Genomic DNA, 72,089 nt, shown 5'->3' with positions numbered 1-72,089 from the left:
ACACTTAAAATTTTGGGGATGGTAGGGTCTAGGAACCCTAAAGCCTCTCATTTTCTTTGTGAGATAATATTTAGGGATCACATTACTGAGTATTTCATATTTTACTTTCACATGAAATATGAATTCAATTAGTAATGGCATATTATTATGAAAATATGTTGCATATAGTCACACCAGTTATTGAAGTTAAAATGAACTGAGAGGAATCTAAGAAGCTCACTTAAAATTTTAAACAAGGAACTTTTAAATCTATGTAGATATTTTAGCTTTCCAGTGTCCTACAAATGTTATTTATTTATTTATTTATTTATTTATTTATTATTTTTAAATAGTTTTTTATGGTCCCGTTTTTAATACCACTCCTGGACATCCTTTGACTCTTCCACATCCCATACCACCAGCCACCTCTCAGAGTCTCCAAGAGGATGTCCCCATCTCCTACCCCCAGTCCACCAGACCTCCCCACTCCCTGGGTCCTCAAGTTTTTTGAGGGTTAGTATCTCACTGAGTCAAGACCCAGCAGTCCTCTGCTGTATGTATTGGTGCCTCATAGCAGCTAGTGTACACTTTCTGGTTGGTGAATCAGTGTCTGAGCAATCTCATGGGTCCAGGTTAGGTGAGACTGCTGGTCTTCCTATAGGGTCACCCTTCTCCTCAGCTTCTTCCAGCTTTTCCCTAATTCAACCACAGGTGTCACCATCTACTGGTTGAGTGTAAATATCTTCATCTGACTTTTTCAGCTGACTGTTGGGCCTTTTGAAGGGCATCCATGCTAAGCTTCTGTTTGTAAGCACACCATAGAATCAGTAATAGTGTCAGGCCTTGGGGCTTTCTTTTGAACTAGATTCCAATTTGGGCCTGTCACTGGACCTCCTTTCCCTAAGGCTCTTCTTTATTTTTCACCCTGCAGTTCTTTCAGACAGGAATAATTAATTAGTATATCATTTTATAAGCACATGGATAGGTTAGCCTCTTCTGACAGGAGAAATTAAGGCTCAGACAGGTTAAGTGTTCCATATAACATCATGTAGCTAATTGGAAAGCAGTTGTACTAGATCTTGGTTGTCAGTCCAAGGGCCACTTACTCTCCATGCCTACTATAATACAAGTATTCAACACATTTTATCTTAGAATGAGATTTTTCTAATTTTTCTAATTTCTAATTTTCTCTAATTTTTCTTAGTCTGCAAACTTTGTTGTAGTAAAAGAGTACATATCAGTGACTTAATTTACACTCTATTACTCCAAATGGTTTATTCTTCTATTGTGAAGTTTTCTTCTTTTCATCTTGTCTTAGCCCTCACAGGCAAGCTCCTCGATGGATGGCTGGCAGGAATTATACCGTTGTGACTGAGTTCTTTCTGACTGCATTTACTGAATATCCTGAGTGGAGGCTCCCTCTCTTCCTTTTATTTTTGAGTTTCTACCTCTCCACTCTGCTGGGGAATACAGGAATGATCATTCTAATCCAGAACAACCGCCGACTTCAAACACCAATGTACTTCTTCCTCAGCCACCTTTCTTTTGTGGACATCTGCTACTCCTCTGTCATCATCCCTCAGATGCTGGCTGTGCTGTGGGAACATGGCTCAACCATTTCTCAAGTTCGCTGTGCAGTTCAGTTCTTCCTCTTTACCTTCTTTGCTTCCATTGACTGCTACCTCTTGGCAATCATGGCCTATGACCGCTATGTGGCTGTGTGCCGACCATTGCTTTATGTCACCATCATGACTGAGAAGGCCCGTGCAGGTTTGGTAGCTGGGGCATATGTGGCTGGTTTTTCCAGTGGTTTTATTCGGACCGTCACAGCCTTCACTCTCTCCTTCTGTGGAAACAATGAGATTAATTTCATATTCTGTGACCTCCCCCCACTCTTAAAACTCGTATGTGGGGACAGCTACATCCAGGAGGTGGTGATAATTGTCTTTGCCATTTTTGTCATGCCTGCTTGCATTGTGGTGATCTCTGTGTCCTATCTGTTTATCATTGTGGCCATCATGCAGATCCGCTCAGCTGGAGGCCGAGCCAAAACTTTCTCTACCTGCACCTCCCACCTTACTGCTGTAGCTCTCTTTTTTGGTACCCTTATATTTATGTACTTGAGAGATAATACAGACCAGTTCTCAGAGAGTGACAGAGTTGTGTCTGTGTTCTATACAGTAGTGACCCCATTACTAAATCCACTGATCTATAGCCTGAGGAATAAAGAGGTAAAAGAGGCCATTATGAAATCTCTGAGAAGATCAAAGATTTCCAGGGCATCCTAGTTACTCTTTTATCAAGCAACATCTTTCCTCTGTTTCTACTTTTGTTTTATTTTTTTCTTATATGTTTTTTGGAAGGCTTTATATATATTTTGGAAGGCTTTCCTGGACTCAAAGTTGGACTGAAACATCCCATCTTTACTTTCTGACCCATTATTTTATGTACTTCTTGTCATTATTTAAATTATAAGAATGTTTTATATATGTGATGTTGACCTATATTCATAATTGGACAATAGATGATGTGAGAACATAATATTTTATTATTTCATGTGCACAACACATAAATCATCAAGAATAAAAATTATTCAGTGCAAATTTATTATGTGAATGGATTATTCTCAGGTTTCAAAGTTGACCATTGTTTTCCAACTTCATCAGCACTTAAGTTTTCTAATAATTGAGTAGATTAATTCATTTGACAGAATTATAATTTTGAGGTTTCAATATATGAGTGGGCTCCAGCCCCATATGTAGCAGAGGATGGCCTTTATCAGGTATCAATAGGAAAAGAGGACTTTGGTCCTGTGAAGGCTCGATGCCCCATTGTAAGGGAATGCCAAGGTGAGGAGTCAGGAGTGGGTGGGAGGGTGGGGGAACATCCTCATGGAGGTATGGGGAGGAGGGACGAGTTAGTAGGTTTCTGTGGGGTTTGGAAACTGGGAAAGGAGATGACATTTGCAATGTAATAAAATGTACAATAAAATGTATTTTTGATACAAGGACAAATTTATAATGTGCCTATAGTAAGACCAAGATATGAAATTTTTAGAAACAGCTTCAGATGAAACAGTTTATGAATTTAATTAAATATTTATTGAATAAATGAACCAAGGCTGTTTTAACCTGAATATACAATAACCACTTCCGATCTTCAGAGGCTTCCAAAAAAAAAAAAAACAAACCAAAAACAGTTGCATTCTGCATTTGACATTTCTGCACAGGATTGGGATGCATAGTAAAGCACTGCATGGCCATCCCTCAGTTCATGAGCTTTCTTGGACTCACACTATACTCCATGCCCCTTCTTCTGAAAGGAGACATCAGAACTTAAAAGGGTTTCATAGAAACATGTAAGATGCTTTCTCACTGCATGGTGTCCTTTTTATACAGTGGATACTGTACATATGGAAAAATGTAGCATTGACAAGCTTTCCACCAGGAAATATTCTATCACCCCTCAGCATTTCCTGCTTTTACATCACTGATTACTTGTTTTGGGGTGGGAAGAAAGAGCAAATTCTATGGAGAGGAAGTGACATTGTGGAGTTGGCAGTTTTTCTTAAATCCCAAGCACATCACTTCAGCTATAGGCCAGTGGTGCACAGGAGTGTGGTGCTAGTCAGAGCACCCTCTTTGCTACTTGTGCTAGGAGTTCAGTCATTGATCAAAACTAGCTGATAATGCTAATGAATACACCCAAAGTGATCAGTACAAATGAAAACTGCTCCAAGGATACTCAATGCTGCCCTCACCACCACTGTCAGACCCAGTACTTATTTTTATAGCCCCTAAAGGTTCATATTTCAGTGTGTGTATTTGTGTATATAAAAAGTTAAGAAATTTATATGTGTGAAATAAAGAAACAGCAGCTTCTAATTGATATAGACTTATATAGTAAGGATATATATCAAGTAGATTAGGAGAGTGTTTGGTGGGTATGCATCTTCAGAAAGAATGAGGGGGAAATTGTACTGATGATAGATATCAGAGTACATGCATCTGCTTTTGCTCCTAACTTTGCACAGATGACACCATGGATAGGGGTACAGTGATCTTACATGGTGTATCCTATGCAAATATCTCCTATCTATATCATCTTCTTTTTTCCTTTCTTTTTCTTTTTGTATACAATATTTTATTAATTTACATTTCAGATGCCACCCCCATCCCCATTCCTTTATTAATCACCTATCCCATCCATCCTTCTCCTTTTTTGCTTTTATACTGTTTAAATTACATGCCAATATTAAGGTCAGTTCTAGGTTAAGGAACTAGCAATACAATAGATGCAAATAGTCAAGGAACAAGCAAGACAATAAACCCAGATAGTCAAAGAGCACATGACAATAAAGAGTCCTGTGATCACTCCTGTGATCACTATTTCTAAGGGCTTATCAGGATGACCAAAATATCTGAGCTTACTTCCCTGTCCTAGCCCAAGTCATTTTCATGCCTGAAGCCTACTTCTTTGTTCTAGCTTAAGATTTAGATTTCTGCCTGAACTTTTTTTCGTTGTTCTAGACTAAGATTTAGATTTCTGCTTAAAATTACTTTTTGGATCCAGCCTAATGTCAGATTTCTGCCTGCAGTCCATTTCCTTGTCCTTGGCCTATGTCAGATTTCTTCTAAGCAGCCCATTTCCTTGTCCTTTGCCAATGTCAGATTCCTGCCAGGCAGCCCCCAAAGTTCTCCATATCTCCCACTTTTTATTGCATAAACCAGATTGAGGCTGTCTTAGGTCGTTCTGACAAGAAAGCCTTCCTTACCCATCATAGAATATGTATTACTATAAGCAATGCATTTCTGTCTTAGGTTGGTAAGGCTCTGTGCAGAGCCTTACCCATCCTTGGCAGCCAGCCTGTTAAATTAATAACTCTATCTGGGAGACCATTTTCAGTTTCAAGTCATGTACTTTGGCTGCCAGCCTGTTGATGTAGTTAGAGACAAGCTTTAACATGATGGGCAGGAATAAAAGTATTCCCAGGACAAGAAGGGGAGCGTGATCAAGCTATATATGCTATTTCTGAGGTTTGACCCAAATGGAAATACTGACCTCAGGCCTTGGATAATTTTATCAGCATTATTTGCAGCATCAAGGCTGTACAGAGCAGCATTTTTTAATCTCACTATGCAAAGTTAAAATACCCAGAGAGATGTTAGGATTATGTCAAATACCCTACAGGTGTCTTTAAACTTTAAAAAAAATTATAATGACAATCATTGTAAATTTTAGAAGGAACACTAATCCAATGATATTTATCATGACACTTTAGATGGTTCTTAACTCTTGAATCCTGAACCTCCTTCCAGTAATTTGAATAGGTTATGGAGCATCAATCCGTTGTTGCAGACACCTATATAAATCCTTTTGTATACTCAATACTTTAGTAACATTTTTTCTAGTACGTTAACAAAAATAACTCCTTGTGTCATTGCTATTGCAGAAGCAATAGTGCTAGCAATTAATGAAATTAAAGCTGTTATACCAGCAATAATCAAGCTCACTACCCTCTTGCTTCTGCTCACAGCCTAACTCACTTTTTCCAGCACTTTCAAGCTTTTTTCAGAAAATCAAGGTTTTCTCATACTAAGGGCAGTAAGAAAGAGCTGGTTGATAGACCCCAGTAACAGAAATGCCAAGTTTCAACACACTAACACTATTAGAAATTATACAGTCAATGCTACTTACAATAAATACTGTAGAAGAGAAAAAAACAATTTTAGCTTGACAATTAAAAGAGCCTTAAAACATGCACTAACTCTTGTTTGAAATCCAGATCCAGTCCCAACTTTATCTTTTGCTATCATAACATCATAGAGAACTCCAGCTAACTTTCAAATATGTCTCTGAAAATTTCCAGATCCAGCCTTCCAAATGTAGACTGTTATTTCCAATATTGGACTGATTTCTAGACCAGTACATGATTGAGTCTTAATAGCTGGTCACCTTTAAGAAAAATACAGGAGACATTATAATTTCTCTGTTTGATTCTCTGTCCCACAAAGTCTAAAAACTTGAGGCAAGGAAGTTTGTCTCATCTGGGATATAGGCAAGTTAAGGGGGGTCAGGAACATATGTCCAATACAGCTTCCCACTCACCCTTGTCAGGGCACTCAGCAAGTTCACAGGTCAGCAATAGCATATGCTTTGTCTCAGCAATAGCATATCTCACCAATCATTCTGGCAGTCACCATGTTCCTATAGCATCCTGCAGAAAAAAACCCACAAAAATGTCCTCTTCCCCATCTTAGATACTTGGTTGGAATTGTGTCATATGCTTTGCTTCTAAGTAGATTCCTCCTTTTCATCTAGGCATAAGTATGCCTAGTTGAAGGGTGCCATAGACACTCAGCAGAAAGTTTCTTGGCATCCAAATATTTTAAATTTAAAATAAAAATGTATGATTTAAATAAATTTGTGGTGTTCAGGTATATACCTCCCCCTTTTTTATTTTATGAAGATATTGTTTTAAAGTTCCTTGGGCCCCTTACAAAATACCTAGTTTTTGAGAATTATAAGGAATCCCCATAATTAATTATTGACAGAAAGTCTCAACTGCTCCACTACAATTGCCAGATCCATTATCTGTTTTTTCATTGGATATTTTATTTATTTACCTTTCAAATATTATCACCTTTCCCATTACCTTCCAAAACTCATTATTCTATCCCCCTTCTCCTAATTCTATGAGGGTGTGCCCCCACCCATCCACCTATTCCTGCCTCCCTGCTCTCAAATTCCCCAATAATAGGGCATCCAAACTTTTAGGGACCAAGGCCCTCCTCTTCCACTGATGCCTGACAAGGCCATCCTCAACTACCTATACAGGGGGAGCCCTGAGTCCCTCCCTTTGTGTTCCCAGCTGGAGGTTTATACCTGGAAGTTCTGGCTGAGTATTTTGTTGCTTCTTATAAGAAGGACCAAAATGCCCACACTTTGGTCTTTCTTCTTCTTCTTAAGCTTCATATGGTCTATGCATTGTATCTTAGGTATTATGAACTTTTGGGCTAATATCCACTTATCAGTGAGTGTAAACCATGTGTGTTCTTTTGTGATTGGGTTACCTCACTCTGGATGATATTTTTCAGTTTCATCCATTTGCCTAAGAGTTTCATGAACTCATTGTTTTTAATAGCTGAGTAGTACTTCATTGTGTAAATGTACCACATTTTCTGTATTCAATTTTCTGTTGAAGGACATCTGGGTACTTTCCAGCTTCTGCCTACTATAAATAAGGCTGCTATGAAAATAGATGAGCATATCTCCATATTGTATGTTGGAGCATCTTTTGAGTATATGCCCAGGAGTGGTATAGATGGGTCCTCAGATTCAATTTTCTGAGAAACTGCCAGACTGATTTCTGTAGTGGTTGTGCCAGCTTACAATCCCACCAAGAATGGAGGAGTTATCCTCTTTCTCCACATCCTTGCCAGCATCTGCTATCACCTGAGGTTTTGTTCTTTGCCGTTCTGACTGGTGTGAGATGGAATCTCAGGGTTGTTTTGATTTGCATTTTTCTGATGACTAAGGATGTTGAACATTTCTTTAGGTGCTTCCTGACCATTTGAGTTTCCTCAGTTGAGAATTCTTTGTTTAGCTCTGTACCCCATTTTAATCAGGTTATTTGATTATCTAGAGTATAATTTCTTCAGTTCTTTGTATACCTTGTATATTAGCCCTCTATTTGATGTAGGATTGGTAAAGATCTTTTCCAAATCTATTGGTTGCCACTTTGTCCTATAGACAGTGCCCTTTGCTTTACAGAAGCTTTGCAGTTTTATGAAGAACCATTTGTCAATTCTTGATCTTAGAGCATAAGCCATTGGTGTTCTGTGCAGGAACTTTTCCCCTGTGCCCATGTGTTCTAGGCGTTTCCCTATTTTGTCTCCTATTAGTTTCAGTGTATATCTGGTTTTATGTGGAGGTCCTTGATCCAATTGGACTTGAGCTTTGTACAAGGAGATAAATATGGGTTAATTTGCATTCTTCTTCATGCTGACCTCCAGCTGAACTGGCACCATTTGTTGAAAATTGCGTCTTTTTTCCAATGAATGGTTTTAGTTCCTTTGTCAAAGATCAAGTGATGATAGGTATGGGGGTTCATTTCTGGGTCTTCTATTTTATTCCATTGATCTTCTTGCTAATTTCTGTACCAATACCATGAAGTTTTTATTAATACTGCTCTGTAGTACAGCTTGAGATCAGGGATGGTGACTCCCCCAGAAGTTCTTTTATTGTTGAGAATAGTTTTCACTACCCTGGGTTTTTGTTATTCCAAATGAATTTGAGAATTGTTCTTTCTATCTCTGTGAAGAATTGATTGGGAATTGTGAAGGAGATTGCATTAAATCTGTAGATTGCTCTTAGTAAGATAGCCATTTTTACTATATTAATTCTGCCAATCCATGAGCATGGAAGATCTTTCTATCTTCTGAGATCTGCTTCAGTTTCTTTCTTCAGAGACTTGAATTTCTTGTCATACAAATATTTTACTTGCTTGGTTAGATTCATATGAAGATTATTATAATACATGTAACTATTGTGAAGGGTGTCATTTTTCTATTTTTTTCTCAGCCTGTTTGTTTTTTGAGTTGAGGAAGGCTACTAATTTTTTTTTGAGTTAATTTTATATCCAGCTACTTTGCTAAAATTGTTTATCAGGTTAAGGGGATCTCTGCTGAAAGTTTTGGGGTCACTTAAGTATACTATCATATCATCTGTAAATAATAAAATTTGAATTCTTCCTTTCCAATTTGTATCCTTTTGACCTCCTTTTTTGCCTAATTGTTCTTGCTAGGACATCCAGTACTACATTGAAAAGGTAGAAAAAGAGTGGGCAGCCTTATCTAGTCCCTTATTTTAGTCAGATTGCTTCAAGTTTCTCTTTCTTTGGTTTGATGTTGGCTACTAGTTTGGAGTATATTGCTTTTACTATGTTTAGGTATGGGCCTTGGATTCCTGATCTTTCCAAGACTTTTACCGTGGAGTGTTGTATTTTGTCAAATACTTTCTTAGCATCTAGTGATATGATCATGTGTTTTTTCTTTGAGTTTGATTCTATAGTGGATTATGTTGATGAATTTCCATATATTGAACCATCCCTGCATTCCTGGGATAAAGCTTACTTGATCATGATGGATGATTGTTTTGATGTATTCTTGGATTCAGTTTGTGAAATTTTTATTGAGTATTTTTGCATCAATATTCAAAAGGGAGATTGGTCTGAAGTTCTCTTTCTTTCTTGGGTCTTTGTGTTGTATAGGTAAGAGTGTGATTGTGGCTTCATAGAATGAATTGGGTAGTGTTCCTTCTGTTTCTTTTTTGTGTAATAGTTTGAAAAGAATTGGTATTAGGTCTTTCCTGAGGGTCTGATAGAATTCTGCACTAAAACCATCTGGTCTTGGGTTTTTTTTTTTTTTTTTTTTTGATTGAAAGACTTTTAATGACTGCTGCTATTTCTTTCAGAGTTATGGGAATGTTTAGATAGTTTATCTGGGCCTGATTTAACTTTGGTAACTAGGCCTTGAAAATTGTCCATTTCATCTAGATTTTCCAATTTTGTTGAGTATAGTCTTTTATAGTAGGATCTGATGATTTTTTAAAATTTTCTCAGTCTCTGTTGTTATGTCTTCCTTTTCATTTCTTATTTTATTAATTTGGATACTGTCTCTCTGTCCTCTGATTAGTCTGGCTAAGGGTTTATCCATTTTGTTGATTTTCTCAAAGAACCAGCTCCTGGTTTTGTTGATTCTTTGTATAGTTCTTTCTGTTTCTACTTGGTTGAATTCAGCCCTGAGTTTGATTATTTCCTGTTGTCTACTCCTCTTTGGTGTGTTTGCTTCTTTTTTTTCTAGAGTTTTCAGGTGTGTTGTCAAGCGTCTAGTGTATGCTGTCTCCAGTTTCTTTTTGTAGGACTTAGAGCTATTAGTTTTCCACTTAGTACTGCTTTCATTTTGTCCCATCAGTTTTCATATGATGTATCTTTAATTTCATTACATTCTAAAAAGTCTTGAATTTATTTATTTTATCCCTGGCCATGTTATCATTGAATAGAATATTGTTCAGTTTCCATGTGAATGTGGCGGCATTTGTTATTAGTGTTGGCATTACATTGTTTTTGTCGTTATTGAAGACCAGCCTTAGTCCATGGTGATATGATAGGATTCATGGTATTATTTTCATTTTCTTATATCTGTTGAGGCCTATTATGTGACCAATTATATGGACTATTTTGGAGAAGGTACCATGAGGTGCTGAGAAAAAGAGGTGCTGAGAAAAAGTTATATTCCTTTGTTTTAGGATGAAATGTTCTATAGATACCTTTTAAATTCATTTGGTTCATAACTTCTGTTAGTTTAACTGTGTTTTTGTTTAGTTTCTGTTTTCATGATCTGTTTATTGCTGAGAGTGAGGTGTTGAAGTCTCCCACTATTAATGTGTGAAATGTAATGTGTGTTTTGAGCTTTAGTAAGGTTTCTTTTATGAAAGTGGGTGTTCTTGCATTTGGTGCATAGATGTTCAGAATTGAGAGTGTATCTTGGTTGAATTTTCCTTTGATAAGTATGAAATGTCATTCCTTATCCTTTTTGATAGCTTTACATTGAAAGTTGATTTTATTTGATATTAAAATGGCTACTCCAGCTTGTTTGTTAGTACCATTTTCTTCAAAAATTGTTTTCCAGCCTTTTACTCTAAGGTAGTGTCTGTCTTTGTCACTGAGGTGTGCTTCCTGTATGCAGCAAAATGCTGGGTCCTGTTTATGTATCCAGTCTGTTAGTCTATTTCTTTTTATTGGGGAATTGAGTCCATTGATGTTAAGAGATATTAAGTAAAGTAGATTATTACTTCCTGTTATTTTTGTTATTAGTGGTTGCATTACGTTTGTGTGTCTATCTTCTTTTAGATTTGTTGGAAGAAGATGACTTTCTTGCTCTTTCTAGGATATAATTTCCTTCTTTGTATTTGAGTTTTCCCTCTATTATCCTTTGTAGTGCTGGGTTTGTGGACAGATATTTTGTATATTTGGTTTTGTCATGGGATATCTTGGTTTCTCCATTTATGGTAATTGAGAATTTTGCTGGGAATAGTAGTCTGGGATGACATTTGTGTTCTCTTTGGATCTGTATGCCATCTGTCCAGGATCTTCTGGCTTTTATATATCTGGTGAGAAGTCTGGTGTAATTTTGATAGGTCTGCCTTTATATGTTACTTGGCTGTTTTTCCTTACTGCTTTTAATATTCTTTCTTTGTTTTGTGCATTTGGTGTTTTGATAATTATGTGATGGGAAGTATTTCTTTTCTGGTCTAGTCTATTTGGAGTTTTGTAGGCTTCTATAATTTTGTTGAAGGTATTTATTGGCCCTTTAAGTTGGCAATCTTCAGTCTCTTCTGTACAGATTTTCCTTAGGTTTGGTCTTCTCGGTGTGTCCTGGATTTCCTGGATGTTTTGGGTTAGGAACTTTTTGCATTTTGTATTTTCTTTGACAGTTGTGTCAATATTTTCTATGGTATCTTCTACACCTGAGATTCTCTCTTCTATCTCTTGTATTCTGTTGATGATGCTTGCATCTATGACTCCTTATTTCTTCCCTAGGTTTTTTATTTCCAGGGTAGTTTTCCTTTGTGATTTCATTATTGTTTCTACTTACATTTTTATGTCCTGGATGGTTTGGTCCAATTCCTTCACCTCTTTGGTTGTGGCTTTTTTTTTAATTCTTTAAGGGATTTTTGTGTTTCCTCTTTAAAGGTAGGGCTTCTACCTGTTTGCCTGTGTTCTCCTCAATTTCTTTGAGAGTATTATTTATGTCCTTCTTAAAGTCCTCTACCATCATCATTAGAAGTGGCTTTAAATATGAATCTTGCTTTCTTGGTGTGATAGAATATTCAGGACTTTCTATTGTGGGAGAACTAGGTTCTGATGATGTAAAGTACCCTGGGTTGCTGATGCTTATGTTATTGTGCTTGCCTTTCGCCATCTGGTTATCTTTAGTGCTATCTGTGCTGTCTCTGACAAGAGTCTGTCTTTCCTATTATCTTGGTCATATCAGAACTGTTTGAGGTGGGTTTTGCTGCTGGGGCTAGAATTGAAGCCCAAGATCTGCTCAGTGCTTGGGCACAGACTGGAAGGAACCAGTGCTCCTGGACCAGAGTGAATTTCTGGGACCCAGTGGGTCCTAGTTACTCCCTGTTTGTGTCGGGTGTTGCTGTCTTTTTACCTAAGATACTGCTGGGTTTAGAGCTACTGGGAGCCCTAGTTCTTCTGGGTTTTGTATGACTGGGTGCAGAGCTGTAGCCCAAGATCTTCTCAGAGCTTGAGCACAGACCGGAAGGCCTACATCATCTTCTTAGTAGGTGTTTTGAGTACTTACCTGTGTCAGGTATGATTGTATGTATATATGTAAGGAGAAATAAATGTAATTGTGTGTCTCATTTACCAAGAAATAATTTGAAATCCATAAACAGTGGGAAAGTTCTTCGTAAATTTAGCCTCTATTAGTAGGTTATTATAATGAATATCCATGTTCTTAATCATAATCAAGAGTCATGGGTAGAGAGATCCATGTGTCTCTTCATTTTGGAACTATTTAGGACAGATTCTCCCTGGCTCAGAGTCAATTTGGATTAAGACACTTCCAACAGAAGTGGGAAGCTCACCAATAATTACTTAACAACTCTTGAGATGATGTGTCTTTACCATTTATAGTGTATTATTTCAAAAAGTTTACATGAGTCATTCATTTTCAACCCCTGAAAAATCATAATTAAAATCAATTTTATTTGTCCTTAAAGCAAAGAAAAAACTAAGGCACAGATAGTTGGTGTGACAATTTTGTAGTTTTCTTTAGTGGCATCTGGATTTTAATTGTACTCTTGATTTCTTTTCTTGATAGAAGTGTCTATTTCAGTACAAAAAGAGAAAAACCCATCATGTCACTCCCCATGTACACCATTACATTGAGTATGATAACACTTAATCTGGATGGCCACTTAATCTTTGAAATGACCCAGGGAACACATATGCTCCTACTGTGGATCTTGTTATATATTCCATACATCTGTCCCAATTTTAAAGTCCAAGATGTATAATCTTGTTTTAACTCTAATTGTTTTCTTTTTTGCTAATACTTTAAATAACCACTTAAAGCATTCAGAATTTTTCCAGAAATACTAATAATTGTTATGTCTCAGTAGTTAACAAAATTTTAAAGTATTGAGTTATGTATATTTCAGGAATTATTTTTGTACTATCATAATAGTATTCTTATTTTATAATTGCTTTACTGAAGTTTATTTTATTTGCCAAAATATCCATGAATTTAAACCATATAATTCATAAAATTGGCACATAAATATACTCAGGAAACTAGTATGATACTTCAGATGAATATATATATATATATATATATGTAATTTATCTCCTTAAATTGTCTTTATATTCTTTTTACTTTCTCTCATAGGCCCTTTCTTACCACTTCCTCACCAGATTCAAAAGAACCACTGTTAAGCTTTTTGTCATGTTTTATTAGTGCACTTGTTGGAATTTCATATAAATTTGCAAAATAAATCATGAAATGATGCATGACATTTTTAACATTTAATATTTTAAGAATAATTACCTTTGGCATATATTACTAGGTCACTTTTTATGATTGAACATTGCTATATGCCATGGATACAACGTATTGTGTTTGCTCATGCATCTGTTTGTGGATATTGGCATAGTTTCTACTTTTATAAATAAAGCTGTAACAGACATCTGTGGGGAGATATATATTTTAAGTTCTGTTAGATCAATACCTAAAGTGAAATGGCTGGCTTATAAGGTAGATATACATTTTATATTTTAGGAAATTACTATATTACTTTCCAAATTAGTTGTATCATTTAAAAATCTACCCAAAAATGGTAGCAGTTCATGAATATTCTGTTTGATCCCATATTTCATCAACACACGGCATAGCTAGATTTTGCTTTTTAAATAATTATGAGAACACAATGATATATTATTTCTTTTTATTAATATTTAAAATTATGTTGCACTATTGTTAACAATTAGCAGGATGTTGTCCAATGGGTAAGTAGAATTTGCTGAACTTGTGTATTTAAACAATGTACACACTAATTCTTCTTTTTTCTTATGTCTTATCACCTAGCAACTAACATTCTATTTTGTACTTCTATGGGTTTATTTTAGATATTTATATAAGCACATTTGTCCTTCTGTAACTTCCTTATTTCACTTTATATAATACTATCATTTTATTAATATTGTATATGAAATAGCTTCTTTTTTAAATTTAAGGCTGACTAGCATATCAGAAATCAAATTGTCTTTATCTCTTTATCTGCCCATGTGTATTTAGGTAGTTTTATACTCTTAATATCAGCTCCTTCTCCAAGGTTCATGGACTATCATTGGAGAAGATTTAGAAAGAATTTAACAGTTAGAGAATGAGTAGTAATGCTATGAAATGCTGTCTTCTAGATATGATATGGTTGTCACATAAACAAACTCACAGCAAATGTGGATACCTATACAAGATTTGCACAAGGTCAAATTGGTTAAGATTTTCTTCATAGAACAATGAAGGACGATGGAGGTCTCATTCCCAAATAAGAATATATTTGCAATTAAAGGCTGCTAAGGGATAAAGAGTTCCTTTTCTTTGAACAGTGCCCACTGGTATCCTACTCATGCTCCATTAAGTCACCCAACATTCATGTGCATATAAGCATCACTAGTAGTATTCAAAGACTATTAAAAAGTACATATAATTTGGATGAAGATGTGTTAGAGCATGGGAGAATTGGCATGAGATAATTGTGGGTAGTGAATATGATACATTATGTGTGTGTATGCATTAAAATACAGAGACATAAACAACTGAAAGGAAGTTAGAAGAAAAAATGTGAGAGGTTGGTTTACATCTTCTACAAAACTTATTCTGGAGTAGTTTTTACTTGATTTCAATATGGAAATAGAGAACTCCTTGGCAGAGAACTGAAAAACTAGCAGATCAAATGTTTTACTTCATTTTAAAAATATTTTTTATCATTTGAAAGTTGTGTACATTTATATAATGTATTTTGATTATACCCATCTACCATTACCCCTTACCAACTTCGATCTCTCTTCTAGCTTCATGTTTTCTTTTTTATTTACTTGAGATTAATAACCCACTGAATCAAATTAATGCTCTCCATATGCCCATAGGTGTGCTGTCATGCACTAGACAATGAGAAAACAACTGATGGTCACATGACCAAAAGAGAGAGGCTCACTTTCCTTCCATGGCTAAAAAGTGTCAATAACTTCATTTTCAAGAATAGTTCCTTGAAAGCTACTCATTAATCCATGCTAGAATTTTGACTGTCCTGATTTTGTGAAGGATTTGTGTAGAAAATCATAGGTGCAGTCAGTTTATGTGTGTAATAGTCATGCCATGTGTAGAAGTTAGAATTTCACAGGCCTTTTCCTGCTCTTCACACTTTCTCTAAGCCTTGGGTGGTACACAGTTAGATAGATGGACTCAAGGTTAGCTGAGCATGAGTTATTTATTCTAAGCACTTTGATAAATAGTGATGCTCTGTGTTACCACTAACAACTGCCAAAAGAAGCTTCTCTTACCAAGGCTCAGAGCACAGCATAATATATATAATATAAATATTGTAAAGGTAGTTTGACAGCATGACAATTTAACAAGAAAATAACAGTTTATTCCATTCTCTTCAGTGCCTATGATCTTTCCCATAATGGGAATTTTTTCCAGGCTTACTGTGTTAAGTATGAAATTTCTACTGTGGATCAAGCTTCATATTTCAGCAGAAAGCAACTGGTTACTGACATAACATTTATGTCACTATTGCCTCAGTAGGCAGGTCTTGCTTGTGTTTTAGTATGATAGCATGCAGGATACAGTACTGGAAAATTGCATCAGTTTATTTTCTCCTCTAGCAGCCTGTATAGTATTTTCTGTCTCCATGTAAGCTAACAGGTAAGAAATTTTCCTGGTCAGCTAAAGGTTGACTTTAGAAGTTTTTCTTTGGCTTTGAAGCTGTTGTTCCAATTTTTATCTAAGAAAAATAATACATTTACCTTAATCTTTCTGTGTGCAACACTATTTTTCTTAATTTTTTGAGACTATCTCACTGAAAAGCCCAAAGAGGTCTTAAACTAACAGCCTGCTTCGCTCAGCTTCTCAAGACTCTTTTTTTCTGTCTATAAATGTTAGAATCTTTTGACCTTTGTCATGTTCTTTCTCTATAGTCAGCCTTTGGGTAATTTCACTTACTCCCATGACCTGAATAATTAAGATGTTTGAATATAACAAAATCTTGGCTATAGCCAAAGTAAGAGTGAACATGGATCATTTTTCCCCTATCTTTTTTGCTATATCTACTTTCCCCTGTCCTCATCCATTCTGTTCTCTTCCATCTGCATTCTGATTTTTGGGCAACACAAACATATTCTCATGTAACTACCTTCAAATCACTCTTTCCTTGTTTGAATTTTTTTCCCATATTTTCTCCTCATTCACTTCCTTGTTTGATTCATTTTGCTGCTCCAAAAACTCAGATAGGCAAGTTTTTCTCTCTTGAAGCACCTTACCTAAAATGTCACCATATCTATTATATAGTCCCTCTACCTACATTTCTTTTGACTGCAGACTGAACTACCTTATTTTATACTTACAATTTTATTTATTTACATGTTTATGATTTGCTTCATGCATTGTGACATAACAGCCAAGAACAAACATTTTCTTACTTTGTGTTGATTCTCATTAAGGTACTGAATATTTTTTTTAGTGAAAATAAGTATTGCTGGCATTTCACACATTCAGTTTTGGTGATTATTCCTCTCCACAGTGAAATTTTTTCTGTAATATTTTGGCTGGTAAATTATTTTACATTTGTATTAATTATAGTTAGATAACAAAGACTATTAGTGATGGGTTTACAAAATATATATAGTTTTTTCTCATCATGACTAGCACAATAGTCTAGAAGTAGGATCAAGTGTAAGCTCCACAGACTATTTATACTTCTTCATTAATTTCTTTAGTAATCGACCAAATATCGTCTTTACTAACTTAAAAAACATGGAAAATTATATGAACTATTTTAGTTTGGTTTGGAAACACAATTAGACTGTACATTTTTCATTTCTTTAGTCTTTTGGAAGGCATCTAAAAACTAGTAAATAGAAAGCTGTTCATGGATGTTTATTGAAAATGGCAAGTTAAAAAATAATCCAGGAAAACATAAACAATTAGACACAAATTCAGTCCTGTTGACCATGGGAATTTATGAAGGTGATTATGGGAATTTGTACCACTATTTCTTTCCATTGAACGCTTTTAGGGAAACTTGAAACTCACATACAACTATTACTAGTTTTCTTTGAACTCACTGCAAATGATGTATAGTTTTTGATATTGTACAGAATCTACAAGCCTGAATATATAGAATAGTAGGTAATGCCCACATAGATATAAACCAATTTAAGCTATATTTCCTAGACAATCAAGAATATTTTCAAATACACGTACCTCAAGTTTAGAGAGGTTAAATTGTTGAACCAGGTGAGGTTTGGAAGATAACAATAAAATCTTGTTTGAAATTTTTTCTAGCTTAATAAATGTTTAACAGTTTGAATTCTGATCAAAGTCCTACTCCCTACTCTGATTAATTTCAGTTGATGAGAAACCTAGTTGATGAGAAACCTATTTTTTTCTGAGAGTATCTTTACTAAAAAGTAGAGTCTAAAATATGTGACTAGCAAGGACCAAGAAATACTGAAAAATCTTAACCCATAATATCTTTGATTTGATTTGATTAACAACACACACTTTCTCTTTCTTTTAATTTTTTATTTATTTTTAATTTTAATTTTTCATTCAATATAATTTAATCATATTTTTTCTTTTTCCCAACTCTTCCCAGATATTTTACCCTCTCTGTTCAACCATCTTTATTCAATATCTTCTCTTAACCATGGATAAATCAGGTCTGGAACTAGTAAGCTATTAAAAAACATGTAGGTATGAAACTTGCAATGTAATTAACATATGAAAATCACAAACAACTTGAACCAAGGCTTACAGTAGTATAGAGTGTAATCAACTTTATGTTTTTTATTACTTACCATGGAGATAATGCATCTTATTTTGAATATCAGAACAATGTGTAAAGGCACTAATCACTCAGAGGTGGAAGTAGGAGGCAATTGGACATATACAAACTAGTTCACTAAAAGTTAGATCATCAAAACTATTCTACAAATGCTGGACTGAATCATCTAGTTATTCAGATTAAACTCAGACAATCATGACATCAAAGGGAAAAATGACTTTTATTGATGAGCTTCCTAAAGGCACCCTTCATGTCCTTATTTCTCAGGCTATAAATGAAAGGGTTCAACATAGGTGTCACCACTGTGAAGATTACTGCACCAATCTTGTCTGTGTCCTCAGGGTGAGTAGATGAAGGGAAAAAGTAAACCCCTACAATGGTACCATAGAAGAGAAATACAATTGTCAGGTGAGAGCCACAGGTAGAGAAGGCTTTCCACTTTCCTTCTGTGGATGAAATTCTCAGTACATCCCTGATGATGCAGACATAGGAGAACAGAATGAGAGCAAAGGGAAAAGTGATAACTGATAACCCCACAATAAATTTTACAAGTTCATTGATCATTGCATCTGAGCAGGAAAGTTTGAGAAGAGGTGCCAAGTCACAGAAGAAATGTTGGATAGTGTTGTGGTTGCAAAAAATCAATTGATTGGCCAGAAGAGTGTGTGTTAGAGCAACAATATTGCTTAGAGCCCATGGACAGACAGAGAGCAAAAGACAAAACCTGGGGTGCATAATGTTTGTATAATTCAGAGGGTGGCAGATAGCCACATATCGATCATAAGCCATGACCCCCAAAAGAAAATTGTCAATGACAACAAACACAATAGAAAAGTACATCTGTGTAATGCAGCCCTCATAAGAGATGGATTGACTCTTGGTATGAATATTCATCAGCATTTTGGGCACTGAGGTAGAAGAGGAGGAAATATCAGCCAAAGATAGGTTGGCAAGGAAAAGATACATGGGAGTATGAAGATGTATATCCAAGCCAATGGCCAGAATAATGAGGCTGTTTCCAACCACAGTGACCAGGTACATACTCAAGAAAATCACAAAGATGAGATTCTGCTTCTCAACCTGGTTGGAGAGACCCAGGAGAATGAATTCAGAGAGGGTGGTTTGGTTTTCTTGATTCATATTTCTTCTAATCTGAAGGAAAAAAAAACACAAGCTCTTCATACCCTTTTAAACAACAAACACAGACACAGACACAGACACACACACACACACACACACACACACACACACACACACACACAAAACCAACAACCCTGAATCATATTATTTTTCTGAAGCAAGTTTGTAGGTGGCACTTCTTTGATGCTGAAGAGAAATCCCTTCTATGTTTATGGTAGAAGGGCTACTTACTAAAGAATTATCTTAGCAGTGCAGTGGCTAAGAAAACTCCTTTATAATACAGAGATAATAATTTCTTCTCAGTGACCATCTTATTTCCATAATTTTTATTGATGGCTCTAAAATTTGTTTATATCTCTAAACTAAGAACACAGGTATGTGACCCATAGTGTAAAGATACAATACACCATAAAATTATTTACTTAAAGTATACAAGGAAAAGCTAGAGAGGTAGACTAGTTAGTTGTTAAACTGTTTTCTGCGAAAAACTTGCAGATGTGAGTTTTATTTCTAGCACCCATAGAAAAAACAGTCATGGTGGTAGTGTATATTTTCATTTCTTCCTCTTTCTTTCTTATCTCCTTTTTATCTGTCTCTCACTTTCCCTTTTCCTCACTTAACCTCTCTCCACTTTCTCCTCTCTCTCTCTTTCTCTCTCTCTCTCTCTCTCTCTCTCTCTCATGTGTTTCTGTGTGTGTGTGTGAATATGGGAGGATCCTTGTGCCTTACTGATTAAACATGCTTGCAGAATCAGTAAACTCCACATCACAGTACAAAACTCTGGGTAGCTATTGAAGAATGATGCCCAAAGTTGACACTAGGTTTTTACACTCACAGATTCAATACACATGCATCTACACAGAGATGTGTACCCTTTCCATATTCACACAAATACAAAAGGTAGAAAATGGTCCCAGGATTTATTCACTTTCCTTCTTTAAACCTGAGAAGATAAAGATTTGGGGAGTCTTTGCAGTGAAGTGTCTGCAGAGGCATAACTAATTGAAATTTGGGGATCCTTATTAGAGAGTCCTGTTGTATGGGTGCTCCATTCTACAAAAGTTAGAGGAAGAAGAGTTTAAAAAAATGTAACTGAAGATTGACTGAAAAAAGAAGAAATATAGCACTCTTAGGAGATCCAAGAAATTTAAGTACACATATGAACCTGAATGTATGAATTTGCCTCTTACTTCTGAAGGTTGGAAGATAATTAGCCCACTACTGAAGGGTTGGGGAAGGGTGAATAGTAGAAAAAAAAAGCTTGTATTTCCACTCTTTTTGGGACAGACATGATATGAAGTTTGTGTAGGTTAAGGAGAACTTCATGATGTGGCTGTACTCAGGCCACCTCCTTAGGTCTCCAATCAAGAGGCATACTAATGGGATGAAGGATACTAAGGCTATAATATAATGGGTTAGTTGTCTGAAGAAAAGATATTACCCTTGTTAAACATTTTATTTGGCCAGTCTCCGAAGTGGGGTTTTGAAAGAAGCCCTGGAGTCTCAGGACTGTTCAACAAAAAACCCACTGCTAGTGCCTTCTGGCAACTGTGTTCAGTATTTTTTCCTCTTCTATTTTATTACAACTCTTTTAAATTTTTTTTATTGAATATTTTATTTATTTACATTCAGATGTTAATCCCCTTTCCTATCCTCTCCCCCATAAACCCCTATCTTATCCTCCTCCTCCTTTTTGCTTTTATACTATTTTAATTACATGCAAATATTAAGGTCGGTTCTATGTTAAGGAACTAGCAGTACAATAGATGTGAGTAGTCAAGGAATAAGCAACACAAATAGTCAAAAAACAAGCAAGTCAATAAACAAAGTCCGGTGATCACTATTTCTAAGGGCTTATCAGGTTGACCAAAATATCTGAGCCTACTTCCCTTTTCTAGTCCAAAGTCATTTTCATGCCTGAAGCCTACGTTTTTGTTCTAGCCTAAGATTTATATTTCTGCTTGAAACTACTTTTTTGTTCTAACTCTTTAATTCTATAAAACAGTAATGAAGACTGAGTAATAAACAACAATTAAAATAACACTAATACATGTGTTTTCAGGGAGATGAAGTTAAAGAATGAGAGCAAAGTCCCACTGTCCACTGCTCAGCCCCTGATACCTACTGCAGAGTCTCAACTGACTACACAAGATAATGGCTCTGTCTACTCATTTCCTAGGACCTAAACACTCACTGCACACTCTATGACTTCATAGTACATAGCTTCTGACTACTTGTAGCAAAGCCATTAATTACCCATCATACTTACTCTAACCATACCCTGGCACAAACCCTGACTACTCACTGCGTGATCACTGACCATTTTCCCTTAGTACATGTAGGATTTGAATCAAGAAAGAAGACACATATTTTGAATAAAAGTGAAAGTGAAACCTTAAGATGGGACTTTAAAAATCTGAAAATAGGTCTTTAGTACTAAACATTTTTGGACTACAAATGGTCATAAATCTATTTTCAGTTTACAGGTTGTCACCTAGAAACAGGACAAATTAGACTAAGTGATTTTTCTTGAGATGTTTGTCTCTGTTTTTCTTCTCTCCTACTAGAACTTGAGTACTACCCCTGCCCTTTCTCCTTTTGTCTCTTCCCCTCCTTCCCCCCCCTCTTCCTTGTTTTTTTTTTTTTTTTTTTTTTTTCAAATCACTGTCTCTCATACGGTTCTGTCAATGGGGAGGGGACAGTCAGTCATCATCACTGAGATTGATAGGGAAAAAAGAGAATGTGTGAGGATTCCTTAATTTGGAGCTCAGCTTGTAAATCAGAGAGACGAACATGTAAAATGAAGACTCAATGAGAAAACTCAAATGGGTTAAAAGGCTGGCAGGGATCTGAACCTAAAATACAGACAATGTTGAAGGTACTGTCTTTGATCTAGGTATGGCTTTGGTTTGCCAGGAAAGGGAAATTATATGATTTTGAATGTGTCACTTCAATCTCAGATTTCCAACCTACCTCCCTCAACTGTCAGCGATCTTCCTAAGCTGTTCTGAATCCATGAGGTAGCTGACAAGATGATTAAGACACAAGTAAATTCTAAAATTCTCACCTCTCAATGGTAGTTAAAAATCCAAACTCAAAGGTTTGGTGTTGTTGCTGTATCTTTGACTGTAGAGGTGGAGACTGAAAACAGTCCTAGTGGGCTTCTCTGATAATGCTTTCATGAGGCTGAACTCACAAGGGATATTTAGCTCCTCCAAAGTCCCCAGGGAAAACATCTCTTGAAATGTTTTCCTCAAGGTAAACAGTAATTTTGACACAATAGTTTGCATAGGTGGTTGGAGTAATAGACATGCAACTGCTCTTTGCTTTGTTTGTCTTCAAGTCTTTTTTCTATGCAGAGAAGTCCTTCTTGTCACAGTTATTACTATTTAGGGTAAATGAATTGTTGGTGATGGTTTGGATTTGTTTCCATTAATATAGGACTATTTGGAGATTCTCTTATTAATTACCTCATGCTCCCTGCTAAATAAGAACACTTAGTCAATGTCCTGAAAATTGACTTACATTTTTTTGCCAGTGGTTATGATTTTAATGTGATGACATCTTTAGTTAAGGTAATGATCCCTGTATTACTGAAATGTGTCACTTTAATCTCAGATTTCCAACTTACATCTATTCTATTAGAATACAGTTTGAAGAAAAAGTGATTCAGACACCTAAACTCTTGATTATAAAGAAAAGAAATAATGCCTATTGTTATATATTTTTTATTTTTGTTACTTATTTTTGAGATAATATAATTATATCATTTTTCTGTTTCTTTCCCTCCCCCACCCCCCATATTTTTGTCTTTGCTTTCTTTAAAATTCATGACCTCCTCTCATTAATTTGTTTTTGTATGCAAATGTATATTTTCTATATCAGTGTTCTATGTTGATGTGAGGCTTCACTGAGAGCAAATAAGCTTTAATTTTAATTAACCAAGAAAGAAAAGTGAAGCCTCTTCTTATAATACAATGTATAATCATGTGCCATGGTACTGAGTCATGAAGGATAATTTGAGTCAACATGAATTCTTATTTATTTATAAATAATTTATTTTTATTGGTTATTTTATTTATTTACATTTCAAATGTTGTACCACTTCCTGGTTTCTCCTCTGCAAACTCTCATCCCAGTCCCCTTTCCCCTTTGCCTCTATGAGGTACACCACCCACCCAATTCCCTCCTCACCACACTAGCATGTCTTACACTGTGGTATCAAGCTTCCACATGACCAAGGGCCTCTCCTCTGACTGATACCAGATAAGGCCATCCTCTGCTACATATGTAGCTGGAACCATGGCTTCTTCCATCTGTACTCTTTGGTTGGTGGTTTAGTTCCTGGGAGCTCTGGGTGGTAGGTTAATATCTTTGTTCTTTCTATAGGGTTGCAATCCTCTTCAGCACCTTTAGTCTTTCTCCCGACTCTTCCATTGGGGTCCACAGGCTCTGTCCGATGATTGTCTGTGAGTATCTGCATCTGTATTGGTCAGGTGGTGGCAGTCAGGGGACAGCTATACCAGGATTCTCTCAGCAATCACTTTTTGGAATCAGCAATAGTGTTGGGGTTTGGTGTCTGCAGGTGGGATGGATTCCTAGGAAGGACGGTCTATGTATGGTCTTTCCTTCTGTATCTGCTTTATTTTTTTGTCTCTGCATTTCCTTTAGATAGGAACAATTCTGGCTTAAAATTTTTAAGATGGGTTGGCGGCCCCATTCCTCATCTAGGGGCCTTGCCTATCTACAGGGGATGGATTCTACAAATTCTGTCTCCCCTTTGTTGGGTATTTAGACTAATATCATCTTCATTAGGTCCTGGAATCCACTTGCTTCCCTGGCATCTGGGACTTTCTAGTGGCTAAGCCCAGTTTTTCATTCCCCACAACTACATATTTCTGTTCAATATTCTAACACTCTGTACTTCTCTCCTGTCTCTTTCTATCCCTGTTCCTGCCCCCTTTACCCTCCCCCTCCTTTTTCCATCCCAGGTTCCCCCCTCCCCTTATCACCTGTGATTATTTTGTTCCTCTTTCTAAGAACTGAAGCATCCATACTTTGGTCTCTTTTATTCTTAAGCTTCACATGGTCTGTGAATTGTATCACTGGTATTCTGAGCTTTTAGGCTAATAGCCACTTATCAGTAAGTGCATACCATGTGTATTCTTTTGTATCTGGGTTACCTCACTCAGGATGATATTATTTAGTTCCATCCATTTACTTGAAAACTTCATGAAGACATTATTTAATAGCTGAGTAATACTCCATTGTGTAAATGTACCATATTTTCTATATCCATTCTTTCATTGAGGGACATCTGAAAATTGGAAATATAACTTAAAATGAATATTGAAATGATATTGCATATCCCCCAATATATTGAGAAGCCTGTAATAGGAGACTAATGCAAAGTAAACTATGAAGGGGTATTAGGGAGAGACACAGGCAGAAAGAGTAGAAATAGTTGAGAGGAGCTAACAGACAACAGTCCAGCTTACCTTACATGGATAGTTGGTTTTCAAAACGTCAGAAGTGCATAGAATTGATGTTAAAAATATTTCTATATTAATGTTCATTTTGGTTAGAGACCTGTCTGCTCCTGACAGCTTCCTGTCATGGATTCTAAGAAGAAATTCAGCATCCTTGGAGTTACTCCAGTTGTGCAGTGACAGCCACTAGGCAAGAATTGCCTCTTTCCATCTACAGACAAATTACTGTCCAGAAAAAGACACACTTGCAGAATAGTCGACTGATTATATCTGCCTAGACAGAATCATCCCTTAATAATTCTGCATCACTAAGGTCTGTCAGATGATTCTGGGCCAGAAGGCTGAAGATTTGATGCTTCAACGTTCAGTAGTATAGGGGCTTTCCAGGTGTTCAGCGGTCTCTATAAATTGGCTAAGTTTTAGAAGCTATGCATAGTGCTTCCCATAATTTCAGTTAACTCACTCATTCTGGATTTCTGACAGGGTTGAAGACCTATAGTCTCATAGCCAATCCTGGCTATTTACTTTGAGAGAAAAGATCTTAGTGGATGGTTTCCAGCTGACATTCATTCTAAAGCCAAGGAAAAAGCCAGTTTCAAAACTAAATGTTTTAGTTAGGAGAGATGACAGAGGTTCTGGTTAGTCAACAAAATGATGGACTGGGTATTAGGACTATCTTGTACCTCACTGGTACAATTAGGAATAATTATGCTCTAATTACATTTGAGAGAAAGGTTTTATTTTAACAGGAAGGGTGAAGCTAGGTGATGAGACAGAGAAAGAGAGAGAAAGAGAGGAGGGGGCATGGAGGCAGATGTTCACGTGACTCTACCAGTCATAGTTTATATATCTATGCTGGGTGTTGTGTTACACTTCTGATTGAGCATTACCAAACTTATAAAGCCTTTGATTAACATTTAAAAAACATAAAAGCAAAAAGGAAAAGGGGGCATGGGATAGGGGTTTTCTAGGGAGGGGAAATGGGGAAAGGGGATGGCATCTGAAATGTAAATAAAATAAAAAAATAGATCCTTTTTTCTTAATGCTTAAATATTCTTTATAACACATTGAAGGCTTTTATTATTCTATAAAACAATGGACATTTCTCTATCTTTGATGTGAAAATAATGTAGTCTGTGGGATAACTGTAGATATAACATGTACTCAGACACATGAATTTATGACTAAGATTTAAAAAATGAAATGATAGACAATAAAAGTTATCAATAAATCTGTCACCAATCTTTCTGTTTCGGCCACAGAAAAGGGAAAAGTGAGTAGATCCAAATACTCCTTTTGAAAATTTGTTCACTTACCTCTTCTAATTTTATTAAGATGGTCTTTTTGAAAATAGACTTTATCAGAATTGAATTCCTGATATTTTATATGGAATGACAAATGTCAGATAAGTAAGGAGAAAGTAGTTACCTATATACACAATTAACACAAACAAGAAAAAGCCAGTATACTATCTTGTATCACCTCAAGTTACATATCCTCCAGAGGTCACTCATTTATCTGTTTACTTTTCATGCAATTATTGTGGAAAGAGAAATTGTGCCTGTATCAGTCCATCAAGGGCAATAATTAATCTGAGCCATTATAGGGATAATAGATTTTGTGCATGGCCTGGCCTGCAGATGGGAATCAGAAATGGGGGGAGAGAATATGGGAAGAAATACCTGGAATTGTAGGGCATTTTAGTGGCAATGTAGAAATCTAGTGCAGTAGAAACTCTCAGGATGCCAGAAGAGTGACCCTAAGGAGTCCTCATTTTAATGGAACATATGTAATTGGTACTGGCCGTCTTCTGTAACTAGGCAACTACCAATGGTGGAAGTAGAACACCAACCTAGTCATAAAACTGACTTACAATCTCTTCTGTCTGCAATATGTGCTAGGGCAATGTTGGCAAAGAACTGATGGAAGTGGTAAACAAATGACTAGTCTAAATTTAAAGCCCAGTCATGAAATAGAGCCCATGCTCAACATTGGATGACCAGAATACATATCCAACATTTTCTGGATAGCCCTGAGACCTATAATAAAAAGATTCTGTAATATGGTTTCTAATGATATTTTGCTACACTCATTGATATGTGCTTATACAGTCAACATCAGAGAGTTTTCCTCTGGTAGTTGATTTGAAGGGATGCAGAGACCTGCTGTTAAATATTAGGAAGAGAAGGCACTCAATTGGAGATTTTCATTGGGTACCTCCCTTGGAGGTTGGGATTCCATTCAAAAGGAGGAGGAAGAATTGTAATATTCAGAGGGATTAAGGACATGAGGAGAGCACAGCCCCTATAAGCACAAGGCTTATAGGGGCTCATAGAGACTGAAGTAGCATCCACAGATTTACATGTATAGCTTAGTGTTTTTGTGGGACCCCTAACAATAAGAGTGAGAGTACCTCTGATTTTTTTTCCTGTTTCTGAGAACCTTTCCCTCCAATTGGGTTGTGTCACTCAGCTTTGAAATGAAGGTTTGTGCCTAGTCTTATTTTTTCTTGTTACACTGCATTTGGTTGATATCCCTGTGAGGCCCATTCTTTTCTGAAGGGAAACAGGAGGAAGAGTAAATCTGAGGAAGAAGAAAGGTGAAAGTGGTATCAGGACGGAGTGGAAGGAAGAAAAACTGAGGTTGGGTTGTATTGTATTAGAGATAAATAAGTAAATAAAACCATTACCAGGAAAAATAAACAAAATGTAGGAAACAAACAACAAAAATAAATTTTTTAAATGATACTATTTATGTTTATATAATTATTTAGCATGTACATTTAAAACTAATTTCTTCTGATTATTGGAGAGATGGTTTTGTGGTTAATAGCACTTGCTACTCTTGTAGAGAAGACTTTTTCAATTTCCTGAATTCATATGGCTGCTCACAACAATCCATAACTCCACTTCAGGGTGGTATGCCCTATTTGGCTTCTTTGGTCAACAAAACACACATATTCTTCAAAGAAAAACACTCATACCCATAACTTACTTAAAAAGAAATCATTTATTTCTTCTTTACTGAAGAAAAAAACTATTTTGAGAAAGAGAACACAGAAACATCAATTACTATAATTAGTTTTTGCTACCCTACCACAGTTGTGATATGGTAGACACTATGTCAATAGAAAGAAATTCATGTGTTATTCCTAGATGATAGAAAGAACAAAAATGAAAAATGATAGATAGAAAAACTGCATTCATTGAAATGCAAAATAAAAACAATTGATGAATTATCTAAATTATGCTTCTGTGTGCATAATGTCTAAGATGTCTAAAATGATGTATTTCTTTGAGAATAATACATGTTTATGAATTTTCCTTAATAAAGACACCCCCTCAGCAGGCAATATTTACAAGGACATCAATCTATCATCAAGAAAGTATTACTTGTGTTTGATGCAGCAATTGCTATAGGAAAACATAAAAAATTAAATTTAAGTTATATTCACAGTACTTTGGGAAATTAGTGCAGATGAACATGGTGAACATAGAGAAAAAGAATCAAGAGCCAAATGTAAAAGGAAAATAAGTATTTAAATTGTCATTTAGAGTTGGTTGGCTTAACTGTTGGATACTCCACTCCACACTCAAGGTATCAACTAGTGTCTGAAGCTGGTACATGGAAGAAAGAGTTCCTCAGAGCATCTTTGATATCTTTATTCCTAAGGGTGTAAATCAGAGGGTTGAGTAACGGAGTACCAAAGATATAAACCAGGGCAATTTGGCGGTCCTCATCCTCTGAGGTGCTGGAGCGGGGCCTCAGGTACACTAGGCTACAGCAGCCATATTGTAGCAAAACCACAGTGAGGTAGGAGGAACAGGTGGAGAATGCCCTCTGGCGACCCTCTGCAGAATGCATGTGCAGAATGGTAGAAGCAATGAACACATAGGAGATGAAAATTAGCAGGAACGGGACTGTCAAAACTAGGATACTAACTACATAGAGGACTGCTTGATTCACATGGATGTCAGCACAGGCCAGGCGCATGATAGGAGCCACATCACAGAGGAAGTGGTTGATTTCCAGGCGGTGTCTACAGAATGGCAATGTGAAGGTAAAGGCAGTAAGCTCCAAAGAGAGAAGAAGTGCCAAGCTCAAAGATCCCATTACCATCTGGACACATAGTTTCTGGGTCATGATGAGGTTGTAGTGTAGTGGATGGCAGATGGCCACATATCTGTCATAAGCCATGACCGTCAAGAGAAAACAATCAGTGCAGCCAAAGACAGAGAAAAAGAACATTTGTGTGCCACAACTAGCCAGCGATATGGGCTTCTGGGATCCAAAGATGTTGGAAAGCATCAAAGGCACCACATCTGTGATGTAGCAGATTTCCACAAATGACAGACTGCCCAGGAAAAAATACATGGGAGTTTGCAGGGAGCTGTGCTTGCACACCACCCAGATAATGGTGGTGTTGCCACAGAGGATCATCAAATAGAGGAGGAAGAAGATGGTGAAGAGGATTCCCTGAAATTCAGGAACATTGGTTAAAACACGGAACACAAAATCTGGTGGGCAGGATTTGTTGAAGAAAGGTTTTCCATCCACCATGTCTTCTGAAAAAAAAAAAAAGCCTATGATTGATGGCTTATAATAAGGGTAGGGAGGCTGATTCTGAGTTGTGACTAGGGATTGCCTATTTAGTATTCTGTTTTCAAGTACAATGGAGAAAATATTTTCCTAATAGACGGCCTCACATGGTTTCTCTGAATGCCTCCATTAATTGGGCAGTAGCCTATAAATTCTCATTTCAATCTATACCAATCAATTTTTCTTTTGGTGCATCCTATCACTTGGCCTTTTAAATTCCACTGACATGAGCTAATACTTTGCTTGCATTTTATTCTAGTTAATTAAATAGGTATAGTTGTAGATATTTTAAAATGAGATCAATGGAAATTCTGGCCATCTTTTTGGATAAGCTTTGTTATTAAAATATAACATACACATGGAGAACTTCTGAAAAATCCAAGAAGTGCATTTTCAATTTTTGAGATGGATGATGAATATTCAAGTACAAAAATTGTAAACATTAAGAAATGAAACAATTTCAATAACTTAAAAATATCCTTCATATTTCCCTAAGTCTTTATTAGCTCTTGACCTTATCACTGCAGATTAGTTTAACTGTGTTTCAATTTCTGAATGTAATTATATGGCATGTAATTTATTGTTCCTGTCTAAATGGAATTAAAACAAGTCCCGAACAAAGGTTCTGGGTTGCTGAATGACAAATCAGAATGTGCAACTCACAGTAGAGAAGTTGTAATGTAAAACTAATATGATTTGCATCAATTGTAGTGCTTGAAGGTGCTTGTTGAGCTATTAGGGCAAAAAGTAATTAAGTCTTCTCAGCTGTGGACCCTTTGAAGTACAATAATAACCAGTGACTTGGCATGATATGCTCACTGGTGCAATAGTGACCCTAATGTTATAAGAGTAACCAAATACATTATACTTGTATTTAAGATGTACTCAACTGGAGGAAAATTTGGTGTCTGGTAGAAATATCTTATCTAAAATTCCCTGGCTGGATTCTACTAACTTACCCAAAATCTCATTGCTATGTTAAAGACATTCAACTTTCTTTTCTTTTCTTTTCCTTTTCTTGTTATCTAGTAATCCATACAAACTCACAGACTATATACTCTCAATATTCTATAGCTTTCTCCATATCTGTTCTTAAAGAGCACATTAAACTTTAGTATATGCTGATTTCTGAGTGCTCAGTTAACTTCATTGGAAAGGGCATGTGTGAAATACTCAGCTCTGGACTTTACTAGTTTAACTACTATTTACATTAGTGTTACATTTAAAGTCAAGAATGTACATTTTTTCACTTTCATATGCACCTTCAAACAAATTTTATTTAAAAATCAATTGAGTTATGTTGTAAAATTTCAGGACCTTTAAGTTTCCTTGAAAGCCAGACAGTGTTCAATGGCTTCTTCCATAGATTAGACAATAATAACTTAAAACTCACATAGATTGTGACTTTTCTTTGACTAATTGCTATCTATTTATATCTGCTTGTCATATTCGAAATGCAACACTAAAAAACTTTATTAAGATGGATTTAGCTAATCAATAGATAGTAGACAGTGTAACAGTTAAACAATGTCCTCATGAACTGAATTGTTGGGTTAATGACGAGAAAGTCATTGATTTTATAGCTACTTCTTTGCTGCAGATTGATAATTCCAATCCAGAAACACTGTATATAAAGAACAAAAATGTTCTTCAAAGCATGAAAGAATCATGAAACCACAGAATTCTATAAGTATAGGTCTTATGTAAACTCATTTACCAAAATACACATAAAATTGAATCTCTAAGGATATAAAAACATGTAATCCTACCTGTTTATATCCTGTCTTCCACTACTGAGGTGTCTAGAGATTAAGTCCATTGCAAATGTATATGATTGTTATTAGAATGCCTAATGCCAGAATTTACATCCTAGTAGATTAGTTTAGAGCTGAGCCCATAGACATCCCTTAAGTACATTTTCTTTCTCATCTCTCCTGGGGGATTTAAAACATCATTAAGAAAGTGTAAACTTCATGCAAAGAAAACTTCAGTATGATTCTGATTGTGCAGCCAAAACAAACACTAAAGCTCAGAGCACAATTGATAGGACACCAATAAAAAAAAAAAACAGGTTTCTGAGGTAGAAAAAAAACTGACAGAAAATAATAATGCGATGTCTGTCAAATGCAAGAGGAGTCTTTTAAGAGCAAAGGAAGAAACTTTATTATCTTTGTTATGGAATGATATAATTATATATTGTTCACAGGTAGACTCTTAACAACTCCAAAATGGTCATATGAGAAAATTGCCTGCTGTTTGTAAAGAACCAAGTTATAACACCATTTGTCAAGAGAACTGAATGTTTTGGCTTCTCTCCTACTTTTTTTTTCCATGTTTGTGAAATACAAAATTGTTTAAATGGCAAATCAAAATAATAACAGTCATGATGGATAGACAAAATGTAATGTGAAATGTAGAACTAAAGAACAGTAGAATAGAATTGAATGGTTCCAAGTAGAGAGTCCCTACATGTAGGAGACCTGAGCCTCAATGCATGCAAGGAAGGCATGCATTGGTTGGGAAACTGGATTTCTAATATTTACTGAGATTGGCTTTTTATTACTGGAGAAGGGTCTTAGTTACTAAAACAAAAGATGTTTTCTCAACACAGACAGACAGAAAAACACTGATTCATCACAGGTTGTCACCTAGAGATAAGGAAGGGATATGCATTAGGGTTTTTTATATTGAGATTTACTGAAGAAATACCAGTATGAAAGTCAAGTAGTATTTGTATTTTGTCATTTTTCCCTCTCTCTATTTTAGCATTGACAATGTCACTGTCTCTTAAAGGGTTTTTGTTTCTGTGGAGAATTTGAAAAATCATTGACCATATAATTGAAACTAGGTAAAAGAAGGAAGGGTTTTTTTGGAGTAGCAGTTCAGGTGTTTCTCCTGAGATGTTTGGTTTACAAATTTGAGGAGGAAGTATATTCCTGTGAAGTGGAGAAATGTTGACAGCTACTTCTGTATTTTCTCCTTATGTTGATTAGAGGAGACTATTTGGTGAATGATTAGACTTCCTGACAAAACTAAAGTAGATAATGTGTGCAGGAATCTGTAACTAAGGCATAGAGTACCTTCACTGGGTATTTTGGTGTTTAAGTTCTAGATTGTTTTTAGGATTGACCACAACAGAGACATGGGTATTTTCTTTCTTTTGTTTGTTCTTTAAATTTTTTTCATCCTGATCAGTTTTTTTCTGTCGTTTTTCCTCCCAGTCCCTCCTTCCCATCTTTGCTTTTCCCAACCATTCCTTTTCTGTTTCTCGTCAGAAAAATGACAGACCTCCCACAAATCAAATACCACATATCAAGCTTCAGTAAGACTAGGTACCTCCACAGCTTAGATACTCCTCAACAAAAATAATGGATAAGACAATGTGGTATATTTCCACCATGAAATATTACTCAGCTGTTAAAAAAATTACATCATGAAATTTCCAGACTTGTGTATTTTTGATTGAAGATATCAAATCTAGGTTTTTTGTTCTACTTTTCAAAGCTACTAGGGGTGTCGTGCAAACTGTTTTGAGTCTTTAAAGTGATTCTCTAGCTGGTTAAAATCAATGGTCAGGTTTAAAATGGCATAACTCTGATTATAAAATCATAGAACTTACTGGGGTCTAGATCTTTTGCACTTACCGGTGCAGCAGAAATGAAAGCATCTATTCTTGGCTGCTCAGAACTAGATTCTTACTCTGAGTCCCAGAGTTCATGTAGTCACAGTGGCTCACATGAGACATCTGCCTCCTCCCAGCTCCTTAGAGAAAAAAATCCCTGCAGTGCTTTTCTCAAGGGAGACAGTTATTTTTACATTGTTGTCTAGGAGGCAACAGAGAACAGGCAGATAATTGTTTTTTCTTTGCTCTTTCTTCAGCACTGTTTCTATGCTATGACTTTTTCTTTGTGACTTAGTTTGTTATTACTGTTCAAAGTGGACTATTGACCACGTGTGTCTTATATTCCCATGAAGTAGAAGAACATAGTTAAACTTTTGTATTTTCTTCTTGTGCTGATTAGAGGACAATATGTAGTGAATGCTTAGAATATTAAGATGTACTCCCCTGCCACTAAATGAAAAAGATTTTTATGTGTAGAAGAACACAGACTGTTACCACTATACTTTTCATTGGCTGCCAGAGTAGAAAACAGTTTTTAAAAAATCAATGATTCAATACACAGGACTTCTAAATGTAAACCAAAAATATCTACACTTAAAATACTGAAAAATAATTTCTAAATAATATTGATTTTTTTCTTTCATCACTAGTAAACATGGAACAACAGACCCTGAAATGGACAAGGCTAAGGGAAACTATATATACAGATGCACATTAATATGCCCTATCTTCTAACACCTTTTAAACAATTTTGGAATTTTTTCTCACCTAAGTCAAGAAAATTCATTCTATACTTTTAAGAAATGCATCAATCCTATAGTTTAACAACAAATATTATGTATATTAAATCACATGTGATCATGTTTAATATATAAAACAAATTATATGCCGCTGAACAATAATGTATTCTGTTAGTATCATCTATCTATCTCTCTATCTAATCTATCTATCTATCATCTTATCTATCTATTTATATTTTTATTTTTATATTTATATCATATACCTCATCTACCTAAGTATCTAATATCTATTAACCATCAATCATCTATCTGTCTTATATTATTTCTCATGTACTACCTACTTGTCCCCCTCTATCTTTAGCTATGATATATTGGCTATCTATCAATCATCTGTTTTCTAGTATCTATAATCTACCATCTAGCTGCCTTCTTTCTGTCTCCATCTCTCTCTTTGTGTGTGTGTGTGTGTGTGTTCTATATTTCTATCTCTATCCCTTTATTTGTTTTTCTCTCTGGACTGAGCTACAAAAGAAATATATTAGCAACAGAACTCTTTATTTCATGATACATTCATAAAGGAAATTCAGCATTGTTACTTATTTTACTGTTTATCTGTGTGTTTATATTTTTGTCATGTGTTCCACTCTTTCTAATTTCTTGTTTTTTATTTTCTAAGGTATACCTCATGGAAACCATTTTGAATTTTCAGGTTCTAGTGCATTGGAAACCAGGACCCATATTCTACGACATGATTCTTTCTTTGAGTCTCACAGTAGTGCATATTTCGTGTAAGTTGACACATGTTCTCAATGTCAGATACTCATAATTATTCAACACTTTCTTAAGCACAACACCTAGCATTGGTCCTTTCTACTGTCTATTCCACAAAATCATTTTTGCCACTTTGATCTTAGTGATAAATGCAATATTCTAAATTTTAGAATTCTATCACTTAAGAATGCATTTTAATGTATTTAAGAATATATTGTGGTGCACACCTTTAATTTTAGCAGTTGGGAGGCAGAGGCAGGCAGATTTCTGAGTTCCAGGCCAGCCTGGTCTACAGAATAAGTTCCAGGACAGGGTTGCTATACAGAGAAACCCTGTCTTGAAAAAACAAACAAACAAACAAAAAGGAATGTATCATCATTGAAGTTTGAGGAAGACAGATATAAGCACTAAGTAAGAGTGGAGAGTGTAGTCAGTCTTTTTATTATTAATAGCAATTAATTATTTTATTTATTTACATCCAAATATTGCCTCACTCCCAGCCCTCCTTCGAAGGGGTCTTTCCCCCATTACCCATCCTCTTCACTTCCAAGAGTGTGTTCCCCGGTATTCCTCCACCCTGGGGCATCAAGTCTGTACAGGATTAGGTACGTCCTTTCCCACTGAGGTAAGACCAGACAAGGTAGCCCTCTGCTAAATATACACTTGGGGCCTCAGACCAGCCTGTGTATGCACTTTGGTTGTTGGCTTTCTTAGTCAGGGTTTTTATTCCTGCACAAACGTTATGATGAAGAAGCAAGTTGGGGAGGAAAGGGTTTATTCAGCTTACACTTCCACATTGCTGTTTATCACCAAAGGAAGTCAGGACTGGAACTCAAGCAGGTCAGGAAGTAGGAGCTGATGCAGAGGCCATGGAGGGATGTGACTTACTGGCTTGCTTCCCCTAGATTGCTCAGCTTGGTTTCTTATAGAACCCAAGACTACCATCCCAGGGATGGCACCACTCACAATGGGCCCTGAAAACTTGATCATTACTTGAGAAAATGCCTTAGAGCTGGATCTCATGGAGGCATTTCCTCAAGGGAGGCTTCTTTCTCTGTGATAACTCCAGCTCTTAACATCCCAATGGCTCTTATAGCTCAAAGTTCCAAAGTCCTTTCAGAGTTCTCCCAAAAACATGGTAAGGTTGTCACAGGAATACCCCACTATGCTGGTCCCAAACCAGCAACATATAGTGGCTCCGTCTCGAGGAGTTCCCAGGAGACTGCATTAGTTGACACTGTGGGTCTTTTTCTGGGATTACCACCCCCACCCCCTTCAATTCCTTAAATCCTTCTGCTAAGCCTTCCATAGGGGTCTTTGACCTCAGTCCTGTGCTTATCTTAAGTATGTACATCTGTCTCAGTCAGCTTCTGGAAGAGGCTCTTAAAAGACAGCCATGCTAAGCTCCTCTCATACATGTTCTTTCAGGTCTTGGTTATCTCACTCAGGATGATATTTTCTAGTTCCATCCAATTGCCTGAAATATTCATGATTTCTTTGTTTTTAATATCTGAATAGTATTACATTGCACAAATGAGCCACATTATCTATATTCATTCCTCAGTTAAGGTACATTTGGAAGCTCCAATTTCTGGCTATTATAACTAAATCTGCTATGAACATAGTGAAGCACATGTTCTTGTGATATGGTGGAGGGTTTTTTTTTGTATCTGCTCAAAAGCAGTATAGCAAGGTCTTCAGGTAGAACTATTTCCAATTCTCTGAAGAACCACCAGATTGATTTGCAAATTGGTTGTACAAATTTGCAAGCCCACCAGCAGTGGAGGAGAGTTCTCCTTTCTCTACATCCTTGCCCTCATGTATCTTAACAGTGATCTTACAGACACTGAAAGAGCAATTTTCAGCCTCATCTAAAAAAAGCAGTATAGTCAAAACAATTCTCGACAATAAAAGAACTTTTAGGTAAATCACTCCCTGATCTCAAGCTGTAATACAGAGCAATAGTGATAAAAACTGCATACAGAGACACACAGTTTGATCAATGAGAGAGTATCAAAGACCCAGAAATAAACCATACGCATAAGGATACTTCATTTTTAACAACAATGCCAAAACCATAAAATGGAAAAAAATCATCTTCAACAACTGTTTCTGGTCTAACTGGGAGTCTTCATGCAGAAGAATGCAAATTGATCCATATTTATCACCCTGCACAAAGCTCTAGTCCAAATGAATCAAGGACCTCCACATAAAACTAGATATAATGAATCTAATAAATGAGAAAGTGAGAAAGAGCCCTGAACACATCAACACAGGGGAAATTTTTCTGAACAGAATACCAATGGCTCAGGTTCTAATATCAACTACAGACAAATGGGATCTCATAAAATTGAAAATCTTCTATAAGGTAAAGGACACTGTCAACAGGACAAAACAGTAGCCTATAGATTGAGAAAAGATCTCCACTAACCTTACATCCTATAGAGGGCTAATATTAAAAAAAAAACATATAAATGACTCAAGAAACAAACAAATAACTCAATTAAAAATGGGGTAGAGAGATAAACAGAATTTTCAACACAAGAATGTCTAATGACAGAGATGCACTTAAAGAAATGTTTAACATTCTATTTTTATTATTACTCTTTAATCTTTTTTTACAGTCCAGACTTTGTTACCTTCCTGGTCCACATTCTGACTGCTCCATATCCCACACATCCTCTCCTCCCCCATCTTCAAGAGGAAGTACCCATGTCCCCCAACCCACCAGACCTTCCCACTCCCTGGGGCTCCAAGTTTCTCAAAGGTTAAGTGTATCTTCTATTACTGAGTCCAGATCCAGCAGTACTCTGTTGTATATATGTTGGGGCCTCATATCATCTGGTGCATGCTGCCTGGTTGGTGGCTCAGTGTTTGACAGATCAGGGGCCCAGGTTAGTCGATACTGCTGGTCTTCCTGTAGGGTCACTCTCCTCCTCAGCTTCTTCCAGAAGTGCTCAACATTGTAAATCATCAGGAAATTGCAAGTCAAAACAACCATGAGATTCCAACTTACAGAAATAAGAATGGCTAAGGGTTCAGTCTGTCTTAATGATACATGTTTGGTTGTCCTAGTCACAAGAAAAGCTGATAGTTTTTCTAAGTGTTTAATTAAGTGCAGGGTAATAGTGTTACTTTGGCTGCTGTATCTTGAACAAGAAGCCCATTTTATTACTTTCCACAACACAAGGCATGATAATGAGAAGATATTTGGAGATGAAACATATTGTTTAGACTTAACCATCCTGGGAACAAGAAAACACAGAAACATCACAACTTGGTCTCTTGGAATACCATAACATGATGCCCTCGTGGGAAATAGTCATGAAAGTTAGATAAATAGATAAAATAGAGAAAGAAAGAATTTTGGCATTGATTTACAATAGACTTTATGTGTTAGATACTAGTTACTTGTTTTGTTGCTGAGACAAAATTTCTGACAAAAGAACTGAGGATATATATATATATATATATATATATATATATTTCAAAAACATGTGTGTTATGGATATGTATATACATATATGTATGTAATAACAATTAGTTTAAAAAGAATCCATAAATTTGAGTAAGTAGGGGCATTAGGAGGAAGGAGAGGATGAGTCATGTAATTATATTATAATCTCAAAAATAAAAATGTTTTAAAAACAACTTAAAAAGGGTTTATTTCAGATCACAATCAAGGTGATTGTGGTGATAGGAGCTTGAGGAAGCTATTGATCACTCTACAACCAGAGTTAGAAAACAGGTAGAGATGAATATTTGCGTTCAGTTTTCAGGTGAATATAACCATGAAATAGTCTTGCCCACATATATGGCCCATCTTTTCACCTCATTTTACCTAATCTAAACTTTCTGAGAAGCAAGTCCAGAGATTAACTTAAGGGTAGACTTAGTAAAGGATTTCTGTATTCTCCTTTTCAATTAAAAACAAATATAAGATGAAGAAATCTAGAAAAAGGAGTAGAAATAGTGGTTAAAGGTAAAAAAAACCTGTTTACATAAAATTTATTTTTATATTGACTGAGTAGGTTATATTTAGGATCATGCATGTATACACACAATATAATAGTAATTGCTATTTTTAAATTACTTTTTAACATTCTTAATTAATTTTTGTAATTTTTAATTAAGTATTTTAAAAAGAGGCCATGAATTTGAAAGACAACCAGAAGTATATGAGAGAGTTCATAGAACAAAAAGGGACAGTATAAATGGAATAGTTTTATTATGATATTAAAAGTAAAAAGAAAAAATTACTTCATTAGTGAAATGATAAAACATTACCCAGATCATCCAAAATAATGTAGTTACAGATACATAAGGCATTTGGAATTTCAAAGACATGGAAAGAGTAAAACATCTTTATATGACAATATTGTTAAACTGCCAGATTATAGACAAAAGAAAAAATATTGAAAGTTATGGGGGAGAACCACTAAGGTTTACTAAGAGAAATGTCATTAAAGTTATGGTAAGATGATATAAGTATTTTCTATAGGAATAACTCAGTGATGCAGAATTATTAAGGGCTGATTACTCTGTCTAGGCAGATATACTCAGTAGACTATTCTGCAAGTGTGTCCTTTTCTGGACTGTAATTTGTAGATGAAAAGAGGCAATTCTTGCCTAGTGGCTGTCTCACCACAACTGGAGTAACTACAAAGATGCTCAATTTCTTCTTAGAATCCAATACAGGAAGATGTCAGGAGCAGACAGGTCTCTAGTCAAAATGAACATTAATGCAGAAATGTTTGTAACGTCAATTCTGTGGACTTCTGACGTTTTAAAAACCAACTAACCATGTAAGGTAAGCTGGACTGTTGTCTGTTAACTCCACTCAGCTATTTCGAAATAAAATATAGAAAACACCCTAACAATAAACTCCAAGCCATGAATTTTCTATAGTCACTTAACTCGCAGGCTCACCATCTCAAATCAATTAAAAAAGTTAAAGAAGGACTGGGTCTAGGCCTTGTATTCCAAAATGTGTTATATAGTCACAATGCCTATGAGAGTATCAATATTCATCTCACTTTTATGTCAAATAAGAAGTTCGTACCAAAGAAAACCTTAAATTTGAAATCAAAGTAAATTTTGTACCATTTAAGAAATTATAACTTCATCTTGATAATAATGATACAGATTTCTTTTTTATTTATTTTTTATGTTTTATTTACATTTCAGATGCCATCCCCTTTCTCCATTTCACCTTCCTAGAAAACCCCTATCCAATGCCCCCTTTCCTTTTTGCTTTTATACATTTTTTAAAATGTTAATCAAAGGCTTTATAAGTTTGGTAATGCTCAATCAGAAGTGTAACCCAATACCCAACCTAGATATATAAACTATCTTTGACTGGTAGAGACACGTGAACATCTGCCTCCATGCCCCCTCCTCTCTTTCTCTCTCTTTCTCTCTCTCATCACCTAGCTCCACCCTTCCTGTTAAAATAAAACCATTCTCTCAAATGCAATTAGAGCATAATTATTTCTAATTGTACCAGTGAGGTACAAGATAATCCTAATACCCAGTCCATCATTTTATTGACTAATCAGAACCTCTGTCATCTCTCGTAACTAAAACACTTAGTTTTGAACCTGGCTTTTTTCTTGGCTTTAAAATGAATGTCAGCTGAAAACCATCCACTCAGATCTTTTCTCTCAAAGTAAATAGCCAGGATTGGCTATGAGATTGTAGGTCTTTAACCCCATCAGAAATCCAGAATGAGTGAGTTAACTGAAATTATGGGAAGCACTATGCATAGCTTCTAAAACTTAGCCAATTTATAGAGACCGCTGAACACCTGGAAAGCCCCTATACTACCAAACGTTGGAGCATCAAATCTTCAGCCTTCTGGACCAGAATCATCTGACAGACCTTAGTGATGCAGAATTATTAAGGGCTGATTACTCTGTATAGGCAGATATAATCAGTAGACTATTCTATAAGTGTGTTCTTTTCTGGACAGTAATTTGTCTGTAGATGGGAGGAGGCAATTCTTGCCTAGTGGCTGTCTCACCACAACTGGAGTAACTCCAAAGATGCTCGATTTCTTCTTAAAATCCACAATAGAAAGCTGTCAGGAGCAGACAAGTCTCTAATCAAAATGAACATTAATATAGAAATATTTGTAACGTCAATTCTATGGACTTCTGACGTTTTAAAAACCAACTATCCATGTAAGATAAGCTGGACTGTTGTCTGTTAACTCCTCTCAGCTATTTCTAAATAAAATATGGAAAACACCCTAACAATAAAGTCAAAGCCATGAATTTGCTATAGTCCCTTAACTCATGGGCTAACGATCCCAAATCAGTTAAAAGAGTTAAAGAAGGACTGGGTCTAAGCCTTGTATTCCTAAATGTGTTATACAGGCACAATGCCCATGAGAGTATCTGTTGGGGACCGCACTAGCCCCAAGTTGGGGCGGCCAAAATAAATGTTGCAGCCCAGGCAAAATGTTGAGGCTCGGGCCAACCCACATTTGGGCGGCCACTGTATCCCGGCCCAAGCTGCTGCTCCGGTCTGCAGGTCGGGGGTTCAGCAAGAGCAAGGGTGAGGCCAGATTTTACCTAATGTCTGAGATTCGTCTCTGATGATCCCTCTATAGTCTCTGATCTCCGTCTATATATTCTCTGATCTCTGGTTCTGTCTTCTATAGTCTGACTAATGTCTTCTATCGTCTCAATTCTGATCTGTTCTGTCTCTGCCTTTTATATGTCTCACTTCTAAGCCACGCCTCTAAGTTACACCTTTAATCATGCCCTTAGGTCTTGTCTCTAACTCTGATCTCTATACTTCTAAGTATACTATTAAGTCACACACCTTTAATCTCACACACCTTTAATCTCAAGGTATCTAAACCAAGATTATCCGAGTGTTCTCAGCTGTTGTAGGCTATTGTAATCCAAGTCTCATGTTAGGGTATATGGCTCAAGATGGCTGCAAAGCTGATAGCCGCTTTCTGCTAAAAGTCGGCCCCCAACAAGTATCAATATTTATTTCACTTTTATATCAATAAAAAGCTCATACCAGTGAAAACCTTAAATTTGAAATCAAAGTAAATTTTGTACTATTTAAGAAATTATAACTTCATCTTGATATTAATTATACAGATTTCTACCAATAGGTTACAGCTATGCAATGAGTCCTAGCTAATCTTCCCTGTTCCAACAAAACCACTACTTTTCCCTAGAAAAACAGACCAATATTAACCACCTTAGTCCCCAAGCCCAGGGAATAGGGGCGCTGACTCTTCTTTAACTTCTTCAAGCTGATTATGGGCATTGAGATATTAGAAGAGGGGTGGGAGGAAGAGTAAATTGATAAGCCTCTGAGGCTGTGTCTTCACTGCATCCAGATGGAATTCCAGGACATCGGAGGTTTGGGCAGGTCTGCTCAGTATGCTTGATGAGTAGATACTCCAAGGCTGTGTATTCTGCAATATACAATTCTCAGAACAAGTTTTAGTATCAAGAAAAAAAGATTTTTTTTCCTCGAGGGCTGACATTTTTTAAAGATGTTGGTTCTAACAACTTTTCTTTTTTTCCCTTTTTAAAATTGGTTGTAATATTTACATTTCAAATTTTATCCCCTTATCCTATTCCCCACCACCACCCAGGAACCCCTTATCCCATCTTCCTCCTTGCGCTTCTATGAGGATGTGATTTTCCAGTTTCTATGATGGTGTTTCCATTAACATAAACTGCCTCCTAAATGTCAAAATCCTTTCCTTTGTGTTATTAAATCTCCTATTTTTCTTTTTTTTCTTTCTTTTTTCTCCTTCCCCCCCTTCTTTAATTGGGTATTATATTTACCTTTCAGACTTTATACCCTTTCCTCATTCTTCCCACCACCCAGGAACCTCTTATCCCATCCCCCTCCTCCTGCTTCTATGAGGGTGTGCTCCCACTTACCCGCCCCCCCAACTCTCACCTCCCCACCCTCAGATTCCTCGCTACTCAGTGTTCAGCCTTCATGGCACCAAAGATCTCCTCTCCCACCCATGCCCAACAAGGCCATCCTCCCCTACATATACAGCTGGAGTTATAGGTTCCTCCCTATGTGCTCCTAGGCTGGTGGTTTAGACCCTGGGGGGCTCTGGTTGGTTGGTATTGTTGCTCTCCTCATGGGGCCACCAACTCTTTCAGCTCCTTCAGTCTTCTCTCTAACTTCTCCATTGGGAACCCTTGATCAGATTAATGGTGAGCTGTGAGTATCTGCCTCTGGGTATGTCAGACTCTGGGGGACCTCTAAGGAGATAGCCTTATCAGGCTGCTGTCAGCATGCACTTTCTGTCATCCATATCAGCGTCTATTTTTGTGACTGCACATGGGATGAATACCCAGGTGGAATAGTCTCCATACAACCTCTCCTTCAATTTCTGTCCCACACTTTGTCTTCATATTTGCTCCCTTGCGTATTTAGTTACTCCTTCTAAGTAAGGCCTAGGCATCCACACTCGTTCTTCCTTCTTCATGAGCTTCATGTGGTCTGTTAGTTGAATCTTTGTTGTTTCAAACTTTTGGGCTAATAACCGCTTATCAGTGAGTAAATATCATGTGTGTTCTTTTGTGATTGGGTTACCTCACTCAGGATGATATTTTCTAGTTCCATCCATTTACCCAAGAATTTCTTGAATTCATTATTTTTAATAGCTGAGTAATATTCCATTGTGAATATGTACCACATTTTTTGTATCCGTTCCTCTGTTGAAGAACATCTGGGTTCTTTCCAGCTTCTGGCTATTATAAATAAGGCTGCTATGAACATAGTGGAGCATATGTCCTTGTTATATGTTGCAGCATTTTCTGGGTATATGCCCAGGAGTGATATAGCTGGGTCCTCAGGTAGTGCTATGTCCAATTTTCTGAGGAACTGCCAGACTGACTTCCAGAGTGGTTGTACCAGTTTGCAACCCCACCAACAATGGAGGAGTGTTCCTCTTTATTCTCCACATCCTTGCCAGCATCTACTATCACCTGAATTTTTGATCTTAGCCTTTCTGACTGGTTTGAGGTGGTATTTCAAGGTTGTTTTGCTTTGCATTTCCCTGATGACTAAGGATGTTGAGCATTTCTTAAGGTGATTCTTGGCCATTCTAGTTTCCTCAGTTGAGAATTCGTTGTTAACTCTGTACCCCATTTTTAATGGGGTTATTTTGTTGTCTGATATCTAATTTCCTGAATTCTTTGTCTATATTCAATATTAGCCCTCTATTTGATGTAGGATTGGTAATCATCTTTTCCCAATATGTTGGGGCCATTTTGTCTTATTTATAGTGTCCTTTGCCTTACAGAAGCTCTGCAATTTGATGAGGTCCCATTTGTCAATTCTTGATCTTAGAGCATAAGCCATTGCTTTCTGTTCAGGAACTTTCCCCCCATGCCTAGGTATTCGAGGGTCTTTCCCACCATCTCTTTTATTAGTTTCAGTGTATCTAGTTTTAAGTGAAGGTCTTGTATCCACTTGGATTTGAGCTTTGTACAAGGAGCTATGGATGGATTGATTTGCATCCTTCTACATGTTGACCTCCATTTGAACCAGCACCTGAAGTCTCTCTCCTCTCAGGTCTCTGGTACATTTTTAGAGCAACCCCAAACTCCTACCTTCTGAGGTTGCCTGTTTCCATTCTTTCTGCTAGGCCTCAGAGCTTCAGTCCTGTTTCCCTCCCAATACCTGATCAATTTCTTCTATTGTCAGCTTTCCCACCCAGGTCCCTCTGTTTCTCTCCCCACTTCTGTGATTGGTTTCTTATCCTCTTCAGCCCTTCAGCTTCTTATCCTTTTTAATTCTGTGAATTTTATCCTGAGAGTTCTGTACTTTTTTGGCTAATATCCACTTATAAGTGAGTAAATACCATGAATATCCTTTTGGGTCTGAGTTACTTCACGCAGGATGATTTTTCTGGTTACACCCATTTGCCTGCAAAACTCAGGATGTCCTCGTTCTTAATTGCTGAATTCCATTTTGTGAATGAACCACATTTTATGTATCCATTCTTCTTTTGTGGGACATCTAGGTTGTTTCCAGCTTTTGTCTATTACAAATAAGATTGCATTAGTATGAATATAGCAGATTATATACTCCTGTGGCATGGTGAGGCATCTTTTGGATATATGCCCAAGAATGGTATAGCTGGAACTTCAGAACTTCAGATATATATATATATATATATATATATATATATATATATATATTTTTTTTTTTTTTTTCCAGTTTCTGAGGAACCTCCAAAAATATGTCCAGAGTAGTTTTGCCAGTTTGCAATCCCACCAGCAATGGAGGAGTGTTCCTCTTTCTCCACATCCTGGCCAACACAGTCTGTCACTTGAGCTTTTGAACTTAGCCATTCTGATTTGTATAAGGAAGAATCTCAGGGTCATTTTAATTTGCATTTCCCTAATGACTAAGGACTTGAATATTTGTTTAAGTGCTTCTCAGTCATTTGAGATTCCTCTGTTATGAATTTTCTGTTTAGATCTATACCCCATTTTTTGATTGGGTTGTTTGGGTTTTAACAAAAGCAAACTACATATTCAACGCTATTTCCATCAAAATCCCAACACATTTTCCCAAATACATGTAAAGAGCAATTCTCAAATTCATCTATAAATGTAAAAAAAAAAACACAGAAAAAGAAAACAATTCTTAACAATAAAATAACTTCTGGGGAAATCACCGTTCCTGACCTCAAGCTACTATAGATTAATAGTGATAAAAACTGCATGGTATTGATACAGAGACAGACACGTTGATCAGTGGAGTAGAATTGAAGACCCAGAAATAAAACCACATACTTATGGACACTTGATCTTTGACAAAGAAGCCACAAATATACAATGGGAAAAAAAGAAAGTATCTTCAATAAGTGGTTCAGGTCTATCTGGCAATCTGTATGTAGAAAAATGAAAATGCATCCATATTTTTCACCTTTCACAAAGCTCAAGTTCAAGCAGATCAAGGATTTCAACATATAACCAGATACACTGGAATCTAATAGAAGAGAAAGTAGGAATGAACATTGAACTCATTGGAACAGGAGGAAATTTCCTAAACAGAATTCCAATAGTTCAGGCTCTAAGATCAAAAATTGATAAATGGAACCTCATGAAACTGGAAAGCTTCTATAAGGCAAAGGACATAGTCAATAAGACAAATCGTCAACTTACCAATTGGAAAAAAAAATCTTCACTAACCCAACATCAGATAGAGGTCTAATATACAAAATATATAAAGAACTCAAGAAGCTAAACACCATTTTTAACATGTTAATCCTGCCAATCCATGAGCATGAGAGATCTTTCCATCTTCTGACATCTTATTCAACTTCTGTCTTCAAAGACTTGAAGTTCTTGTCATACAGATCTTTCACTTGCTTGGTTAGAGTCACACTACAATATTTTATATTATTTGTGACTACTGTGAACGGTGTCATTTTCTTAGTTTCTTTCTCAGCCTATTTATACTTTGAGTAGAGGAAGGCTACTGATTTTTTAAAATAATTTTATAGCCAGCCATTTTTGCTGAAGTTGTTTATCAGCTGTAGGACATCTCTGGTGGAATTTAGGGGCGGGTTGCTTATGTATACTATCATATCACCTGCAAATAATGATATCTTGACTTCTTCCTTTCCAATTTGTATCCCTTTGACCTCTTTTTGTTGTCTAATTGCTCTTGGTAGAACTTTAAGTACTATATTGAATAAATAGGGCAAGAGTGGACATTCATGTCTTGACCCTAAGTTTAGTGGGATTGTTTCAAGATTCTCTCCATTTAGTTTGATGTTGGCTATTGGTTTGATGTATATTGCTTTTATTATGTTTAGGTATGTGACTTGAATTCCTGATCTTTCAAACTCTTTTAACATGAAGGGGTGTTGTAGTTTGTCAAATGCCTTTTCAACATCTAATCTATCTAACCTCCTTCTCTATTACCTGTCATATCCCTTTTAGCTCTCATTCTCACATATATGTATATATATATATATATATATATATATATATATATATATATATTACCTTTTGCTAGATGAATGAATATGTATGAAGCAAGAATTTTTCTTTGAATGATTTGCTATGAGGGATATTATGAGTAATTATTTTATTATAATTCTAATGAACAGTTTCTTAGAAAGTGGAGCCCTGGATATGAATTTAGGTCTTCATATTTTGTTTAGACAGAAACAGATTAGAAGAGATATGATAAAAATATATGAAACAGTTTTAGTTAAATATATATCATTATAGCATAATGTATTATTACTAGAGTCATTTTTCATATCATCACTTAGCAGTTGATGCAAGTTATTCCTTTCATATATTTATGTAATATGCAATCATTATAGAAGGGGGACTCACACTTGAAATCCATGGAGCTGAGAAAGGAATGTTCATATATTTTCATGTCCCTTTTTATTTTATGTTTTCCATTCATCCAGTTTCCACACAAAAGTATTTTTTAATTAATTTATTCACTTTGTATCCTTGTGGCAGCCACCTCCCTTCTATCTTTCTCCTCCTCCCATTCTTACACTCCTCCTTGTTACCTCCTCCCCTTAAGGAGAAGACCCCCAAAGATATTATCCCACCTAGGGACATCCAGTCACAGCAAGACTAAGACCATCCTATCCCACTGACACAGAAACTATTAATGAACTTTCACGTTGTGTCTGTATCTGATTCCTGTTGGTCACAAAGGAAAGCAAAAACTGTATTTTTTTACTTAGGCTTTTCTTCTGAGTCCATAAGATAAAAAATATTTTGTGTGGGAAGTATTGGCACAATGGTTCATTATCAGCTCAAACAACATGGATGTAGTAGCAAAGACTGTGAAGTAGGTGGTAATTTGATAGAATGAGGTAGTTATCTAGTGAGATGTGTCAATTGATAATGGCATCTGGTATGAGAGTTCAATTCCTAGTCCATTTAAGAAGCTTACTTCTACAAGTTTTCCTCTTCCCCATGGCATATATAGTTTTTATTATGTCATTCTATAATACTGTGAATCACATGAAGTATATGGTTAAAAATTAATTTAATGCCCATTAATATACTATTGTACCTTGGTGGATTAAATTGGAGTTTTGGTCTCAAGCCATTTCATTGAGGCATTTTTAAATACACCATTAAATTATAGGCTCAGAGACCTGAAACTTTTCAGAACCTAATACAGAGATATTCATAAGATATTCAGATAATTTATGCCAATTTCTTACACTAGCTCAAAAGATCATGGGTTTTAGGTCCTACTCTCATTTCATAGCCTAGATTTAAACAAATTCCAATAGACGTTCTGGGAGAAATTAACTCATGGTAAGCATTGTTCTTTGCTATACAGGGGACACTGAGCAGAGATAATCTATTAAACTCTGTGAAGAACAGAGTTTAGTGATTTCTACTTAAATATGTATTTACACAAGTGTTACACAGCTTAGTCTGTACACTGGAGGGCATATGGATAAACAAGAACCAGGCTCTGTCAGAAATGGGAGGAAGAGTAGCTGAGAACATCCAGGACCGGGATTCATCAAGAAAGAAATGAAGTGGAGAGGAAGGTGAAAGAGCAAACTTTGATACCAGAATTTATAGCAGAAAGGCTTTATGCTGGAGCCACAAAGGATTTTAACTTGGTACAATAGCCTAGTCATCCTTAGCTGCTTGGCCAGTGTAAGCTAATTTCTGTTTCCATAGGAGAAGAAAACAATGATGTTATCAGTAGAAACATCTGACTTGAAGAAAACTCATTCATTAAATAAGCAATAGCTGACTATATCTTCACATAAAACGTAGAAAAAAATATTTATTTTGTAAAATATTCACCCCTTTAAAAATGTAAGTAACTCCCTTTTTATAGAATGAGCTTTTCTGCCTTTTCAGGAGACTACATGTGAATAGACAGCAGCCTTTATTCAAATGCAGCATGTATGTGAGGTTCCCAACAAAGCAACTGTCTTGTCTGAAATGAGAATCCTTAAAATTGAGTTAAATAGAACAGTGCTCCCAATTTGGAAGCTATATTCAAATTGTAAAATTATTCTGTGACTTAAAGAAAGTGAGTATGTCTATCCTGGGTAGCATATGTAATGTAGTGTTTCTAACAGTAAGTGATGTAATTGTGTTTGTCCTTTTCAGTTGAATGATTTAATTGACAGTCACCACCCAAGTTCCCTGACATCTTTATCTACCCTCAGACTTCTTTATGGAAGATAGAGTTCTTCAGTGCACCTTTCACATCTTTATTCCGGAGAGTGTAAATCAGAGGGTTGAGTAATGGGGTGACAAAGGTATAGACCAGGGCGATTTGGCGGTCCTCATCCTCTGAGGTGCTGGAGCGAGGCCTCAGGTACACCAGGCTACAGCAGCCATACTGCAGCAAGACCACAGTGAGGTGGGAGGAGCAGGTAGAGAAGGCCCTCTGGCGACCCTCTTCAGAGCGCATGCGAAGAATTGTAGAAGCAATGAACACATAGGAGATACAAATCAGTAGGAATGGGACTGTCAGCACCAGGATGCCCACTACATAGAGGACTGCCTGGTGCACATGGATGTCAGCACAGGCTAGTCGCAGAACTGGGGGCACATCACAGAGGAAGTGGTTGATTTCCTGGTCATGTCCACAGAAGGGCAAGGTGAAAATTAAGGCCGTGAGCTGCAGGGAGAGAAATAGCGCCAAGCTCAAAGAGCCCATCACCATCTGGACACACAGCTTCTGGGTCATGATGAGGCTGTAGTGCAGGGGATGACAGATGGCCACATACCTATCATAGGCCATGACTGCTAAGAGAAAGCAGTCAGTGCTTCCTAGAGTTACAAAGAAGAACATTTGTGTCCCACAACCAGCCAGTGTTATGGGTTTCTGGGCCCCAAAGATGTTAGAAAGCATCAAGGGCACCACATCTGTGGTGTAGCAGATTTCCAAGACAGACAGACTGCCGAGGAAGAAATACATGGGTGTGTGTAGGGCGCTGTGGGTGCACACCACCCAGATGATGGCTGTATTACCAAAGAGGATCATCAAATACAGCAGGAGGAAGAGGAGGAAGAGAAGAACCTGGAATTCAGGTATAGTGGTGAAGACACGAAACACAAATTCAGGAGTCCCAGATTGGTTGAGGACAGGCTTCCCAGTCAACATGTCTTGTGTGGAAAACAAACAAACAAACAAACAAACAAACAAATGAAATGCAGTCTCTTTACTGAGTTGCATGAGGAAAATCAGGGAGGCTGAATTTGACTTTTTCTTCTGTGATTTCCTTCTTACAATTTAGTTTCAATCCCAATATTAGAAAATAAATTCACAAATGAAAATCTGACGTATTTTTCCTTAGAAATCTTAGTAATGGAGATGCCTGTCTACAGACAAATTCCCAGGTAAAACTGGTAGATGCTTCTTACATTTATTTCAGTATTTTAATTTAACTAAACATTTTGTTTGTATGTAAAATGGTATATTTTGTACACATCTTTAAACAGGACAAACATATACTTAACTATGTTAAAGCTAGATAAATGGATGCACTGTTCACATTTTTGATATAGATCCTTATGCAGATAGAATATATGCAGATATTAGTATGTAAAACCCATGTAAAGATCTTAGGATTTTTTTTGCAATAAAATTAAATCATTACCAAGATGAAAAAGTGCATAACATACAGACACTTTCTCTGTCACTTTCACCTTTATGGATCAGAACTCTAACCAGCTTTCATCCCTAACAATTAGTTTAACTATGTTTCAGTTCCTATATGTAATGATAAGTTATATACTTTATTGTGAATAAACATGTACTTCTATATCATGTCTGCAAAAGTTAGTCAGGTTTTCTAGCATTTCTATGTACTAAGTCTCCATTCTTCCCATGGCTCTCTCTGCCTGACATGTGACCATACTCCATTTACTTTACATCCAGTTTGGACTATATATCAATCTGGGCTATTATCTTCTGACTGATCATTTATGACATACATTTTAAAATATATTTCCTGTTTTATGTTTTTTTCCTAAATTTCTTTCAGTGACATAAAATTTTCAATTAAGATAAAAATTACCTGACAATGAATTAAACAGAATTGTGTTAAGATTAGTGTTATCTGAGATACGAATGGATGACAAAGAAATAAAAACATGCAGTAACAAAATTAAATTTTACATGAAAAGTATTGTGTAAAATAAAGCATAATGTCCATTAGGAATTGCATGATAATTATAGATTAAGCATTTTCAATTTGATTGCATTTGTATTTTAAATGTTAAAGAAACAAAAAAATGTTATATAGTTTAAAGAAAAATATTGCAAAAATAATTCTATACCCAGCCAAAGTGAATTGTGTTCTAAAGCAGTAGAAAAACTGACTGGGATTTACAAGGACATAGGAATATATCTTGTTAACTTTAATCAAAACAACTTTTCAATAAAGACTCTACATTCCTACATTATCAATTAGAATATATAATTTCAAACTAGAGACTCATCAAGTAAAATAATGTTTTGAATAATCACATATAAAATATACATTAAAACTGAATCAGTGCAAAAATTATGAAAAGAGAAAATAGATTACTAGGAATAATATAAAACCATGTACATAAAAATGTATACATAATATAATAATTTAATCTACACATGTAAAATACCTGTACATATTTTAACCCAATATTTGAATAATCAGGCATGCCACAAGGAACAAAATTATGCAAATAAATGCAGTCTAAATAAAGATGACTTAAAGTAAATTTTACTAAGATGTTAATAATTAGGAGGACACATTTCAAAATAATATACATAGCTTAAGTATAAGATTATTCATTTTTAAAAGCCATATGAGTAAAAATATAATATACAATACAAATGGCTCAAAATGAAAAATGTGATTAAATTCTAAATTAAAATTACTGCAAATAAATCAAGAAAGGTGAATATAATTTGCAGATAAATATGTTTAAATCAAGTTTATGCTCTCTTAGAGACACTATATATATACATATATATATGTGTGTGTGTGTGTATGTATGTATGTATGTATGAACTATGTATGTATTTAAGCAGACAGTGTTTAGCCAATGGGATGTGTAATGACAGACAGGCTAACATCAGTTTTAGAATTATGCTTTATCCAGTCTTGTTTTTGATTTTTTTTTTATCTAGGTGATGGTAGGCATGGGTTTCTTCTCACTGCCCAGGCCTCAAGTCAAATCAGATATTGGTTGGTCACTCCCACAGTTGCCTTGTTTTATGTGTATTTATTTACTTATTTATTTATTTATTTATTTATTTATTTATTTATTTATTGTTTATTTTACTGTTTAGTTGTTGTCTCTAGAAGGCCTGCTCCTTTCTAAAAGGAAATAAAGTTGGACTAGATCTGACAGAGAGGGGAGGATTAGACAGAGGCCAAACTGTGGTGGGGATGTATTATATGAAAAAATTTATGTTCAACAAAAAATGAAATGTACTCTATCTATTAAACACAAGCAAACTGAAACAACAAGGAGTAATGATTAGCTGAATAAGGAGAACACACACACACACACACATAAACACATGTATGCCCAGTGAGATAGCCACAATTATGAGCACTCCGAAGTGAACTGTAGTGGGGAATTATTAACAATCAATGACTTCACTTGTGTGATATACCAACCAGCATGACTCACTCTGTATAATATGCTACATGATGACTGCTTGACTGTGAAGCCCATAGTATCTCCTACAGAATATGTGAGTATTCCTAACTTCCATAATGGCTTGTTTGAGTATAATTCATTCCACTTTGCCTAAAAACAGCATATATCATCAGTAATAATTTTATATACATTTAATTATATCTAATGAAATGTAACAGTGATTATAAAGTATTTAATGAATGTTAGCAATGACATGATTTAGAAATAGTTAATAATTATGTATATAAATGTTGCAATCAGATAACTATAAACCATCACCACTAGAAATCACAAAAATGAAATAAATGAGAGGAGTATTTTATAATTTTCTACTAAGGTTTGACATAAGTATGGGGGTCTCACTTTACTTTAAATTAATACATGGTGAAATGAAGAAAGGCTTTGATTTTCATTAACTTTTATAATCAAAGTAAAACTCTTGACTTATTGTCCAGAGGTTGATGGTTTGCTACCTCTCAACAAACCAAAATAAAGGAACAACTGAATAAGTGAATAGTAAGTAACATGCCAGTGAATACACTTAAGGAAGAATAAATAACTGTGCACTTACAAATCCTGTTAAACCTAAAAACAAAGAACTATTTTTACCTGTCAACTAAAATAAAGCTAAAAATTACACATAATGTCATTAGGGGAAGCCTAATTTTTCATATTAAAAAAATCCATGAATAGGAAAAAGTCTATGTTTTAATATTAACTTACTCAGGAGTAACAAATCCTATATGATGTTTAACAGATAAGGAAATTGGACATTTGCCCAAGGCTACCACATTATGTACTATAGTGGGAATTTAAACACAGGCTCACTAATGCTTTAATTATTTTATTTTTTGACCACCAGTTCCATTCTCATTAGTTTCATAAATAAATCTGAGAACACAATCCCTTCCTCCTTTTAGTTTCTGAGAGACATATGAGAGTAGAACTGCACTGGCAGAGCAGCCAATAAATTTCTATCAATTATCAGTCATTGCTATTTCAACACAATTACAAAGGCTTGAAATCCTAACATTTGTAGTTATTTTTCAAATAACATAATGAAAATTCATCTTTATGAGGAAATTTTAAAGTTAAAAGTAAAGAAAAGCTAAAATCTAATTCACATGATTATCAAGATCTCACGGTACATAAATGTATTTAACCAAGTAATCAAAGGGCAGAATTTACTTTTGGGGGAAAGAAAAAAATGTAAAATTTCTTTGAATAAAGAACACACTATGCAAAATTAGTAACAATGACATTTTATAATTCAGCAAAAATAATTGAAAATGATTGACAGATATTGAAAGATTTTAAGAATCTTAAAAGTAAACACATAAAATCCAATTTCATTAGTATGCAAATAAGCAGACAAACAGAAACAACTTTCTGAGATTAAATTGACTATAATGTATGAATGATAACCGCTTGTAGCATTTGAATTTGAGAAACAGGTCTATTCTCAAATATCCAAACTGAGTGTAATTGCTATATACTTTTATTGTAGTGCAACTTAATACTGTATAGTGAAAAACTGGAAGAAAAGCCTATCTTTGATCAGAAATATTGTCTTGAGGAATTTCTTTGTTCAGACCACCTGTCTATAAAATGCAATTTTCAGTTGAATGAAGCAAAATTATGAAAAAGTATCAACAAGAGAAAGGTACTTATAGATATGGTGCAAGTCTCTGAAATAGTCTAAAATGATAGTGTGGAAAATCTAGCAAAACCAAAAAACTGTTAATAATGAGATTGTAAAACAGCATACCACACAAAAGTAATTACATGTACTCATAGTATGGAAGTACGTATCTGGAAATAATAAGTATTGGCATTGTGGGATTGATATGGTTGTCTTTCTGATTATGGCTTTGTTTTTCTCTGTATAAATGTATTATAATGATTGTGCACAGTTCTCTAGCTGTATTATGACTGATAAATCTGGGTTTTTGCTTGGCACTTGAGAAAGTTTGCAGAGATAGGATGGTAGAGTGCTAATTGATTAGATTTGTGCTCAGATCCAAGTTTTAAGTCCAGTACTCTTACTTGCTAATTTAATTTCACTCTTATTACATTGCATGCATTGTTTAGCCTCTAATGTGTGACATGGTATATGTGAATAATTTACAAGTGCCAAACATTTTAAATGTGTAACATTTATGGACTTAGCAGAGTCTAGAGAACGCCTCCTTATAACTCTCTGATTAGGATGGAGTTCTTGGATACTTACTTATTCATCTCATCTTTTCTGTAATGGACAGTGAAATTCTCTGAGGACAATACTGTGTCTTCTCAGGCTGTGTTGCTGTTCTAAACCTTTAATAATAAGAAAATGAGTAAAAGACAAATAAATATAAAAGCAAAATACATGAAGAATATCAGTATAAAATTACAAGCACTTATCAGAAAAATCAAATGAGGTAAAAGTTGGTTCCAGGAAGCTTTTAGGAATGCTCATTTTCTTAAAGCAAGAAACCTAAAGTGGTGATGTTATAAACACAAAAAAGTGGTCTGGATCTGATTTATTATATATTCTTTTTATGGATCAAGTAAGACAGAGATGTTTGGAATCAGATGTATGCAAGCACAAATTTCAAGGGTGATGTCAAGGAAAAAGAGCTCATACATTCAAGGTCAGTCTATGGGGATCAAAATTAAAATTATTAAAATCTAAATTTGAATTTCAAAATTTTATATTTACTTGTCTTAAGATTGCTACTAAAAGTTTTGAAACAACTTTGTGTGTGCATGTATGTTTCCATGTGATACTCAAACACTTCTTTTCCCAGTCTCTGCAAACTCACTGGTTTCATTTTTATCATTAATATTCTATGGCTTTTACCAAAACTTTTTTTGGAGACCACTCCAACCTTGTTATCATCTTCATGTAACAAATACACCTGTACAATCGTGCATTGCCCCTTAGGAGCCTGATACTTAAAACAATCAGTTTTGTTAGAGCCAGTTTGATTAATATTTCATTTACTGTTCTATCAAATTCCAAAAGATCACAGTTTAATTGTTTTTTCTATTTTCATTCCCTTTATTTGTTTTTGTTTGACCTCAATTATATAAACTTGCTAATCTCCAATCCTTCAAACCAGGTATCAAAAAATATTCAGTCATTCTTTCTACAACCCAATTATGCTATAATAATTTAGACCATGTAGACTGTGACTTCTCTCTTTCTAATCATCATTCATTTACATTTGTCTGGTGCAAACAATAATATTAATAATAATATTAAGTAACGATAAGCTCAATTGAGATAATTGATTAGCCATTGTTCAATTGAATTTTGAGGTTTTTTATATTAATTGTGTTAGCAGCACTTTGGAGCAGTTATTCCTCACTGCTTGAATGTCCACACAGTAACCTGATGTTGAGATACAATTTAGTAGATAAGAACTGTATATTGTAAATCTTTTTCTGACCACCATGTTTCCTCAATTGTAGTGACAAGCATGTATGATATTTTTGAATATTCTGAGAAACTTCTCCTTCATCCCTTAGGCCTTTGCAACTTATCAGCAAATAAAACAATCTGGGAAACATTAATTGAGTATAAACTATTAACTCTAGCCTTGGGTACAATTTAGAGAAGGAAAAGTCGTGATCGCTAAATTTAACTTATAATAGAGGAATTTAAAGTCTCTGAAGAACTAATTGCTAAACTGAATTTTTTAAACCAATAATTTTTCATCCTTTAGAAATGAAAATTATAATGGTCAATTTGAAAACATTTTTTTACATTCTTAGAGATTTACTATATATATTAGCATGTTAAAATTTTGTGAGAAAGTGACAATGAATTTTATATAAAATTTCAACATGGAATATATAAGTTTTCATTATATATTTATATATATTTTTATATTTCATTGACATATACTTATTCATATACATATACTTTTTATATTTATTTTTCTCATCATGCAGATGAGAACAATGCACAAAAGCTTTGTTTGATTGTTTTTACATTGTTTGAAATTCTGTTTATTATGCAAACTAACTAATGAGATAGGGAAATAAGAGAAGGTTGACTTGCTCTTACCTAGGTTTATAACAGTAGATAACATTTCCCAATATTTTCTAAAAAAATTATTTGTATTTTTTATTATCTGAGATTTCATATATTCTTACTCATTGTTTTGGTGAAATCCAAACTCTGTTTTTTCCCTTCAGCCTCTCTGCTATCCTACCACCACTATTTCTTTCTACCTGTTTTGTTGTTGTTGTTCCTATTTCTCTAACCCCTTAGAGTTCACTTAGGGTTGCTTGTAAGTGTATAGCTTATAGGAGGACAGGTAGTCTCTCTGTAGAAACATTTCTAAAAAAAACTTGCTCTATGTCTCTCAGCAGCCATCCATTACAATAGTTCCTGAGCTGGGGGTAGGTCACTCTGGTCTTATCACTGTTTCACACTGATATATATTTCCTCTGACTTGATTGATGACTCAAATTTTAATCTGACCTTATCACATATGTCATACTAGACAATTCAACCATGTATCTCAGCTCTGCTTTCTGTCTGTAAATAAAAATAATTTTCCATACATTACCATCATACCTGTGGCCCATAAATGTTGTTATTCATAATTACTTACTTTTAATTGTAAAGCATTATAGAAATCTTATTTTTTACTATTTGTGTGAAGAAAATATTAATAAAAATGCAGTCTTTTAGATACTCCTTCAACAATTTCAAATATATATTTTTCCATTAGCTATCTAAGAAAACTCACCAAAGAACAAGTTAACTTTGCTGCTGAGATGTTGCTGCCACAGATAACTGAGGGAGCACCTCCAGAGAAACTTTGTCAGTCTTCTTACAGGTGGAAAAATAATGACAGTTCATGAGGCTTTGGTCAGTGTCATAAAGAGAGAACAAGAAGGCATTATATCATGGCTTCATAAGGTCTACATGATGATAGGGAGTGTTCTTTATACTTTGATGTTCAGGAGAAAAAAGAATCCTTAGAAATTAGTGATTGGGCTAGAATTGGGTGAGAATGGCATTCATAAGAACCATAATATTTTGGAGAAATTCAAATTTCAGTCCTGACTGACAAGACTTATGTCCTTCTCAATAATGTGGAATAGATTCTGATATAAACATTGAGTCCATTCTGGGCTGGTCTAGCTGGGTCTTTGAATGTCCTTCATAGAATTTCTGTAAAATTAATGAGTCCCATAAGAGAATGTAAATCCCTAGTGGATCCCTTAATTCACCTAGAAAAAGACAAAGGTTAAAGAGAAACTCTTCTGTGTGGTCATTAAAAAACTGTTCCTGTGGCTTCCAGGTAGGTATTGGTAAATTCCTATATGACACCCAACAGAAAACTGATGGTGATACATTCTAGATAGTATATCCCAAGAGATTCTGAAGACAGATATTCATTCCAGCTTCAAAACCTGAAGCATGTGTAACATACTTACGTAACTCAGACCCAACCATCTGGAGAGCTAGGGTCTTATTTGTAGGGATTATAATCCCCAGGCCATAAGGGAAGTTCAAAAATGGCATTTTTATCTGTGATGAGAGATGTTGGACTACATTGACACCATAAATCTGTTAGCTTTAAAGTGCAATAAACTCTTTTTTTTTCCAAAATCAGAGTATATGATCTACTTTTTAACTGTCATTTTTGTGGTCTTGGATATAATTTTTCCTTACTCTGCTTATTCTATGTTTGTCTTATTTTGTTCTGTATAACATTAAGTTTCATCCATATCTCTGTAGAATAAGGGTCCATTTTCAATAGTTGAGCAATGTAGAGGTGTATGTCTCACATGCCCTTTCTCCATTCAGTGGTTGATAGACAACTGGTTTGAATATACTTTAGCTGTCCTGAACAGTGCTCTAACAAGGGAGTGTAAGTTTCTCGCTGAAATATCAATTTCATATTTTTGTATATGCTACTATTTTGAGATATTTGGGTCAGATGGTAAAGTTTATTTCTGTTTTGTGAGGAAGCTCCATCCTGCTTTCCAAAATTCACCTAATTACCTAATTAATTCACACATAATCAATGGTGTGAAAACTTTCCTTTTTATATCTTGGTCAGCCTTTGCTACTTATTTACTTTTATTTTATTTTTGTCTTTTTAACACTGCCCATTATAGGAGAGGTAAGATTAAATGCGGATTTTGAGTGTACCCATGGGAAACATGTAATAAACTGTTACTGTTATGTGGTTACTGCACAGCATGAACATGTATCAAAACATACAACATCCCATATATATGTACAGCTCCTATATATGAATTAAACAATTAAAACTTAAAAATTAAAAAAAAAACCTTAAAAATTGTAGTACTAATTACATGTATTTAAATAATTAAATAAAATTATATTAGTATATTTACATTATTTAATTTATTTATTACTTTTGTTGTGTGGACATGTTTTTGAACTCAGTATATGTCTGTGCATGACAAACATGCATGTAGGGAGCCATGGAGGTCAGAAGAGGCCTTCAGATTCCCTGGACCTGGAGTTACAGTAAGCTTTGAGTCATCATATAGGTTCTGGGAATCAAATCTGGCAGTTAGTGCTCTTGGCTGCTATGCAATTGAGCAATTCCTACAGCCCTGCCTTGCTTGGCACACCTGGAATCCTTTTTGTAGCCCTTTATTTTACTTTGAATCTTAAAGTAGTAAGAAAATAATTTTGTGGTAGAGTGTCACCACAACATGAAAAACTGTTAAAGGGTTGTAGAATTAGGTAGGATGAAAACCACTGTTCTAAGGAAATGAGCACCAGTAGAGAATGAGAGGAAGAGAAAACTTACACACACACACAAATCCTAGGCTGTAGTCTCCTTCATTTTTTTCTCATCTTTTTCTTGTTTCCTCATTTGCAGTTCACCAAATCTTCTTATTCTGTCTGTCCTTTTTATCTTCATTACCTCTGCACAAGCTTTCTTTAAGACTTATCCCCATTAATTAATTTATTTATACACTTGACGTAATTTCTTAATCTAGTTTCCCTCTGTTGCTTTTTAAAACTGTTTTTATTTTTCTCTATCCCAATGACTTTACAAAGGCCAGAGAAGGATAAAAGATCTGCAGAAGGAAAATCATACAATAATTTAAGAGCTAGGGAAGTGTGGCACCAGCTCCCGACCCCATGGATCTACAATGGAATATAGATTTTAGTAAGTAGTAATGCAGGGATATCAGAGGGGAGGCATTAGCAATGTGGAAAATTTGGGAATGGCTCAGCCATTGAGCTCTCTCTCTCTCTCTCTCTCTCTCTCTCTCTCTCTCTCTCTCTCTCTCTCTGTGTGTGTCTGTTTCATTTGAGAATCCAGAGCATTTGAGCAGGCAGCAAGAAACTCACACATCTGCCACTGGGGAGATCAGAGTGGATTAAGCGTCTACAGCAACAGATAGCATTCAACCTGTAGATTCAAACTCACTATTAAAAATAAATTGGAAATTCTCAAATGGGAAACATGCAAGGCTATGTGAGATTAGGAGGTGGGGAGAATGGGTTTCTTAGCAGAGCTGTGGGATTTGACCAAGCCACATGCATCCTCCCCAAGCCAAGCTGCTTTGGAACTAAGAAAAAGATGTAATAAGCTGGCATGTATAATTCTCAATTAAGCATGAGACACACCCAGGCCAATCCAGAGTCATGGGTGGCTGGGTAGTGATTCTGCAAGAGCTTAAGCCACAAATACTAACATCTCCTGCTATGAAAAAGGCATGCCACTGAGAGCTAGTCTAAAGAAGATATAGAAATGGAGAAATTGATTTAAAGGAAAACTTAAAAAGTCTATGCTCTATAAGAAACAGATTCTTTGAACATGGGGTCCAAAGGAATTCAGGGATTGCTTAGCCTGACATATTGACATTGGTAGCCTGGGAATAGGCGTATACAGTAAATGCAATACAATTAATTGAAATCAAATATGAAAGGATAGGAAGTTAAATAGAAAATATTGATTCAACACAAGGGAGAATTTAAGTATGTATAGATGAATAAATAAATTGAGGCATTTTATCTTAAAATGTAGGTAAAGAGTATGAAATAGGGAGAATAGCCTTATCTCAGATTGATAGTAGAAACTTAGATCTTTATCTTGTGTAAGAACAAGGCCAGAGATAGTGTTCCAACATGTTCATAGCAGCTTTGTTGTGATAGACAGAAGCTCAAAACAAACTACATGTCTCACAACAGAAGAATGGATACAGAAAATGTGGTTAATTTACACAATGGAATATTACTCAGCTATTGAAACTAGGGCATAATGAGTTTTGCAGGCAATTGGATGGGACTAAAAAATATCATGCTGAGTGAAGTAACTCAGACCCAGAAGGAAATGCATGGTATGTAATCACTAATAAGTGGATATTAGCCAAAAAATGCATAAAATCCCCAGGATATAATTCACAGAACTAAAGAGGGCTAACAAACAGAAAGGCCCAAGTGAGAATGCTTCAGTTCCACTTGGGGGGTGGGTGGGAGAAAGCAATCACAGGAGTGGGAGAGAAAGGGTACAGCAATCACTGGGTGGGAAAGGGTGCAGGGGGGCAAGAGGGGAATGTGATCTGGTATTGGGTGGGGGAAAAGAACTGAATCCCTGAGTGAGCAGATAGAATGGAAGCAGGCAACCTAGGGAAGCAGGAGGTGGGGGTGACCCTCTAGAATGTACCAGAGACCTGGGAGGTGAGAAGCTCTCAGGATTCAAAGGGAAACACCTTAGATGAAATGCCCAACACCAGGGAGAAGGAACTTGTAGTGTCCACCTCCAGCAGAAAGACAGGGCATCAAGTGGAGGAATGGGGTTGCCATCCCACAGTAAAAAAACCTCTGAATCAGAATTGTTCTTGTCTGAAAGAACTGTAGAGACAAAAATGGAGAACAGCCTGAGTAAAAAGAGGTCCAGTGACAGGTCCAAATTGGGATCCAGCTCAGGAGAAGGCCCGAAGTTCTGACACTATTACCAATGCTATGATGTGCTTTCAAACAGAGGCCTATCATTACTGCTCTCTAAAAGACCCAACAAGCAGCTGAAAGAGTCAGATGCAGATATTTAGACCCAATCAATGGACAGAAGCTGCTGACCCCTGTGGCTAAATTAGAGAATAGCTGGAAGAAGCTGAGGAGGAGTGCGACCCCATAGGTAGACTAGCAGTCTCAACCAACCTGGACCCCTAGAATCTCTCAGAAACTGAACCACCAACCCAGTAGCATTCACCAGCTGATATGAGGACACCAACACATATACAGCAGAGAACTGTCAGGTCTGACCTTAGTCAGAGAAGATGCAGAAACTTCAAGAGACTGGAGGCCCAGGGAATTAAGAAGGTTTGGTGGGGTGATATGGGGAACATTCTCTTAGATATAGGGGGAGGAGGTATGGGATGTGGATCAGTCAGAGCGTTGAACAGGAAGGGGATAAAGTCTGGATTGTAAAAAAAAAAGATTAAAAATATATTAAAAAATGGAAAAATGTGTCATTCTAAAAAGGCAAATTAATACCATCTTACAGTTACTCTGCCCCAGATTTTCTGTGGTAAAACACTAAAATCTACATTTTGGTATTAAAACCCCAATATTGTGCTATTATACTAATTATATTATTAAGTATCTGAAAGGGCATTCTTAAATTCTAGCAGTGTACTAATAATTTCTATATTCTTAGCCTTTCTTAAGAATTCCAGAACTTTCAGACACAACATATTGAAAACACCATGTTCATGTCTCCCTGTTTTTAAAAAGTACAGCTTGGTCCCAAGGCCTCCAGATCACACTTCTCAACTTTGCCTACCTCATGCATTCAATTACTTCACACCCCTCCTCATATCAGTAAATAATCTCTTAACTTCACTTATACAGATCAAAATATTTTCATCCAAATGGATCCCATGTCCAGTCCATATGTTTTCCTACTTTTTAGTCTTTCAAACACACCACAACAATATTCTTTGCTGATAGTGCAGCAATAGGAAGTCTGAGTAAATCATTCCTCTCAAATGGATTTTTCTTGTGTAGGAAGAGTAGTTTATTAAAAATGCAAACCTGCTAGTCCTATCACTTTTTTTCACAATTCTGCTGTCATTTACATCTCTATTAGAACTACAACAAAATAAAACAACGTATTTTTCTCTCTATTGCCTCATTTTTATTTCATAAATTAAGGATAATACTTTGGCAAGTACATTTTTTATTCCAACTGAACAGTCTTTGTACAAACCTGTGCTTTACAATCTATTCCCTTGGTAAAAAACAGCATTTAGCTAAGATACTTATATTTTAAAAACAAAAACTATTAAACAACCTTCTAAATTAGTAGTTATAAAACCTGTTTTTTTCTGGTAGTTCATAGATTTTATGGGATTCTCTTGTAATTCTCTTCCCAGTGAAGGGGGAAATAAACCTTCAGATATCAAGTTTGTGCACAATCTCCAGTTTCAGTTGAGTTGGTATTATAAAAGCTTTCTCTGCACTAAATAATTTCAGCTTTATGAAGTTTCCACTGTGGTCTATAACTATCACCATGGTCTTGATGCTGTGGAGTTTCTGGCTTCACAATCTACCATTAGACTCTATCTTAAAGAACTCAGCCCTTTTGCTGTAACACCAAGAACAATAGGGAGTCACAAGCATGATGGGATCCTTGCACATAAGTACAGCATTGCCTATATGTATTTCAGCTTATGCAATTTACTACTTCATTGCTTTGAAAATTTTATATTTTCCATTTATATCAGCTGCCCTATACATATATTGGGGTTAAAAATAGCCTAGAACTTCTAAAAGATTTGTAAAGATAAAAGTGTGTCAAACCATATAAGGTAGGTAATAGTTAAAAACTATTTAAATATTCGTCATTATCACCACATCACTATGTTACTATCACCTCAATATAACCGCAATTATCACTTCCACCATAATAATGATTAGTCACAATGATCCCCCACTGTATGTAACCACTGCCAGCATCAGTATTATGCATTGCGATGTATCAAATAATCATCATCATGTCCTCCTCTTTTTTTCACCTTTCTCTTCCTCTTTCTCCTCATCCTTCTCCTCCTGTTCTTTTTATCTTATCACAATCTGCTCATGACAGATAAGATACAGGGCTGGAGACAGTGGCTCAGTGGCTAAGAGATCCGGGGGTCCAGATTAGTTGGGACTGCTAGTCTATATATGAAGTCCTTCTTCTCCTCAGCTTCTTCCAGCTTTTCTCTAACTCAACCACAGGGGTCAGCAGCTTTTGTTCATTGATTGGGTACAAATATCTGCATCTGACTCTTTCAGCTGCTTGTTGGGTCTTTCAGAAGACAGTTATGATAGGTCCCTTTCTGTGAGCTCTCCATAGCCTTAGTAATAGTGTCAGGCCTTGGGTCCTACCCTTGAGCTGGATGCCACTTTGGACATGTTGCTGGACCTTCTTTTCCTCAGGCCCCTCTCCATTTCTATCCTTGTAGATCTTGCAGACAGGAAAAATTATGAGTCAGAGTTTTTATTGTGGGATGGCAACCCCATCCCTCCACTTTGATGCCCTGTCGTTCCACTGCAGGTGGGCTCTACAAGTTCCTTCTACCCACTGTAGGGCATTTCATCTTAGGTGCCTCTCTTTGAATCCTGAAAGTCTCTCACCTCCCAGGTCTCTGGTATATTCTGGAGGGTACCCCCACCTCCTACCTCTTGAGGTTGCCTGTTTCCATTCTTTCTGCTGGCCCTCAAGGATTCAGTCCTTATGTCCCACCCAATACCAAATCATATTCCTCTATTTCCACCACCTGTCCTCCTTTCCCACCTGGGTCTGTCTCTCTCTCTCCCCACTTGTGATTGCTTTCTTCTCCCTCCTAAGTGGGATTAAGGTGGCCTCACTTGGGCCCTTAAAGTTGTTGACCCTTTTGAGTTCTTTGGACTATATTTTGGGTATTCTGTTCTTTTTGTGGAGGCTATTATGCACTTATTAGTGAGTACATGTCTTTTTGGGTCTGAGTTACCTCATTCCGAATATTTTCTAATTCCATCCATTTGCCTGCAAAACTTGGGATGTCCCTATTCTTAATAGCCTAGTAGTATTCCATTGTGTATATCAACTACATTTTCTGTATCTATTTTTTCTGATGTGGAAGATCTTGGTTGTTTCTAGCTTCTGGCTATTAGGTGTACCATTCAATCAATTCAATATTGTATCATGAAACACATGCCAACGATACAAGTGCAAACCTTGCTCAAAATGCAGAACCTTGTAATTAACACCAGATTTCCATTTCTATTTAAATTATATATACAGTTCTACAAAGAAGATAAAAAATAAAAGTCACTGTGATATATTTGTTTGTACACTATTGGATTTAACTGGACACATTGTCAGTCTCTTAGATCTAGCAGCAAACTACTTTTTATTATGAAGAAAATATACTATCTAGTACTTATTTAGTAATCTTAGTTATCTGAAAATATTGCCCACATTGGATCTTGTTATGGAACAATTCTTATTATACTGTTATAGAAGAAAATAGTTTTTAAAACTAATAAAAAAGATATATGTTAATGACATGTATAACATATGCTCTTTGTGATATTCCTACTTCTTGAACACAGTAAGCACATATTGATAATACTGCTAATAGCATTCTAAAAAATTTAAACATGAATCACATTTCTTCACACAAAATTTATTTAAAATAATTTTATTAGAAAATATAATTTTATTTTTACCTATAATACTATAATACAAACCTTGAGTCATTCTGTTACTCACCCTCTGTGTCCATCTCTACACAGCTTATTTCTCAAGAGACCAACTTCCTTTTAGAATCACACAGATACCAGGTACTCTTGTATCTAATTGTATTTCCTAGTACATGACTGAACAAGAGATGCCAGGGAGGTTATGGTACTTCCATCCCATGATTCTTCTCATGTGGTCTTCTTGCTTAAAAGATTCTTTATTTTGATCAAAAATACCATTCTGTGAATGGATTCTCTTCTGAGCCCCATTCTCCTTGGTTTCTGTAACACTGTACCTCTTCTTATTTGTAGGTGTCTTAGTGATAATAGCCTCTGCAATTAACAATGTTTAAGTGTTTGTATATTTCCTGGTTCTCAAGTGCCACAAAAGTTCTTGTTATTTCATCATTTTTACCTAAAACTTAAGAAATTTGTTCTTTTGTCTAATGCCTAATTTTATAAAGCCATATACTTGCCACTTAACATTTCTTTCTGCACATACATTTGCTAATATCATTTTATAAGTTTAATCACCCAGTCTAAAAGTAGCACATAGTAAAGACTGTCACTATATGTATTTAAACATCTAAGTACTTTATGTTTATTTTTACTGTGAACATAATTTCAATATCAGCTGAGACAATACCTTTTTAGTAGTACAAGGGTATGCATTGGCTAGGACTAAATCTAATTATGTGGGATTTTTCCTATTGTATACTTTTTTGGGAGAAATAATTTCTGGTAAGAACTTTCTCTATGGCCCCTTTCATTTCATTGTTCCTCAGAGTATAGATGAGAGGGTTGAGAAATGGAGTTCCCAGTGTGTACACCAATGAGATGAATTGATCTTGCTTGGAGTGGTAGCTAGAGTTTGGTCGCAGGTACATGAAAGCACAGCAGCCATACTGCAGCAACACCACAGTGAGGTGGGAGGAACAGGTGTTGAAGGCCCTGTGACGGCCAGCTGTTGAGTGCAGTTTGAGCACAGCAGCCACTATCAAGGCATAGGTAGTGGCAATAAAAAAGAAAGGCACAGCAATGGCTAGTGCGGCTGCCACTAGCACAGAGACCTCATGAATATGACTTGTAGAACACACAAGATGTATCACTGGTGGCACATCACAAAAGAAATGCTCTATTCCTCTGTCCTGACAGAATGGCAGACAGAAGATGAAGACCACAAGCTGTAAGGACAGGAACAAGCCAATGACCACAGAAGCCACAATCAAGCGGACACAAAGTGTTACAGTCATGATGAGAGGGTACTGCAAGGGCTGGCAGATAGCAACATATCTGTCATAGGCCATGGAAGCTAGTAGGAAGCAATCAGCACTACCAAGTCCAATGAAGAAGAGCATCTGAGTGGCACAGCTCATCAGAGTAATGGTCTTCTCTGACTGCAGGGTGTTTGCCAGAATGTGTGGTACCACCACTGCAGTGTAGCATAGCTCTATCCCTGATAGGCTTCCCAGGAAATAGTACATGGGTGTGTGTAGACGTGTTTCTGACTGGATAGAGACCACAATGAGGATATTCCCAGAGATGATCAGTGCGTAAGCCAGGCTTATTCCAAGGAAGAAGAGCATACGTAGTTCTAGGTGATTGGGATAGGCAAGGAACACAAACTCCATCAACACTGAGTGGTTCTCCCAGGTCATTGAATTCACAAATGTTCTCCTTATATCAGAAAAAAATTTCCTATTAGATTGGTGATATATTGATCTTGTAACCAGTGATTATATTTCATTAACCAAATATGGTTATGAAAAAAAACAACGACTGAAGCTTTTAGGTTTTTTTTTATTTTTATGAAATTTATTCACATGTAATTTTACATGTTAATTCCTATCTCCATTTTGGTAGTAAAAGACTGTTAATTACAGGCATCAGAGGAGATGGGTGGATACAAAAAGGTGTTTTCAGAAGGAATGCAGTAACAAATTCTTTCAGTAGACTTATTTGTAAACATCAAGGAATTTTTCAGTCAAAGTCCATCCAAAAATGATAGGGAAGAATTCTATCCATTTAGCCATTCATATAGTTATTGTTTCTAAGTGTCATATATACATGCATATGACATTATATATGTAATATGTGTCTTTCATATATATGTATATCACACACATATAATATATAAAGCACATATATAATATTATATAATTATATATAATATATATAACGTATATTATGTATATATATTATACATAAAATACAAATGTGTTTGTATTTTGTATTTGTATTTTGTCTTATGTTTTATCTGTACACATGAAAGCATGAACAAAACTACTTGAAACCCAAGAATACTGTACTGTATGTCTATGACTGTAAAAGACCGAACCAGGGCCTTTTTCCATATCTCCCTTCATTTACCCAGAGAAATGTGAACTCTAAAGTTGGAATGTATTTTCTTCAAAAAGAAAAGCTGAATGAAATGAATTAACATCACCCTGAAGTTTTAGTAAACAAGCTCAACTCATAAAAATATGTTCGTTCTACTTCTTTTTATATACCAGCCTGTATTTAGGAACAAAATAATTTTATATTGTAGTCTTAATTTCAATTACCAAATTTTAATACTGGTCATTAGTCAATATAATCTTTTAAAAAGCAATCTATTTCCAAGTACACCTTCTCACTACAAATAGTATTTACATCAATCCATGTCAATGTTGCATGCATCTTGGATAAAGATAGATCTCTGTTATTTTTAGCACTAATATTTTAGTGCTATTTTTAGTACTGTTTCAGTCACTTTCTCTTTTGAATTTCAAAAATACTTTAAAGAATTTCTCATGATTTAGCACTTTGCCTTTTTCACTACAGTACCTGGAGGAAGGTACTATGTTTGTATTATAATCCTACCAACTGCTCTATGATCATAGGGAATATGAAATTCTCTAAATTTCAATTGTTTTTATGTAAAATGGAGATGATAATTATACTTTGTTCAAATTATTATTATGAATTTAAATGATATGGTAATATAAAATAAATATCAGAATCCATATTAAGAAAAACTCAATAAAACAAGACTTATAATCATCTGTAGGTTCAAGGATAACCATGTACATTATTTATATTTTATCAAATACAATGACTGCATATTAAATAAATAAACATTATTTAAAATGTAGTTTTTATTTTAATTTTTAAGATTTTTTATAATAAAATAACCTTTTTAAGGAAATAAAAATAACTTTCAATTTATATTTGAGCTGCACTTTAGAAAATGTTTATTACTTAAGAACTGAGTGTTTTTGTGTCTAGAATAAACAGAAATCTAAAAGCTAATTTACTACCTGTCTTAGTTTGCAATGCTTTGAAGTCTATGCAAGAATAATGAAATCTGACAATTATATCAAAATCCAACAAACTTTCATAATAATAATAATGTAGGTAAATAAATATTCACATTGGTTTTTATGAAAGGACATGTATTCTTAGATTTTAAAAGGACTTCAGAAAATATCTAGTATAGTTTTCATCAGATATTTCAATTTTAAGGAAAATACTGAATATCAGAACATCTTAAATGTACAATGAATCCATGAAATTTCCAATTCTTGTTTTAATATTAGAAAGTAGAATTCTCTGAAATTTCATTTTGTGATTAACTGAAACTGTTACCTGTGTGATTTCTATCTATTCTTTCTCTTTTAAACAGTGACATACTTTCTCTACATAAGCAATTCAGACATCAATTAACTATCCCTTTAGTCCTATATTTTATTTCTAATTTATTTTTAGTACTTTTAACACCATGGTTTGAATGTGTGTCATAATTTATGCTTGTTCCTTTCCATCTTACATCTTTTTACAAAGCACAGAATCACTAAACAAGAATGTCATGAAAATAGTTATCTCTGCACATTCTCAAGATCCAGATAATCTAAGTTGGAACAGCACTACTACTGTCTAATCAGCGTTACATAAAAAGGGAGATTATCAATTTTATATATTAAAGACATAAGTTAGACGATTACTCTCCTAATAATAGTAGCATAATCCATTAGGAAGTTTGCCTCATATAAATTTCCCCTCCTTGTTTTTAAAGACTTGAAACTAATTCCCCTTTCCATGTGTTTAAAGACTTGAAACTAATCTTAATCTAATAGTTTTATGCTAAGTAAAATATGGTACTGAAAACATTTGGATTGATACATAAAACATCTGAAGGTGAACAATACAAAAATAATGTTCATTTTTTGTACCTGCTTTAGGTATGATATTAACAATCAGTATCCACTTTATAGAAGAATAGTATAGCCCTATATGAGAACAAAGCTTTGGTTGAACTGTAAACTTACCTAACTTAAATATGTCACACATTGGCATTTATTGAAGATTGGTTATTAATATTTTAGTCAAATTAACTAGACTTTTAAGTGAATTGAGAGGAACACTGTCTTCTGAGCTAAAGCACATTTGATATACTAAAGTCTATTTATAAGGCCATCACATTTGGTATTAGTAGTTTGAAAATCAAGGAATAGAAAAAAGATTTATTTTACCTCAATGTAAGGAGAAAGGAAATATAATAGGCCTGTCTCCACTGGTATTCCTGCAAAAGAAAGAACCTAGAGTATGTTATCTTATTACTCTTGTGAACCAGCATGCAAAGACAGTGATCTTGGGGATAGTGTTCCTATGGGATTGAGCTTAGGTATATCATCCCCTGAAAAAGCCACCGAAGGAGCAAATGGCTATGTCATTCAGAACGTTGCATCATAGGTCCTATCTCCCAGAAGAAAGTAGCTCTGTGACTGCCAATCCCCTGTTACCAAAGAATTCTGAAAGATACATTGATTAATTTATTTAAATAGACACAGAAGCATGTACAAGAATTTATAGTGAAGTGTAAAATTCAGTAACATTAAGCATTGCAAAAGGTATTGTTTTTTATTAATTATGTGAAGATTTGTTCCAAAATGATGTATTATCAAAAAGAAAATACTCCAACAGGAAATAATGAAATAGGAATTAATCATAAAAACCTGAAATAATAAAAATAATATCAAGAAAAATAGACCAAAGTGATGTGAAAGCTTAGAATGAATCTAAAAATAAATAAAAGTGTATTTTTGAAAAAATAAAGATGTATCACTGAAAAAAAATCACATCTCAATGTATGTAAAAAAAGCAGGTCTATAATTAATGTGATTTCTTATGTATGTTTGGAAAAGAAACACTGAACATCTGATGGTAGAACAATTGAATTTTGGGGGACAGGAAATGTCAACTTCATCTCACAATTTATAAAACAATTAAGATATATTTAATGTCATAATCTACCCAAGGAAACATTTGGTTATTTTTTTCTCAACACATGGTGGAATATATATTTTATTTTAAAAATTAATGTATTTTTAAAATAAAAATTACATATTTTATTTTATTTTTCAGTTTATAATATTATTAACTTTTCCTATTCCCAAACTCTCCCATATACTCATTCCTCCTTGCTCTCTTTCAGTTATCATGTTACTTCTATGTACCTTTTAGTACTGACCATATGATATTGGATAACTGAGTGGTGGGTTCTTCCCTAGAGAATACTATTTATCTCACTCTCAACTTTTTTTAGTTGCCTATAGTTCTCTGAAGTGTAGGACTGTGCCTCCTTGGCATTTCCTCTGTTCTTACCAACACATCTAATTTTCCTTGGTCTAGTGAAATGGTTGGCACATAGGAATTTGCATTTCTTAAACTTAAAAATTAAAGTAAATGAGATAAAGTACTTGATATGTGTATGTATGTTTAAAATTTTGTATGTAAATGTGGTACATAAAAATATAAAAGACAGATAAAATAATAAAAATAATCTCTCACATATATCCAAGGCATGTGCTGAACTTAAGTCTTAAGGTCCTCATTTGTTTCTTTAGTATCTCCCAAGAGACAAAGTTTCAGTTTAGTTATGGAAGATTTATCTCCTGAGATAAGTCATATGAAGTCATAGTGGCTTAAGAGAACAAGAATTTCTTTTTTTTCAATTTTATTGGTTATTTTATTTATTTACATTTCAAATGTTATCCCCCTTCCCAGTTTCCCCTGCAGAATCCCCCATCCCCTCCTCTTTATCCGTGCTTCTATGAGGGTGCTCCTTCATCTACCCACCCACTCCTGCCTCAGCACCCTAACAATATCCTATCCTGGGTCATCAAGTCTCCACAGGCTCAATAGGCTCCCCTCCCAGTGATGCTAAATAAAGCAATCTTCTGCTACTTATACAGCTAAAGCCACAGGTACCCACTGTGTACTCTTTGGTTGGTGGTTTAGTCCCTGGGAGCTTTAGGGGGATCTGGTTGGTTGATATTGTTGTGGTTATTAGCCAAAAAGAAGCTCAGCATATCCACAATACAACTCACAGACCACATGAAACCCAAGAAGTAAGAAGATCACACCAAAGTGTGGATGCTACAGTACTGCTCAGTAGCAGGAAGAGAATAATCTCTGGGAAGTAGAGGGAAACAGGTTTCTGAGAGGGAGAGAAGAGAGGGAGGGCAAAAGGGGATCCAGTTCATAAAAATTTATTTCTTGTACATGTTTTCAAGGTGGTCTGTTGATTCATTGCAGTTTCACAAAACTTCAATGACTCTTTATAGAACAAGAAAAATAACTACAATTCATGGAAATACAAAACTTCATAATAGTAAAACAAGAGGAGGAATGACAAAAGAAGTGGGGAAGAGCCAAAAATTAAATTATTTATAGAAATACAGAATAAAATCAATACTCTGTGATCTACCAATTAAAAGTGAAAATGTTTAATGAAAAAAACAAATAGAACTACCATACAATGAAGCTAGGACATTTCTGTGTATATTCTCAAAGAAACAAAAGAGCATACCACTGAGATATCTCCACACTCTTGTTCATTATAGCACGTTTTTACAATATTTAAATTATGGACCAACTGGAGGTGCCTCACAATAAATAAATATATTTTAAAATGTGCTGTATGTACACAGTGCAATATTTTTCAGGAAATATTTTTCATTTGTGGGAAAGTGGGATGAACTTGAGATAATCATAATTTAAAATTCAGGGTTAGGAAGACAATTACTGAATGCTTTCTTTCATTTTACTTTCTTTTCTGCCCTTTTTAAAATTGAAAATAAATTCTTCTCTCATAAAATACATTCCAACCACAGTTTTTCCTCCTGGTCCTCTAAGCTCCCTCTGATCTTTCCTTTCCCCTGATCCACTCTTGTTCCATTTCTTCCC

At 35.4% G+C, this 72,089-nt stretch overlaps 5 protein-coding genes across 5 annotated transcripts in view; 1 reads left to right on the top strand and 4 right to left on the bottom strand.

Annotated features, from left to right (window-relative positions):
* Positions 1–2,570, top strand: part of Or9q2 (olfactory receptor family 9 subfamily Q member 2) — a 3,929-nt gene extending 1,359 nt beyond the window's left edge. Inside the window, exon 2 of the mRNA XM_034523963.2 lies at positions 1,298–2,570. Coding sequence (XP_034379854.1) covers positions 1,323–2,267 — 945 coding nt within the window. The 5' untranslated portion in view covers positions 1,298–1,322 and the 3' untranslated portion in view covers positions 2,268–2,570. The remainder of the gene's footprint in view (positions 1–1,297) is intronic.
* A 15,332-nt stretch (positions 2,571–17,902) lies between these two features.
* LOC117696113 (olfactory receptor 1S1-like) lies at positions 17,903–22,432 on the bottom strand. The gene is made up of 2 exons (XM_034486709.2): positions 22,331–22,432; positions 17,903–19,275 (listed from the first exon to the last, which is right to left on the bottom strand). Exon 2 carries the CDS (start codon positions 19,261–19,263, stop codon positions 18,325–18,327), a length of 939 nt encoding a protein of 312 aa, XP_034342600.2. The 5' UTR covers positions 19,264–19,275; positions 22,331–22,432; the 3' UTR covers positions 17,903–18,324.
* A 5,253-nt stretch (positions 22,433–27,685) lies between these two features.
* On the bottom strand, positions 27,686–33,061 carry LOC117697691 (olfactory receptor 10Q1-like). Its single transcript, XM_034488867.2, has 2 exons — positions 32,996–33,061; positions 27,686–29,317 (listed from the first exon to the last, which is right to left on the bottom strand). Exon 2 carries the CDS (start codon positions 29,310–29,312, stop codon positions 28,353–28,355), a length of 960 nt encoding a protein of 319 aa, XP_034344758.1. The 5' UTR covers positions 29,313–29,317; positions 32,996–33,061; the 3' UTR covers positions 27,686–28,352.
* Positions 33,062–48,069: 15,008 nt separating this feature from the next.
* LOC117693796 (olfactory receptor 10Q1-like) lies at positions 48,070–57,377 on the bottom strand. The gene is made up of 3 exons (XM_034484554.2): positions 56,899–57,377; positions 54,384–54,469; positions 48,070–49,624 (listed from the first exon to the last, which is right to left on the bottom strand). The coding sequence occupies exon 3, from the start codon at positions 49,620–49,622 to the stop codon at positions 48,675–48,677; it is 948 nt and encodes a 315-aa protein (XP_034340445.1). The 5' UTR covers positions 49,623–49,624; positions 54,384–54,469; positions 56,899–57,377; the 3' UTR covers positions 48,070–48,674.
* Positions 57,378–64,856: 7,479 nt separating this feature from the next.
* LOC117702735 (olfactory receptor 10W1-like) lies at positions 64,857–69,505 on the bottom strand. The gene is made up of 2 exons (XM_034493893.2): positions 69,374–69,505; positions 64,857–66,539 (listed from the first exon to the last, which is right to left on the bottom strand). The coding sequence occupies exons 1-2, from the start codon at positions 69,475–69,477 to the stop codon at positions 65,570–65,572; spliced, it is 1,074 nt and encodes a 357-aa protein (XP_034349784.2). The 5' UTR covers positions 69,478–69,505; the 3' UTR covers positions 64,857–65,569.
* Positions 69,506–72,089: the final 2,584 nt, after the last annotated feature.

Source organism: Arvicanthis niloticus, chromosome 1 (assembly GCF_011762505.2).
Source record: "Arvicanthis niloticus isolate mArvNil1 chromosome 1, mArvNil1.pat.X, whole genome shotgun sequence".
NCBI lineage: Eukaryota > Metazoa > Chordata > Mammalia > Rodentia > Muridae > Arvicanthis > Arvicanthis niloticus.
The sequence above is the reverse complement of the archived record's forward strand: the minus strand, read 5'-3'. Positions and strand labels throughout refer to the sequence as shown.

Coding starts and splice junctions, on each gene's coding strand:
- LOC117702735 (XM_034493893.2), bottom strand. CDS start 69,477: ATGCTGGTTCACAAGAGTAATAAGATAACATACTCTAGGTTCTTTCTT. Junction 66,540..69,373: donor TCCTTTCTCCTTACATTGAG/GTAAAATAAATC, acceptor TTCTGATATAAG/GAGAACATTTGTGAATTCAA.
- LOC117693796 (XM_034484554.2), bottom strand. CDS start 49,622: ATGTTGACTGGGAAGCCTGTCCTCAACCAATCTGGGACTCCTGAATTT.
- LOC117696113 (XM_034486709.2), bottom strand. CDS start 19,263: ATGAATCAAGAAAACCAAACCACCCTCTCTGAATTCATTCTCCTGGGT.
- LOC117697691 (XM_034488867.2), bottom strand. CDS start 29,312: ATGGTGGATGGAAAACCTTTCTTCAACAAATCCTGCCCACCAGATTTT.